General features: G+C 35.3%; 3 protein-coding genes, 1 non-coding gene and 1 pseudogene across 7 annotated transcripts; 2 read left to right on the top strand and 3 right to left on the bottom strand.

Moving 5' to 3' along the window:
- The first annotated feature begins 21,203 nt into the window (after nt 1-21,203).
- On the top strand, nt 21,204-27,034 carry LOC141683873 (uncharacterized). Of its 4 annotated transcripts, none has more exons than XM_074488663.1 (3): nt 21,208-21,349; nt 22,545-22,614; nt 25,651-27,034. In XM_074488663.1, exon 3 carries the CDS (start codon nt 25,665-25,667, stop codon nt 26,700-26,702), a length of 1,038 nt encoding a protein of 345 aa, XP_074344764.1. In that variant the 5' UTR covers nt 21,208-21,349; nt 22,545-22,614; nt 25,651-25,664; the 3' UTR covers nt 26,703-27,034. The 4 variants fall into 4 exon arrangements, with proteins under 4 accessions (XP_074344765.1, XP_074344764.1, XP_074344766.1 ...); XM_074488665.1 differs by having other exon boundaries at nt 25,632-27,034; XM_074488664.1 differs by lacking the exon at nt 22,545-22,614 and having other exon boundaries at nt 21,204-21,349.
- Nucleotides 27,035-27,257: 223 nt separating this feature from the next.
- On the bottom strand, nt 27,258-35,867 carry LOC141683872 (calcium-dependent protein kinase 18-like; annotated as a pseudogene).
- An 817-nt stretch (nt 35,868-36,684) lies between these two features.
- Nucleotides 36,685-37,499, top strand: LOC141685215 (uncharacterized). The gene is made up of 2 exons (XM_074490330.1): nt 36,685-36,998; nt 37,157-37,499. Exons 1-2 carry the CDS (start codon nt 36,685-36,687, stop codon nt 37,497-37,499), a joined length of 657 nt encoding a protein of 218 aa, XP_074346431.1.
- A 9,610-nt stretch (nt 37,500-47,109) lies between these two features.
- LOC141683791 (RNA demethylase ALKBH9B-like) lies at nt 47,110-51,468 on the bottom strand. The gene is made up of 6 exons (XM_074488558.1): nt 51,109-51,468; nt 50,369-50,887; nt 48,466-48,551; nt 48,024-48,334; nt 47,807-47,878; nt 47,110-47,688 (listed from the first exon to the last, which is right to left on the bottom strand). The coding sequence occupies exons 1-6, from the start codon at nt 51,275-51,277 to the stop codon at nt 47,436-47,438; spliced, it is 1,410 nt and encodes a 469-aa protein (XP_074344659.1). The 5' UTR covers nt 51,278-51,468; the 3' UTR covers nt 47,110-47,435.
- A 4,630-nt stretch (nt 51,469-56,098) lies between these two features.
- Nucleotides 56,099-56,205, bottom strand: LOC141688519 (small nucleolar RNA R71). Its single transcript, XR_012561957.1, has one exon. It is a non-coding gene; the product is annotated as a small nucleolar RNA R71 (small nucleolar RNA).
- Nucleotides 56,206-72,089: the final 15,884 nt, after the last annotated feature.

Genomic DNA, 72,089 nt, shown 5'->3' with positions numbered 1-72,089 from the left:
AAGTATCTAAATTTTCAAAATCAAATTTTAAAACAATTTTCAGAAGTTAAAACGGTCAAAGCAAATATTAACGGAATGAACAGAAAGTAGAACGGAATGAATCAAATAAATATAATGGACAAGAGGAGTAGCGCTGAATAAAAAGGGGACAGAATCCGTACCTCGAAACTCACAAATTCTAATACTAACGAATCCGAAAATGATCCTCTAAAATCCCGGCTCCCAACCTAATTATAAAATATTATTTAGTGTTTGTTTTATTACAATTATAATTATCACTAAATTAAATTTATAACTCGTTACTAATATTATAAGACATTTGTTATTGTCTAACAAGCCGCAACAAAATATAGTGACGTTGACTATTATAATCTTCCCTGCAATATCAATGCATGCTCTATATTTAGAACCACGACCCGACATATAAACTTAAATAGGTCAATTGTTATTATACATGCAAAAGCTTCCTGGCAATGCCAACCTAATATAATATTAACATAAATACTTTTACCAGAGGATAGCTTTAATAAATCAAACATTAATAAATTAAATAAACTCAAATCGAATTCTATAACCCGATGCTAGTCAAGTTTCTAAGTTGCCACTTTAACATTAAATAGCAATATATGGCAAGAAAAAGTGAAAATCAAAATAATATATTAAATTAATTCACATGAGTTCATGCACACAGAAAGGTAGTAAAATTAATATAATAGTAAATAATTTGAACTTATTTGAACCAATATGTAATACAAAGACTCTCAGATGCACACTTTCATGTTGAAACAAAATATTGAAAAAAATAGTACATATATTAATTTATGATCAAATTCAAAATTATAATACAAAAGTACAATAAAAGAATTTAAAATTATTTATTATATTATCAATTGTTCATCGACTTAAAGAATCATATAATTAGTTTGGTAATCTCTGACCGAAATTGAAACTAGCATGTGCTCTGTCCTTACAAATTAGTTTTTTTTATCACTAATGCAACCCATGAACAACAGACAAAGCATGTACTTGCAAGAAGCATGGACTTGTAACAATAATTATTAATTAAAAAAATAGTTACTTACTCTTCTATTGAAAACCAAAACAGAGCACTGGCCGCCGCACTCAAACTTTTCTTTTGCTCACCTTGATTCCGCCTTCCTAGGTTGCTGCTATGCGTATCGACTAACACTTATAATTTTAGGGTTTTTTTTATAACATACAAGAGACAAGGAAGTATATATAGGTTTTATAATAACTTCCTTTTCCTAATATAATTACTAATTCTTTTCCTAATCAAATTATTATTATTATTATTATTATTATTATGTAAAATTCACGTATACTACATATTCCTTATTATTGGTGTTATGACCAGCGGGTCGTCATGAGGAAATTTCACACCCTCCAAGTCAGAATCATCAAATGTCATTGTTACTCCTGTCCTAGCCCTCTTCGGGGCTTCCCCAATAATATGCATAACCTCTCTAGTATACGCTTTCCTGGAGTTCCTGGATAATCCAACATCAGTTGGTCCTCCAAAAATTGTATTTATCGCAGGCCCTCGGCGTCGCGGCCTCCCAAAAATTGCATTTATCACGGGTCCCCTTGGCGGGGGATTCCGCCCCCGATCGTCTTGGTCCCTCCAACGATCTTCAAAGTTCTTTCTCCCATTGTTGTTCCTATCTCCTCCGTCTCCAGTGTACTTGCTCAATCTTCCTTTTCGAATGAGGAACTCTATTTCATCTTTCAATTATCTACACTCATCGGTGTCATGACCAGCATCCTTGTGAAATCTGCAATATTTGCTCTTATCTAGCTTGGTAGGATCAGCCTTTAAGGGTTTAGGCCAACGAATATCTCTATATATCTCGATTTCTATCAAGATCTGGCTTCTAGGAGCATTCAACTTAGCATATTCAGTTAACTTTTGCCCAGGTCTTCCCTTCTTGGGGATTGAATCAGGGTTTTGCTCAGTTCTAGGATACTTGTCCTTAGCGATATACTCCAGATAAGTCTTTCGCTTCTTGCCTCCAGCTGGCTCGTTATTTACTATTGTCTTCCTCATACTCTCCTCCGCTTTGATGTACTTCCTGACCCTATCTTGGAGCTGTAACATACTCTCAGGGGGCGCTTGGCTAAGGACATCTTGAAGAACTCGTCCCTAGTTCCTTGTTGCAGTGTTATCATAGCTACCTTGTCATCAAGGTCTGGGACTTTTAAAGCTTCCTTTGTGAAACGATTCAGATAGTCTCTCAAGGATTCTTTTGCTCCCTGTACAATACTCATGAGGGATGCTGAGCTTTTCACATGCACTCTCCCGCTGATGAATTACTTAATAAAAGCCTGACATAGTTCTCTGAAGGACCCAATAGAGTTTGGGGGCAAACGGCTATACCATCTTTGAGCCATTCCCGACAGGGTTTGAGGAAAGGCCCAACACTTAATAGCATCATTCACGGGCTATAACAACAGTGCATTATTGAATGTCCTGACATGATTAGCGGGATCTCCAGTGCCATCATAAGCTTTGATGGTGGGCATCTTGAACTTCCTTGAGATATGGGCACTCATTATCTCTTTAGTGAATGGTGGAGTAGGATCATCAAGATCTCCTAGGGGAAGAAGATTACTTGGATCAGCCCTCGGGATAACAGCCCTTCTCTGTAATGGACCATCCAGGTCTATGATTGGAGGAGGATTGCTCCCCCTTGGAGGTAGTGGGGGTCTGGAGGTCTGGTGCGCCTCCAAGTCGTGCTTCAGCCTTTGAATCTCAGCCTCATGAGCCCTGATCCTCTCCTGCACTTCTTGGGGATTCGTCCCTTGGGTGCTCCTAGGATGCTGGTTACCATCAGGCATCGGCTCTTTACCAGCACGCCTCCTTCTTGGGGCCACATCATCATCCGAAGATTCAAAGTCTCTCTTAGTATAAGGACCAAAAAATTCTTGATCCTCAGGGATAGGAGCCAAACCACGTATATATTGGGGAGTCTGTCCTTATGCTTCACTCCTATTAGCATGTCTATTTCCTCGAACCTCCGGGTAAAGGGGCATCCCATAAGGGGGTTAGTGGTCACAATAGTTGAATACTCATACCAACGGGTCGAGAATTCACAGGTGTATGTGGCTGTTGAAGTTGGAAATTCGTCCCTTGAGGAGCTTGGGGAATCGTCCCTTGAAGCTGAGGTTCAATTGCCCCTACATGGGCTCCTCCTTGGGTGGCGATATAGGTTGAATGCGGAGGTATCTCCGCCGTTGAAGAAATTGTTTGGGTCATCCCCGCTGGTGTTCCTCCTTCAGGGGCGCTGTTTCCTCTCCGTGTTCTCGCCATGGTTGTTGTTGTGCTTCCCACAGACGGTGCCAAATGTTATGGATCAAAAACTAAGGTATAATAATTATTGTACTTACTGCTAGGGTTCGTGAGCTTCGAGACTCGATTTGACTGCTCTTGTGTCTCGTGACTCGATCTGCCTTAACAAGGTGCGTAGCCTACGCACCTTGCTAATTGCCAAGGATCAAGTCAAAAAACGTAGTTCTGATTGGTGGGGGTGAGACCCCTTATATAGGTATTGAAAGTTCTTGAATTGGACTAGAGTTAGGAGACTTGGTGGACAAGTCTCTGAATTAGAATGGACTTTGAAGTCCTAACAGGTAGGAAATTGATTCCTTATCCCATGAGGTTCCTTGGAGGCCAATCTACACGGATTTATTTTCCCACTAAGACTTATCTTATCAGCAGACTTATCCCTTATTAATTAATTAAGAAATTAATTAATATTCAAGATTTTGGGCCCTTCCAAATGGGCCTAACTGTCAGCCCAATTCTAATATAATTATTGCGATATTAATTACGCAATCAGAGTTTATTTTATTGCTTATCAATTACAATTTAGGATTTATAATTAATTGAAACTTCTCAAAATTTCCAATAACTTTTAACTCATTAATAGAATAATATTAACTTTTAAGTTCAAGAGACAAATTATTAGGTTTGATAAGTATTTTTTCTTTTGCGAAACAAATCTCCAAACCGTCAATATTGTATTGTAAAATAAATATTTTTAATTTAATGCATTTATAATGTTAGATATATTTGATAATGTCATGACTAATATGATTTTTGTTTAGTTTTCAGATCTTACTTAAACAGGACAAATCAGTACTTAACTAAAATCAGCACTTATACTGAAGTCAGAACTTAAGTTATCAGTACTTAAGGTTCAGGAGATATTTATCAGAAAATAATATCAGGACTTAAAGGAAATGTTCAGATAAGGAAGGCGGCTGATTGAAAGGAAAAGAAGATCAAGACAAATGCAAGAAGAGATATGCATGAAGAAGGAATTCTATGAAGAATAGAATACTTGGAAGAAAAGATATCTGATTGATATATTTTAGGAAGCAAAATTATATTTCATATCAATTAGTGATTATCTTGTAACTGTGTAGTATATACACACAGACATAGGGTTTATACTATAAGTGTTATCGTTTTCGAGAATATTATTAATTATAACCCTAGCAGCTCTCGTGATATTTGTTCATCACTGAGAGAGGACAGTTCTATACTGTAACAGAGTTTATTGCTTTGAATAAAGTCTATTTTCTGTTACTTGTGTTATTAGAATTCGATTTGATTGTGCTATACACTGTATTCACCCCCCTTTACAGTGTGTGTGACCTAACAAGTGGTATCAGAGCCTATCTAATAACACACAAACAGTTTAAGATCCAAAAACAATCATGTTTGAAGCAGAAACTCCAACCAAGCCCACCAAAACTGAAGAACCACCAAAGACACAAATCCATAGTCGATATGAGACTATTAGAGTTCCCATATTGAAACCGTCTGAATATCCCATATGGAAGGTGAGGATGACTATGTTTCTGGAAGCTACAGATCCAAAATATTTTGACAGAATCAAGGAAGGACCTCACAATCCAACAAAGCTCGTTGTTGCAGTTGCAGGTGAAGCAGCAAAGTCTGTACCAAAGGAGAAGAGTGATTACACTGTTGAAGATATCGCTTCAATTGCTAAGGATGCGAAGGTATGACACTTACTGCATAGTGCCATTGATAATGTAATGTCAAACAGGGTAATTAACTGTAAGACTGCAAAGGAGATATGGGATGCCTTGGAAATAAGATGTCAGGGAACTGATTCGATCAAGAAGAACAGGAAGACAATACTCACTCAAGAGTATGAACACTTTGACTCAAAGCTAAATGAGTCATTGACTGATTTATATGACAGATTTGTCAAGCTCTTGAATGATTTGTCACTGGTTGATAAGGAGTATGATCTTGAAGATTCAAACCTTAAATTCCTGTTAGCTCTTCCTGAAAGCTGGGATTTGAAGGCAACAACTATAAGAGACAACTATAATCTTGATGAAATGACTCTTGATGAAATTTATGGGATGCTCAAGACTCATGAACTTGAGATGGAACAAAGAAGCAAGAGGAAAGGAGGAAAGTCAAGGATAGTTGCTCTTAAGGCTGAAGAAGAATCTCCCAAGGCAGCTACCTCAAGGAAAGGCAAGGGTAAAGCTCTATTCACAAATTCTGATACTGAGTCATCAAGTTCTGATAGTGATGATGACTCAGAAACTGAAAGCCTGCCTGAGACGGATGCTGATGAAGAGATGATGAAGCTGTGTGCTCTTATGGTGAAAGGAATCACGAAGATTGCATATAGGAAGTTCAGGAAGGGAAAGAAGTTTTCCAGGAGAGGTGCAAGTTCTGATAAGAAGAATTTCAGAAAAACTGAAGGCAGAGGAGGAAAGTCTGACAGAGGAGATTATACAAATGCCAAATGTTACAATTGTGGTGAGAAAGGCCACATATCTCCTGATTGCAAGAAAGTGAAGAGTGACAAAGGCAAGGCTCTTGTCACAAAGAAGAAAAGCTGGACAGACACCTCAGATTCTGAAAGTGAGGAGAATTATGCCTTGATGGCAAATTCTAATATGGCAAGTGCTGAAAGCAGTTCTGAAGCTGCTGAGTTAAAGGTACCTCAAACTACTTATGCCTTTCATTCTGATGATATTAATGAGTTGAGAAGATATCTTAAAATCATGTTCATTAGCTATAGAGACCAAACTTTAACATATGAAAGATTAACTTCTAAAAATCTTGCTTGTAAAAAGAGGAATGATTATTTAGAAAAAGAGTTAATCATGTTCCATCAAACTCAGAAAGATAGAGATGATGCTTTCTATGTTAGGGATGAAGTACTTAAAATGAATGAATCTCTAAAAGCTGAGTTAGAAAAGGAAAGAGAGATTATCAGGACTTGGACTAACTCTGGCAGAACAACTCAGAATTTGTTAAGTAGTGAAAACTGGAAAGAGGGCTTAGGTTATGGAGATGATAAGAATGATAAAGGAACTATAGATATTAAGCCTATAGTTGTTAAACAAAAGCCAAAGTTAAAACCTGTTAAGTTTGTAGCTGTAAAGTCTGATATTGAGAAATCAGAAGTTAAAAAGGAATTAACTTCTGACAAACTAAAACAGAAAAAGATAACTGAAGTAAACGTAGGCTTAATGACAAAGAAGCAGCTTAAACATAAGCTGAAAGATGTTAAGAATGCAAACAAGATAAAATCACCTAGGAAAAATAGGAATGGAAAGGAAGGTGTGAATAAAAGCAATGATTATAAGCCTGTTCCTGATGTTCCTAGAAAAACGTGACATAACTGTGGAAGTTCTAACCATCTGGCTTCTTTTTGCAGGAAGAATAAGAACATAAACTCCTTACCTTCAAAGTCAGGAGTTAAGAGTCAGTCTGTTAGATATAAGCCACAAAATCCTTGTTTTCATAGTGGTAGTTTATGGCATTCCATTTATACTTGTAAGGAATATCATAGACTGTACTATGATTATTATCAAATAAAACCTTCTTTAAAGAAAGTTAGCATTGTTCCTTCTAGTGTAAGTTCTGATTCAAAGTCTGATAGTGTAAATTCTGATAAGAAAAATGTTAACATAAACTCTGATGCTAAATCTGCTGCAAATGTTAACAAACTTAATAAGGCCAAAGGATTCAAGCAAGTCTGTGTCCTTAAAACTAATCATTAGTGGTCTTTGTGATTGCAGGGCAACAGGAAAAATATCCTAATTCTGGACAGTGGATGTTCAGGACATATGACTGGAAATAAAGCCCTGCTATCAGACTTTGTGGAGAAGGCTGGCCCAAGTGTTTCTTATGGAGATGGCAACATTGGAAAAATGTTGGGATATAGTAATATCAATCTAGGGAATTTCATCATTAAAGAAGTAGCTCTAGTCTCAGGACTTAAACACAATCTGCTGAGTGTTAGTCAAATCTGTGACAGAGGTTATCATGTGGATTTCTTTGAAGAACACTGTGAAGTTGTAAGTAAATCTACAGGCAAAGTTGTTCTGAAAGGATACAGGTGTGGTAACATTTATGAAGCCAAGCTTTCAACAAGTACAGATGGTTCCGCAGTCTGTCTGATTAGTAGAGCATCAATTGAAGAAAGCTGGAACTGGCACAAGGAACTCTCTCATTTAAATTTCAACAATATAAATGAATTAGTCAAGAAAGATCTTGTGAGAGGACTGCCAAAGTCAGTATTTGCTCCTGATGGCCTTTGTGATTCTTGTCAGAAGCTAAACAAAGGAAATCTTCATTCAAGAGCAAGACTGAATCATCAATTCTTGAGCCTTATCACCTACTACATATTGATCTATTTGGTCCTGTAAATGTCATGTCTATTGCAAAGAATAAATATGATATGGTCATAGTGGATGAGTTCACCAGATACACATGGGTGTATTTCTTGCACACAAAAAGTGAAACTGCATCTATCTTGATTGATCATGTCAGGCAACTGGATTACCATCGCCATGTTGAGCGATTGGAAGAAGCACGGCTGGAAGCTCTTCGACAGCAGGAGCGAATCATTCGTCTCGCTGTTCTGTTTGTAGAGAGTAGGAAGAAGAAATAGGCCTTGTAGCTTAGGACACTCTTGTAATATTGTGCTGTAATTTCAATTTCATGAATGTATTTTCTTAATATATTAATGGAATTCTTATATTTTTGCAAGATGTTGTCTCTGAGTTGTTTGAAATTCTAATGCATTTTTAAATCCTGATTTATCCATATTCTGATGACCATTTTATTACTGATACAAATCAAGTTCTGATTCTGACGTGGCAGTACCTGATTCCTTGATTTATTTTTTTGTCATTCTCTCACCTGATGTATTTTTACAGAATATTGGTACTACTTAGTAAAAATGATTTAATAAGTGGGAACAGTTTAAATTTTAAATTAAAACCGAATTACCTTGATTAATGGGATTACTTGGTAAGTGGAACGATTTTTCCTTGAAAAACTGCATGTGATAAGTAATGATTACTGTTTTCCCGTGCCCATTAATTATTCTTTACTGCTACATGTCTGACAAGTGTCCAACGGTTACTTTTTCTACCGTGTATAAGTAAACGAGAGAGAAGATTGTAAAGTCTTTTATTTACTTTCACACTTTATCTTTCTTTACTTCTATTCTCTCTCATCTCCTGACGTTGTTTTTCATACAGACATTTTATCAAACACCTTACAGGCAACCTTAATTCTCAATTTTTCTCATGGCACCTAAGGATTTGATCATAGATGGAGCCAAGTTCGTTCCCAACAACTATGCTGCAATCTTAAATCATGATGAAGCTCCATCTGAGTTGCACTTTGTGCAAGATCTTCTAGCACACAGTGAAATTGGGTATGCATTGACCCAGCCTCAAGTCATTTCCAGCCAACAAGTTCTGATGTAAGTCACATGTCATAGCCTATTTGTATATTCGAGGATTCAACTCAACTCAAATAAGAATGTAATAAGTAAATAGTGGAACTACCGTCAGAGAGATCTCGCAAAGTAATATCTGTCAAAGGATTCAGAGACAATGTTCATCTACAGACTTGAGGAGTTAATTCACTGGAAGAAGTTCAAGAAGTTGATCATGCCTCAGTGATATAAATCAAGATCGTGGATTTAATCAAGTGACAAAGATCTCGTCAGGGTATCAATAAATTACAAGGATTTAATCTGAAGAAAATCAAAGTGTCAAAGTCAAGACATGAAGAAACGTCACGGAAGTTAGTCACTTATGAACCAGACAGTACATCGAGTGTCAATGTTGAAGTGGTGGAATTGATTCATAATTTTCAGTGATTTTCAGAAGATTTGCAGAAGAATGGTTGCTGCTCAAGACTAGAATTAATTCTCTATTAATTAATTAAGTCATCTAATTTAATTAAGAAAATAAATTATATCTGCGAAGAATAATTTATTTATTAATTGAATTAATTGATTAATTAATTCTGAATTAATTCTAGGAATTTTTAGAAGTTTAATTGGATTAAATTCAAGCATTAAATCAGCAAGACAATTGAAAATGAACTAGCATGACAATCAGGATTGTCATACCGATTGTCATGCTAGGCCATATTCAATTGTCACACCGAAAGTTACTCTAGGAGGATGATTGTCTTGCTAGTTCATTCTGATTGTCATGCTAGTTCATTCAGATTGTCTTGCTAGTTCATTCAATTGTCCTACCGAAAGTCTTGCCAGCTATAGGATTGTCATGCCAATTCAATTCTATTGGTTTTGTTGATTAAAAAGAAGCAGAAGACCTTCTTTCAATAATCATCATTAAAACAGAAGAACAAAGAACAAGAAAAGCAGCCGCCTTGAAATATTACATTTTTTTCATCTGTTTAATCCAAGATTAAATTTCTAGATTGTAAAGTTAAATCCAATCAACTAGAAATCTTTATCTTGTTCTTGTGTAACAATCTAGCGGATCAAAATCCCTAGAACTTAATCTCAAATCGCGTTTAGCATTTGATTCTAATTATTGCAAAAATAGAAAAAGTTCATGTCGAATTTATTCTAGATTTGTGATAATTGATTTGAGATTAATACCTTGTAATCGATACAGTTGTTGTAACACATTTCAAGTTTAATAATATTTTTATTTAACTTGAATTTTGTTTCACATTTTTTATTCCGCATTTTATTCGATTATTTGGTAACGTTTGTATTCAACCCCCCTTCTACAAACACATTGGGACCTAACAATTGGTATCAGAGCCTTCTGATTAACGAACAAATCAAGATCCTAGACTTGTGTGATTTTTCAACTCCTTGAATTTTTATTTATTCAAAAATTCATAATGACTTCACATAAAGTTGGAACCGTTAAAATTCCACAATTTGATAAAGAGAATTATATCATGTGGAAGAAGAAGATGCTATTATTCTTACAAGTTGCAAATCCCAAATATTCAAACTTGTTAAAGAAGGGTATAAAAACTCCGATGGTTATTGAACCGGAGGTAATAATAGATGGTGTGGTGACTACTGAAGCTAGAACCTATCCAAAAGAGCCTGAAGATTTTACTCCTGCTGAGAAGGAAGAAGCCTCCTTGGATGCCAGCCTTCAATTAATATTAATTGATTCCCTTGATCCCTTGATGAACAGACATGTGATGAACTGTAAAAATTCCAAACACATGTGGGAAACTATTGAGGTGATTAATGAAGGCACAGAGGAAGTTAGGGAGAACAAGTTGGAAATCCTAACCTCTGAATATGAACATTTCAAATCAAATCCAGGAGAAGGAATTACTGAAGTGTTTGAGAGGTACAATGCGTTGATCAACAACCTGAACATCAATGGAAAGTATTATTCAATCAGGGAGGTCAACAAAAAGTTCCTTTTAACACTGCCAGCTCATCTTGAACATAGAATCACTGCCATTAGAGAAGCTAGAGATCTGAGTGAGATTTCTTTGGACAGGCTCTATGGAGTGTTAAAAACCTATGAGTTGGAGCAGATTCAACAGAAGGAAGTCTACGGGAAGGATAGAATGGTCAGCACATCTACTGCACTTGTAGCTGAAGGTCAACAACAACAACAATCTCAACAGTTAGAAAGAATGGTACAGTTTTCCAAGGGTGAGGAAAATGAGTTAGTAGCAGAATATGATCCTCCTACTACAAATCAATCAAGTGATGATTTTTATTCCTTGGAAGAGCTGGAGCAATTGGAAGATGAGTCAATGGCCCAAATTGTCAAGAGATTCTCCCATATCAGATTCAAGAGGAATCCCAAGCTTAAGTACAAGTCCAACTACAACAAATTCCAGAAAGGTGGATCTTCATCCTCTAACACCAGCAGTGGTGGATACAAAACAGGGACGGTTGATCGGAGCACCATTAGATGCTATAACTGCAATGAGTTGGGACACTTTGCCACAGAATGCAGGAAGCCAAAGCAAGTAAGAAAGAACTCTGAAAGGGCTTATCTGGCAAAGGGAAGAAGCTGGGATGATACTGACAGTGAAGATGAAGATGAAGGAAATCTTGCTCTTATGGCTATTGATGGAAAAGCTTCATCGTCAAGAATAGAGGTAAAACTTTCTGATGCTGAAATGGTTTATCATCTAAGAGGTAACTTAGATTGTGCACGTCGTGATAATGAACTGTTAAGTTTAAAGATCACAGACCTTGAGAAAGAGGTCAATGAATTAAGACTTGTGCACATTAATCAAGACAAATTAAAAGAACAGGTATCTTTTCTAGAGAATAGAGTTGACTGTTATAGAAAACTCGAAACTATTCTCAAAGACAAGATCACCGGTCTTGAGACTAAGGTTAGAGCCTACTTCAATTCTTGTTCGAAGGCTAAAGAGTTCTACAGTAAGCAAGCTGTTAATCAAACATCTGGAATAGGTTATGATTACAATGCTGCTATTGGAGAATTAGGCATAAACTCCCCTCCTCATGTATGTGCTAAAGGGAGGGAAGTACCACATGTGCTTAAGGGTGTTGATGAACCCCTCTATAAAGCATCAATTGCTGAACCATTTGATGCGACCTCTTCTGTTATTCAAGAAGAAATACGTGCTGAAGATCATGCTTATGAGAAGATTGTTTCCAAGTCAAGTGAGTCGAAAGTTCCAGTCAAAGTTGTGAAAGCAACTGAGACTAACTCAGACACACATGAGTTGGATAACAATAATGCCATGTCTACCATGCATAAATTGCCTGCTGTTAATCACTCTCATAAAGCATGTGGTGTTGCTAATTGTATGTCTTGTGCTTTTAATATGATGTATGCTTATTTTAATGGTAAGCATGTGTCTAATGATAAGACTACTCCTCGTCAGCATGTGAATAACAAGAAGCATGATAGGTCTAAGACTGCTAGTCCTTCTAAGGATAGAAAGGAGACATTTGTGCCTAAGCTTAAACAGAAATTTGTTAAGGCTGTTAACAAGGTCAAATGTTCAGTCATTGAGAATGGTGAGACCATTAAAATTAAAAATGTTGTTTTGTCTGACAAAGGACAGTTCTACAAGTATGCCGGGCCCAACCAAGTTTGGGTTCCGAAGAAGGTCTAATCCATTTGAAGTGCAGGGCAGTATACAGGTGTAACCGGTAGTGTGGATTCTTGACAAGTGGATCATCAAGACATATGACCGGAGATAGAGCCCTGCTATCAAATGTGGTTGAGAAAGCTGGCCCCCTGGTTACCTTTGGAGATAACAGCAAAGGTTTATCTGAGGGATATGGCTGTTTGCAAGCTGGGAATGTTATCATTGTAATCTTGTATATTGTGCTAGGTTATTATCAGGAAGCAGTATCTAACATATAGCACCAGTGACGAGACTTGAGAATATTACGACATATCAGGCACCTGCTGCACATTACACTTGGAATTGTACTCTAGTAAGATGTGTACAAGTGTACTCTTGATTGGTGAGTTAAAAGAGGAAGTCAGTGCACCACAGTTCATGGACTTTGCAGCTGCAGATCTATTGGACTATGCAATCTCTTCTTCACAATCTCACTTCAGGTTGGTATGAACTAGTGTACTGATCAAGCAATCGTCAAGGACATGGTATGGCACTCTAACAGAAGTTATAATTTTATATGAATAAGTAGAGTCGTCATATTTATAACTATCTTATCACTAAGCACAATCATATTGTTTTATATGTGCAGTGGTATATTGATTATGCAACATAACAATTAGTATCTAAAGTACTTGACAAGTATCGGTCAATGATATATTGTTAACATTATGTTGCATATATTTGTAAGCTTTTGACATGAATGAGAATTACTTAGACTTTACCCTAAGTGATCAATGTTTTATCAAAAACTCATTCATTTTGAAAAACAAAAATTAAACTTCTTTCTACATTAGTGATTTCTTATTTCATGTAAAATCTTTTGAAATCACTATTGTAAATCATTTTCTCTCTATTACCATATGTTCTATGATACAGGTTCAGTCTCCAATGACTTTCTTTCATTGACAGTCATGAGGTTGAAAACCCACAACGTCTATCCCAGACTGTAAAGACAAACACAAAAACAGAACCAACCAACACTCTTTTACCACTAAAAGTAGTATGAATGAGCGTGAGGGAGATAGTGCCTAGTGCACCACATAAGGAAGGTTCTGTAGTCAACCCAGTAGCTCTGTCTCCTACATAGATGAGTAGTATTTAAACCGAGACAACTGCTAGCCCCCATACATCTTCTCAAGAAGATGTAATGGCTGAAAAGGCACAAAAACAGTTACTAGATTCATTCTCTCAATAGGGTGAGTCTATTGAATTTTGCCTGTTGGCCAAGGTATCTGATGTAGTGTCACCACTTCAAACATAATCAATTCTTGATGCACAAGGAGAGGTTACACACACAAAGGATGAGTTGACGGAAACAAGAGTTTCGACCATTTTAAGGTCAGATTCGATTGTTCAAGGTTCGTTAGTGGACCAATTGCCTTTATAGGTGTTAGGAGAGGATACTGATCCAAAAGCCATATGTCAGTGGTCAGTGTCTACCTCCCCAGGCTTAAATCCCCTGGATGCATCTGCGGATAGTGGATCTGACATAGGTGCAGATCGGCAACTTGTTGACAATGATTCAGATATTACCTGATGAGTCACAAGGAAATGTCTTCACAGACATTAGAAGGGAACTTTGATCTTTATGCTAAATTCGTTGGATCATTGTTTACCTTCCCAGAATTCAAATCTGGAACCCTAAAAGGGAAACTAGCAACTTGTAGATTATGACTCAGATTCATCTGACGAGTTTAACAAGGATGGGGATTTGTGAACTCCCATTGCACCACCTGTGACCTCCTTTAAGGATGGCTAAGGTGATTTTCCTTGCAGGTACAGCTGGATTATGGAGCTATGAGAGAAGAGTGATACACTTGTGAGAATGAGTGTAAACACGAGTGGAGAGAAGAGTGAAACACATGTGAGGTACACTAAACAGAATCACACACTCACAGTGAGGTAGAAAGAGAAACTACTTGTTATTTCTTTTCCAACCAAGTGAAATATGAGAACTCCTTCAGACGACGGCATACATTCCTTCTTTAAGGGGGAGATAAAAGCTTAAGAAATAGTTTGGAGGATTCCTCAACTAAGGGGGAGAAATAGCAGGGAGGAAGAAAAAGATCCTAAAAATGTACAATACACCACACCATTGTTGTTTCTAACTACGGATCCTATTGTACGGGAGAGGTGGTAAACACAAGGTGATTTCCTAGTAAGGGAAGAAGCAGTTAGGGGAGTACCATTGGTTTTTATCTGCGGATCCTATTGTACGGGAGAGGTGGTAAAACGAAGGTGATCTTCTTTAATCAGTTGATTCTCATAGGGGGAGAAGCAAGAGATATGGGCTTCTCAACAGGAAATGTGGTTGTACAAATGAAGATGGAACTACTTGAAGATATGTTCAGTCTAGAGGAACATCTACTTGGAATCTGGAAAATGTTAAATCTCATCCAGAACTTTTCTACTATTTACTTTGCATGTATGTTTATATCTTTTTCTTATTTGTTAGTTGAGTTATCCTCTAGGTATTTGTGTGTTATTGTCTAACAAACAAATAGGGGGAGATTGTAAGTCACATGTCATAGCCTATTTGTATATTCGAGGATTCAACTCAACTCAAATAAGAATGTAATAAGTAAATAGTGGAACTACCGTCAGAGAGATCTCGCAAAGTAATATCTGTCAAAGGATTCAGAGACAATGTTCATCTACAGACTTGAGGAGTTAATTCACTGGAAGAAGTTCAAGAAGTTGATCATGCCTCAGTGATATAAATCAAGATCGTGGATTTAATCAAGTGACAAAGATCTCGTCAGGGTATCAATAAATTACAAGGATTTAATCTGAAGAAAATCAAAGTGTCAAAGTCAAGACATGAAGAAACGTCACGGAAGTTAGTCACTTATGAACCAGACAGTACATCGAGTGTCAATGTTGAAGTGGTGGAATTGATTCATAATTTTCAGTGATTTTCAGAAGATTTGCAGAAGAATGGTTGCTGCTCAAGACTAGAATTAATTCTCTATTAATTAATTAAGTCATCTAATTTAATTAAGAAAATAAATTATATCTGCGAAGAATAATTTATTTATTAATTGAATTAATTGATTAATTAATTCTGAATTAATTCTAGGAATTTTTAGAAGTTTAATTGGATTAAATTCAAGCATTAAATCAGCAAGACAATTGAAAATGAACTAGCATGACAATCAGGATTGTCATACCGATTGTCATGCTAGGCCATATTCAATTGTCACACCGAAAGTTACTCTAGGAGGATGATTGTCTTGCTAGTTCATTCTGATTGTCATGCTAGTTCATTCAGATTGTCTTGCTAGTTCATTCAATTGTCCTACCGAAAGTCTTGCCAGCTATAGGATTGTCATGCCAATTCAATTCTATTGGTTTTGTTGATTAAAAAGAAGCAGAAGACCTTCTTTCAATAATCATCATTAAAACAGAAGAACAAAGAACAAGAAAAGCAGCCGCCTTGAAATATTACATTTTTTTTCATCTGTTTAATCCAAGATTAAATTTCTAGATTGTAAAGTTAAATCCAATCAACTAGAAATCTTTATCTTGTTCTTGTGTAACAATCTAGCGGATCAAAATCCCTAGAACTTAATCTCAAATCGCGTTTAGCATTTGATTCTAATTATTGCAAAAATAGAAAAAGTTCATGTCGAATTTATTCTAGATTTGTGATAATTGATTTGAGATTAATACCTTGTAATCGATACAGTTGTTGTAACACATTTCAAGTTTAATAATATTTTTATTTAACTTGAATTTTGTTTCACATTTTTTATTCCGTATTTTATTCGATTATTTGGTAACGTTTGTATTCAACCCCCCTTCTACAAACACATTGGGACCTAACATCTGACATTTTGGCGGACTGGGCATTTTGACAATGGTGGTGCTACTGGTACTCCAAGTATTATTTTCGAAGTAAATGAGGTTGAACATGTGGTAACTCCTGGAGCAGTTCGCAAAGCTCTACATTTACCAGAAGGTTGCATTTTCTCAATAGCGGAGGAACCAGTGTTATAGCAGCTCATGGCAAATTTGGGGTATGAGAAGAGTTTGGCCAAGCTTGGACAGTTGAAACGAGCACATATCAGAAAGGAATGGAGCTTTTTCTTCGACTGCATCACTAAAGCATTTGGAAATAAGTGTTCCAACTTTGATGCCATTCCAATCATGAGTCAACACATCGGGTATGCTATTATTCACCAAACTCATTTTGATTTTGCAAGTGTTGTGCTAGGTTTTATTGGGGATAGGATGACAAAGGATAGAAAAATAGTTTACTTTGCTAGATTCTGTCAGCTTATATATACCTTTTGCTGTGCTAATGAACCCCAACCAGCCAGTTCTTTATTTCCACCTTTTAAACTTGCAAAACGTGCTTTTAATGACTTGGTAAATGCTGACCTTAAGAAAACGGTGGTTAGACCCTTACAGATACCTCAGTCTGTAAAACAGATCTTGGTAAATGTTGATCCTCTAACCTACAGATATGTTTACCCTGATGTACAACCCACCATCACCACCCAGACAACTCAACAACCATCAGAACATACCACACATACACCTCAATCTACTCAACCTTATGTCAGAACATATCTCAAAACTTCACAGCTACCTCAACCTTCATCATCAGCACATACTGTGAAGCCTTCATCTTCCAAGCCCAAGAGGACAAAGACTGTACCTCAGACAACACAGAAGAGAAGGAAGTTTATTCTGAGAGATGAGTCAGATAGTGAGGAACAGGTTCCTGTATCAGAACCTGTTATAGAAGAAGCTGAGAAGGTCTCTTCTCAGAAGGATACTGGAATTGGGGGATCTAAGCTTCTCAAAAGGCTTAGAAGAATGTCTTATGCTGAAACTCCCCAGGAATCTACACCTTCAAAGAAAAGAAAGAAACAGAGAGCTCACAGGCCAGCTTCAGATGATGAGGAAGCAGCAGCTAAGAAAGGAGATCAGGAATTTCTGATCTCAAAAGAGCCAGAATTTACTGAAGTTACTGCATCTTCATCTTCATTGTCACCAACTCATGAAGCTAATGCTACAGATAAAGCATCTACACCACCTGTGTCTCCTGTACATGAACCAGTATCTACTGAAGACCCAGACACAAGTGCTGAAATTGATATTCACAATCTAGTTGTGCCTGAGGTTCTCTATTTAGAAGCTCCAACAGCAATAAATCCATCAACAACACCACTTCCTGATGCTAATGAAACTCTAGAATTGTCTGCAACACCTTCTCTGCATCTAGATATTGATGATCAGAATATAGGTGAGCATCAGACTATGGATGTTGATCAGAACTTGGAAGCAGATCAGCATTTAGAGGAGAATGATGAAGTCTCAATTGCTTCTCATACTGTTCTTTTAACAGAAGATGCTGATTCTGTCAGTTCTGATGCTGCAAATGCTGATGATACTGGTGATGCTGCTATAAATGCAGATGCTGATGAAGCTGGTCCTTCAGGACATGCACCTCAACAGACTATTTCTAAATCTGAACTAGTCAAGAAGTTTGTTCGAGGAGAAGCACCAGTACCTTGGAGTGAAACTCCTAGAGGACAGGAGTGGACTAAGGAATGGAACACAATTACCTTTGTTCCATCTGAAAAGATTCTTGCTGAGCACTTTGCAAAAGCTGATGAGATGTTAATTAATGATGATTTCAAGACACAGCTTCGAGTCACTGCATTGGGTACTAGACATCTGCAAGGTCTACATTCAACAACTCATGGAGAGTTACATAAAATTCAGGAAGAATTGCTTAAGCAAGAAACGATTAAGAAAATTGACAAGAAAACTTGCTTCCGGCTTACCTTTGACAGAGTTGCTTACATTGAGAAGACCCAAGAGAAGCAACAGTCTCAGATTGATGATATTTTGAAAAATCAAGCTTCTCAGCAATCTCAACTCGATGAAATCCAATCCTCAGTGGAATTGCTTGTCTCTCTTCTCTTACCTGCTGATGCCAAAAGGGGGAGAAGGTAATTAAGTCCAAATGTAAAACTGTTAAGACACTGAAGGGGAAGGATAATGAAAAAGATGACCAGGCAAACTCTGGAATGGGTGGAGGTCATGGTTAAGGTAGTGGTTTCTCATCAAGAAGAGCTGAAGCTACAGGTCATAGAGCAAGTTCTAATACTGGAAAAAGAATTACTTCTGATACTAGTAAAAGGATAAGTTCTGATGAACTTTTGGATCTTGATGAAGAATTATCAAGACAGTTATTTTTTAAGAAAAATCCAGGAATGGACCTTGAGAGTCTGATGGAAGAAGAAGCTAGACTTAAGTCGGAAAAAGTCAATTCTAAATCTGAAGCTTCTGTTGGTAAAAAGAAACTTCCTAAGGCCAAAGGCATTGTGATAAAAGAAAGGACAAATCCTGAAGCAACCAAGGTCAAATAACAATTGCAGATAGATCCAAGGTCCAAGGGCAAAGAAAAAGTTGGTGAACCTATAAAGGTTTATGTGCACCCTGTGGATGAAGAAATTACTGTTGAAGATGTTGATCTTACTCTGACTTCAAGGAAGATTTCTAAGAAAACCTCTAACATGGCTCAAGTTGTTCAGAGTCAAGATATAGTTAGTTCTGATATTACAAAGAAGCAAGTAACCTCTGACATAGCTCAAGTTGACTTGATATCAGAAGATAAGGAAAAGGAAACCTCTGACATTGCTCATGTTAAACCCTCAAAGTTACTCCTACCAGGATTCACCAAAGTCAAACAGACTCAACCTTTGAAGATTGCTTCAAGTGGTTTTGAAGCAAGATTGGTTACTGGAAAGGAAGCAAGAGATAAATCTGGATTGGGTAGTGCTGATGAAAGAAGAGTACATAACACAACCAATTATCCAACTTCCTTAAGTGAACCAGGTATTGGAGCAACTCCTGAAAGATTGAATCAATTAGAATCTGTACAGATGGTTTACCATACCTACTTGAAAGAACACATCTTGTTATATTTCATGACAGATGGTAGGGTTTATCATATAAGGAAAAATTCTATTCCACTGAAGTATTTTAAAAAATTGGAACATGTATTATTCTTACTTCAAGTGAATGACAGAATAACAGAAAGTGCTGCAAACTATTTGAAGAATCAAATTCAGAGACAGAAAAGGTTTTATTCTGTAAAGTCTGACAACACATATCTTCCAAGGTATAGAGATCACAAGGGTGATATTGTTGAGATGAAGCCTAACTCTGCTAAGATTATAACTACCTTTCTGGGTTATAAGGCTGTAGAATTCAATCTTGAGTCTGACAAGGCGTATTTGATCAGACTGGATCAGTACATAAGGAAAGCTAGAATTAATGATCTTGGGGCTGCTGTCTTTCAAACTGGTGAAGATTCTGCAGAACTTAAAGATGCTAAAAGGAGGATGATTGATGAACTCAGATATGTTGAGAGATGTTTGTTAAAGAACTATCTCAGAACAACTCCTAACATCAGAGAGATCAGAAAGTGAAGCCAAGTCAAGATCTACAACTGCTCAAATTCTGATATGAATACAGATTGAAGTTGTTATCGGTAGTTAAAGTTGGTAAAGCTTTAAGGACTGTAAGTTGTAGTTATCTAGTCAAATTCTCATGCATTTGTACTTAATATTTTTGACATCATCAAATATCTGTTAAACTTGTATATTATGCTAATTTACAAGTTGGGGGAGATTGTTAGATATATTTGATAATGTCATGACTAATATGATTTATGTTTAGTTTTCAGATCTTACTTAAACAGGACAAATCAGTACTTAACTGAAATTAGCACTTATACTGAAGTCAGAACTTAAGTTATCAGTACTTAAGGTTCAGGAGATATTTATCAGAAGATAATATCAGGACTTAAAGGAAACGTTCAGATAAGGAAGGCGGCTGATTGAAAGGAAAAGAAGATCAAGACAAACGTAAGAAGAGATATGCATGAAGAAGGAATTCTATGAAGAATAGAATACTTGGAAGAAAAGATATATGATTGATATATTTTAGGAAGCAGAATTATATTTCATATCAATTAGTGATTATCATGTAACTGTGTAGTATATAAACACAGACATAGGGTTTACATTATAAGTTTAATCGTTATCGAGAATATTATTAATTGTAACCCTAGCAGCTCTCGTGATATTTGTTCATCACTGAGAGAGGACAGTTATATACTGTAACAGAGTTTATTGCTTTGAATAAAGTCTGTTTTCTGTTACTTGTGTTATTAGAATTCGATTTGATTGTGCTATATACTGTATTCACCCCCTCTACAGTGTGTGTGACCTAACATATTAAATTAGCGATTTAAGAACATAGCGAAGAAATATTCAGAATTTAGATGAGATCTGTATCTGTTCATTTTTTTTATAATCTATACTATACTATTATAAGCAAAACACCCTCTATTTTGTAGTCGGTTGTTCAGTATAGTTGTTTGGTACGACAAATAACAACCGTCAGATCTAAAATCAGATAGATGAGAACCGTTGGATGCAATAATAAAATATTATTATATTAATATTTAAACTGCTCTCATATATTTAGGGTTCGAACCCCGTCAACAGCTTATTATATTTAAACTTTTATATTTTTTATTTTAACAATTTCTACAGGTTCAGGGCTCGAGTCCCGTGAACAACATATTATATTATATTATTTATTTTAAGATATATCAAAATATAATAATTTTAAAATATAGTTATATTATTAAAAATCATTTAAGTGTTAAAAGTAATTCGTGTAATAAGCTAGTAATTAATTAAAGTCAAAGTATTTGTTTAGAAAACAAATTGTAATTGTCATTCTAAACTAAACAAAGTAAAGGTGAGGAACGAGGGATCCGAATCACGGGTGAATCGATACTTTTATCTATCTAATTCATTTTAGTCGATCTCTCGCTCGTCGTACCGAACCCTAATTTCAACACCGGTAAGCTTTTCACCTTTTTTGTTAATTTTCAATCTATTTTCAATCTTTGTTAGATCTCTATTTAATTTCTTTATTCTATTTAACTGCACAATTTTCCATTTTGTTTTGTATTAATCAACCTTAATTGAAGCTCCTATGCATCATTTCGTATTGAGTAGTACTAGTTTGTTTCGAAATTAGGTTTGTTTAATATGTAGTTTGTATGTATACCTAGTGAATCTAACGCTGTCTGCTGTGCATCCGATGAAACAGTGTCAGTATCACTCTTTGCTATGTTCCGTTGTGAAAAATCAATCAAAGTTTCGAGATTACGGTGATCGAGATTATTAACGTGATGTGTAAAACAATTGGTAATTCTTTTCCAAAACTAAAACTGGAATAAAATATTTAGATCAATAGCGCGTAAAAGAACAATGGTTACTTTAAAACAATTTGGCGCTACTTTTAATAATAATAGTACAAATATCGTAATGAATTAACAAATATGCTTGAGTGAGAAGCAATTCAAATTTCAAGCAGAGGGACTGAAGAGACGGAAGAAATAAAAAAAATTGGTACACAAATCTTGAAAATTGTAATGGTTCAAGGTGTAAGAATTATTATATTGTAATGTAGAGGAGACAGACGGAGAGTGATTAGAGTATGATGTTAAAAGGAGATCAACTGGCTTAGTTTAGATATAAAAGAGTTTATTGTAACACTTTTTGTAGTGTTACTAAAGGTTTACGTATGTTGTAGTAGATCTGTGGTTACACCTTTATTTTGTAACCATAGATACTGAAAGTGTAACCATAGGGGTTCTGTTGTTACATTTACAGCTATGTTAACAAAGGGTCAAAAAATGTTACCATAGACCCCTATTGTAGCACGAGCAAATCCAACACCACATATTTTCATGGGTTTGAATTTCTAAATTTTTACGGGATATATTTAAAAAATTGAATCCATTACAGAGATGTATAATAGTCTTATAATCTTTTTTATTAACAGTTCTATCGACTGTAGGTCAGAAAACCCCTCTGATAGGGGAAGACACGTAGTGTCTGGATAGGAGAGTACCTCATATACGATAGTTAAATGGATAAATTACAAATACCTAAATAAGTTGGGACCATGTATTTAATAATTTCCATATTTTCAATGTAATTTGAAGAAAATTTCACTGTAGGCTTCTGACACCATTGTTATTCTACAGGCCTTTCTCTGTTTGTTGACGATTTCTTAAAATTTATAAAGAAGAAAAAGGGAGAGGAGAGAAAAGTATAGTAAGTGTTTTTGTGATTAAACTTTAAACCTTTATCCTTCTCTCTATGATTGTTTAATTAGTATCGACGATTCATATTTTTAAAACAGAAGGGGGCAGGGTACTTGGCAATTTGGTTGAAACACAAGTGTAAGAACTATTGAAAATATTACAGTTGTTCAGCATACTTAGATGAACGAGAAGGGAATGCCTAGTGTCAAGTAGACTGTAGAAGCTTCAGCTTTATTTCTATGGACCTTGTTCCAGTGATTGTCATATGCTTTCTATGCTCTTTATATTATTATAGAGTGTAAGACTCCTCCTTATACACATATGAGTTACTTAAAAACCAAATACATGTATACTATGCACAACTAATCCAAAATAAATAAGATAACCAATACTCAAGTAGTGTTAGTTTTCCACAATTCATATTGATACTGAAGATTAAAACCGTTTTAGATCTCCAAAATAGATAACCAAAACAAAATTAAGTGATAAAAATGTCTTGTTCGTGGACATGTAACGATCCAGAACAATACCTAATTTCTTTGTGAATGCCTCCCACAAAAAGGGCACAGACAAATGCCCCTATACCAATAGTGAGTAATGACTAGAACAGAAAATGTTATATCAACAGAAAAGAAAAAAAACTATGGAGAAAATATCAGTGTTTTATCACCCTCTTCTGGTTTTCACTTGCATAACTTCCGATGGAATAGCAAAGAAAGTAATCCATTTGTACCATAAAATGTATTTCCATTTTATCTCTCATCACTGGATTTTTGATACTCCAATTATATCTCCCAATCTCTCAGCTTTCTGCTCCTATGGTGAAACCTAATTTTAATACTAGCATTTTCCGCAGTAAGCTTCTTGTGTTTACATTTTTTCTTTTAACATTTTGTTTGTGTTTTGGCCAAAGGTGTACCGATGATAAATATATTTCTGCCTGATGTTTTGATCTGATATCAACTTCTTGTCTTTCTAATTATCTTAAACTAAACTGCATAATTATCCTATACCTGCAATTATTACAAATGGTTGAATTTGAGTCAAGAATCTGGCTGCTATTATATTTATCTAGAGTACTTTTAATAATTTGAGTTGTTCCACTAATTTAGGAGTACTTGAAGTCTTGACTGTTGAAAAAACAGAACCTCTGCATTTATATATACATATAGTAGTGAACACTCTATGTCTTAGTAAAACTCTGTATATATTGAAACTGAAAGAAAAATAACGTTCAGAGTGTTGGTCTAAAACGTCTTACAGATATCATTTATATACTACTAAAACAAAGAAGGTGGCAGCTATAAAATAGGATCTAAAACCTACATTATCTCCACTACTCTGACGTACTTCAACTAAACCCACATCTCCTAAAACTTCTCTACTGCTAATAGACCCGTTCTTATTGCTACTTACACGCACTTAACAACTACAAATAATTTAACAAATAAATAACATAAGTTTAGATTAAATAAAAACCCAACAATCTCCCCCTTAATCTAAACTTATCTTCTATGCCCATTTGACAAGAACATTTGCCCATCTGGAAATCAGCCCATATGGCTTTTAACTGAACCTGTATGACTCCCAACTTGTTTGGTTTTTTCATCATCTTGTAAGGCTTTAACTTTAGCCCGTCTGGCCTTTTGTTTGCCCGTTTGGCATGTTGTTTCGTTACCCGTATGGCACCTCTTATTTGCCCATCTGGCATAACTTATGTTACTTCGTTGCCCGTATGGCACCTCTTACCCTTCTGCTGCTGCAATTCCATGAAAATCTAACACATCTCCATAATTTTTTCTGCTATCCAGTCAATACCCATCAGCTAAACAAAGTCCATCAACCTAAACAAAGCCCATTAGATTAGATTAAAATCTGCATCATTTTCTCTTCCCAAGATTTCTTCTTTCTCACTGATTGCACATAGACGTACATCATCATTATATGCACAACAGCTCCTGAACACCAACAGTATATTGCTTTCCTACTACCAATACTCTCTCAGCAGATACCACCACCCCTTTGTTAATAACAAAATCATTGTTCTTGTTTGCTCCTGTTTCTAAGGCTTCTCTCCGGACTTCTTCCCGTCCTTGGGCCTTCTCAGCTAAAGCTTCTTCTCGAAACATAAATTGTTATGCCACAAAGATCGGTAGCTCTGATACCATGTTGAAAAAACAGAACCTCTGCATTTATATATACATATAGCAGTGACCACTCTATGTCTTAGTAAAACTCTGTACATATTGAAACTGAAAGAAAAATAACGTTCAGAGTGTTGGTCTAAAACGTCTTACAAATATCATTTATATACTACTAAAACAAAGAAGGTGGCAGCTATAAAATAGGATCTAAAACCTACATTATCTCCACTACTCTGACGTACTTCAACTAAACCCACATCTCCTAAAACTTCTCTACTGCCAATAGACCCATTCTTATTGCTACTTACACGCACTTAACAACTACAAATAATTTAACAAATAAATAACATAAGTTTAGATTAAATAAAAACCCAACATTGACCACGTTTCTAATCAAACATGTTAGACTCAAATTCGTTAGTTATCTTATGTACAGAATAATGAAAATCATATTTTCGAACAAAACACTTTAAACTTAATACACACTGTAGAACCATGGCGCGTGCCCCTAATCAACGTTGTCGCGCCGTAAAAACAATGAGTGTAATATCTTCTTGGAATTGTATATTCTGTTGTATGTTGTTAATATGACTTTTTGTGCAGGTGATCTTTCCTATTTTTTTAAGAGCTCTGTTAGCTATACCTAATGCTTAGTTGCTTCATTGTTTCGTAAATCTTTTATGCACACATCTTCTTTATTTCTGGTTGATTAATGCAAATATTATCCCTCTACCTGATTGAGTGCACATTGATTCGTGTGGTTGAGGGGTAATATGAACAGCATATTATTTCAAAGTCTGTGCTAGTATAATCCTCTTGTATGCACTATTTTTTCTTGCTGCTTTTGTCATGCATATATGCATGCTAATATTATGTGATGAAGTTTGCGTGTATTATATCAGCTTCAGTTTCAGACATGGCTAAAGGTATTAGAGGAAGACGCAGAATTGCTCTAAGACAGTTCAGGGCGACTCCGTACCCAATATCGTCTTGTAAGAGGGATGTGTCAAATTGCTCGAGTGAGAAAAAATGCACCAATGGGACTGATCAGATGAAAAATTGGGAAGACGTAACATGTTCTGTGTGCATGGAGTATCCACATAATGCCGTTCTTCTGCTGTGTTCGTCTTATGACAAGGGCTGTCGGGCCTACATGTGTGGGACCAGCTGTCGTTATTCCAACTGTCTTGACCAGTACAAGAAAGCCTACATGAAAGTAACCTCACATAATCAGAACCAATCTCTGCATGGTGCAACTGATAGTAATTCTTTTCTCAGCCCTCCAGTTCATAGTGGTCCTGTTGTGAACCATGGAGAAGTTGCTGAGCTCGTGTGTCCTCTTTGCAGAGGCCAAGTCAAAGGTTGGACTATTGTGGAGGTTGCACGCGAATATCTTAATGGTAAGAAGAGAACTTGCATGGAAGATATGTGCTCATATATTGGAACTTACAAGGAATTGAGGAAACACGTGAAATCTGAGCACCCTTCTGCTAGGCCACGTGAAGTAGACCCTGTTCACGAAAAGAAGTGGAGGCGGCTTGAGCGGGAGAGAGAAAGGGAAGATGTGATCAGTACAGTTACTTCATTAGTGCCGGGATCAGTGGTTTTTGGTGATTATGTTATTGAAAGGACTCCTGATGGACTTGATACAAGTGATGATGATGAAGAGGGTTTGACAGGACTCAGCAGGAATATGGAAGATTTTGATGTCAATTTGGTTAATGTTTTTCTCCTATTTCAAGCACTTGGTCGCACAGAAGGAAATGTGGCATCCTTCGAGGGGTTGAGGAGGCAGGGTGAAGAGGTCCAAGAAGCTGGTGATGGTGATAGTGATGACGATAACAATATCCATGGTACATCATTGATGAATCGTTTACGTAGACAGGGAAGAGCTATATTGAATAGGTCAGGTAGGAGGCGGCGGCGTAGAGGAGCAAGTGGGGGGAATACATAAATTATTGAAGGTAGAAATTGCTATCAATAAGGGGATGAAGAATGTTGGTGACTGGTTTCACTTGTCTTTAGTTTTAAGGCATGTACTCTCTCCTGATTACCACTCCCTACACTCAGCACTTGTATTTCTTGAGATTATGCATCTTTGAAATGCTTTCAGTTTGAACCCCTCCAGTGTAAAGATGTACTAATATGGATATCAGCCATTTAGTATTTGTATTCCCAGCGAGTTACTGTGCCATGAAAAATAAAAATATATTAAAGCTAAAAGGAATTGTTTCCAGAGTCGTTGATAGACAATTGGTTGAGTAAATAGCAGATTTATTATAGATAGTCATGTTTTTTTCTCATGAGCTTTTATGATTTTTCTTATTAAAACTACAGCATTGTCACGAACTTTCATGATGTTCATGACAATTGGTCTTTTATGGTTTGCGGTTTTATATTTCACAAGGTCGCACAGATGGGAGTTGCAGTGACCAATCTATGTGAAAGTGTCGGAAAAGATGATCGAAAGAATAACGTATCACGTGTTTTTTTTGGGGGGTGGATGAAATACAAACTTCATATTCGGAGAAGTAGACAATTGCTGTTACTGTTTTATTTATAATCACACATTGTATCTTTTTTTTCACAAAAATGTACACTGCATTTTGGCAGCCAAAATGACCAACTTGCTGTATGTACACTGCATTTTGGATGCCAAAATGGCCAACATTCAGGTACACAACCAATATCACTGCAATAGCTGGAGCAACTATACAACAAATGTACTTACGGCCTAGATGGATCATTTGTTACCAAATTAAAATGCATGGAAAACCTTGAATTTTTCGCTTCTTGAGTAAATAGTTTCTTGAAAAAGAACACCATTGTTGCAATCATTTTTTGCTGGAAATTTTCAAGCACCTCAATCTGATCTAATGGCTACGAGATCCTCGTGGGGCAGGACTATTCACATTTATCTTACCCATGCTTGCAGTTCTTAGAAGCCTCCGAAACTCTGACAAGCTTATTTTCCCATCTTTGTCAATATCAGCTTCCTCTAAAAGTGGATCTATGGATCCTCTTAATCCTGTATGCTGCAGTCGAAGACCAAAATTTGTAAATTTTAGTGAATTTTGATGCAGGCAATCACAGATATATAGAGTTTTTCACAATGAACTAAAGATATCTAAAGCTGGTGATTTTTTTTTTTTGGGGGGGGGGGAATAAATAAATAAATAAATATACATACAAACATATATTTGATATAAATATTAATATTTAAATATAATTATATTTATTTCGTGTATCCAAATGGTAAACACAAAACCAACACTAAATGTCGGTCATGTACTTTCATGCTCTCAAAATGCAAACACAAACACTAAATTTTTGTGTCCAGTGAATTGCAGGGTCTACCCATAAATATGAGCGCAGGAAAAACTGCCCAAGGCATGTAACATCAAAGACTCGGAATTCGATTGAGATTTTAACTAAGAGGCACAATCAAGATTGGAATTCTACAAGGGTTCAACTTAGGATAAAACCTATCCAGACGAGGGTAAAAATTACGGCAATCAGGTGATGAAGGAGAGGCTCTTGGAATCCATTTAGGACTTCAAGAAGAGGGGAATTAAAGCCTACTAAAGGAGTCCTTGGGGAGCAAAAGGGAGGGAGGGAGAGAATGAGAGAGCCTATTAAAGGAGTTTGAGGGTAGCAGAAATATTTATTCTATCAATCAAGTTTGAGAGTGAAAATAATCATTCAGCTCAACATTGTGAGCAAAGCTAAAGCTACAGTTGGGCAACAACGATAGACTAGTATATAAAAGGGAAAATAGTGGGCGGAAATTTTATACTGTAAAATCCGTCGGCGGAATTTGCAAGGAGTCCCTTGCGCTTGTGTGTGTTAGCTTCCTCTAATTCTGTAATAGGTACAAGTGTGGGATGGGCTGTTGCTGACTAGTTCCAGAAGAACATTAGGTGAGATCATCACAAGGTGCAAAAATTGTAGGCGAGGTTGATCCTACGAGACCTAGCAATCATGACAGAAGATTATTCATAAAAAACGACAGATTATATGGCCAAATTTTGGGGCGATTTAGTTCTTCAGTTTACTGAGTGTGGCTGGAACGTTTAGACAGTTACTCAGATATTTACAGCGCTTTCAGAGTTTTATTTTAGAGGAGAGAAGAGAAGAGATATAACTTTTTTCTGGTAATGGATGATTGCAGAGTTTAGATACTCACAAAATGCCTCCAGTGAGACTGGAATCCTCGATCAGTCAATTTTTAGTAAATTAGTACTTGGATACCAATGAAAAGGAGATGAAAAAACATTCTCTGATGTCTCATCCCAAACCCAGCTAATAATTCTTTTGGAGAATTTGGAAAGAGATGAAATGATCCGGAGCAGGAAACAACTAATTCAAGTTATTAACTATTAAACTTCATAATTTTATCATTGCAAGTCAAATGGAAAACTGAACGTACTCTTAGTACAGTAAGAAATAATCTTCGGTCTTCGATGCAACAAATAAGAAGTCATGTGCAAGAACGGAAGAAAAGAAACTCACCATCTTAAGCTCTTCCCCAGTTATATACCCGTCTTTATCATCGTCAAACTTTTCGAAAGCAGCATGTGACATTTGTTGCCATTTTACTGAATTATGTTTCTCCAATTGATGAACATTCAGAGTGGCTGCAACGAACTCATGAAAATCAACTAGGCCATCGGTGTTGCTGTCCATCTGCCTCAAGAAGATATTCATACAAATTAGCTATATCGGAGAAAATAAACCACCAGCAGTGAAGTTCAATAGAAATTCTAACCAGAAAAATATTATAGATACTAAATAGACAAGTGATGTTTAAAGAAAAAAATAGATTGGGATGTTTCTCTGAAAGTCATGCTATGGCACAATTTTCTTTGGTCAGAGAAACTGCAAAGTAAGAAAAGCAAAGTGTATAATAATAATGAACAGCACATGCAGGGAATATAATGAAACATTAACCGGTTCTACTAAAAGTATATAGATAAAATATCTTTATTGATAGATCCCTCCCAGCTATCCTTTCTATAGCTTTTGAGAACATAGATAATTAAGTAACTGAACCATCCATTTGGAAAACATGATGGACATTATGGTTCAACTAATCACTTCTTTTTCTGAGGGAAAAACATACCGCGTGCAAAATTTCCTGGACACGTGATTCTTTCACTTCCCAAGGAATATCTTTAGCAAGTGCCTAAAAATGAAATAACACATCCCATGGCACATTAGAATATAGTAGTGCATCTTCTGACAATAGCAAGCAGTAAAACGAAATTTAGGCATGTAGAATAATCAGACATTGGACACAAATTAAAAAGTTGCTGCAAATGAAACAAGACACACCTGTCTCATTTCTTGAAGACTAATTGCCCCGTTCTTATCCGCGTCAATGGCATGGAATTGATATCTAAGATCAGCCAGCTCCTCTTCATCAAGCGTACTAGCCAACGCCTGTGACAAATTAAAGTCCTCTTTTAGTAACATCATAGATAAGTAATCAGAACCGGAAAGATGAAGTTACTACAACAATAGTGCAAAGGAAAAAATACAGACCCGGAGAGCAAACTGCTTCAAGCGGCTGTATTTAACAAATTGCCGCATATTGTACAAAACAGATATGTCCAGAGGAATCTCCAAGGCATTACCCCCTTCTCGGACCCATGGGTGTGCTGGCAAAGTTGAATATTTCAAGATGCTGTAACAGATGTTGAAACAAAAAAAATAGAACTTCACTAGAGCGCACAGATACTCGTAGTGAATGAATTTGTTTAACGGAAACTGGATTAAAAGCACATGCATATAAATTAGCGGAATTATTTAAATTCAATAGCTAACTATCTTAACCAGAAACATTGATTGTTCGACAAATTTGTCGCACCAAGGTGAGGGGAGCTTATGACCACAGAACTGCAAAACTAATGCGTAGGCTTTCCTCGCAAAAGAAGTCCTGAAGTACAAATGGTCTTCTTGCGCAACCAATCAACAGAACTTGTTATTGAAAGGTTGATTTCAGATTGAAGCTGAAGAGAACCATAATATTTTTTATCATAATTATTAATATCATATGTTCCATAAGCGAGGTAACATTGGTATGATGGCCAACTATCATCACTTTCTAATTTCTACCAGAGTCAGAGTGCAGAAGAAAGACTAGTGAAATCTTACATAGAGCCTGAGCGGCTGTATATCGTGCAAGAGGTTCTTTAACTAGCAATTTATTTACAAAATCTTTTGCGTCATCGCTTATGTTTGGCCATGGTTTTCGGCGAAAATCAGGCTTGTTTCTTAAAACCTGCAAAGTATAAAATCAATAATGCGACTGAGATGATAGAATACAGAATAGCTTTTTTTTATAAGAGAAGCCAGAAATTAGTATAAATTTTATTATTTGTAGAATCAGGCCTGTATTTCAAAACCTGTTAAGTTGAATGGTGAATTATAGAACTATACAAAATACCCACATTTGCAGAAGTCCAGAACTACCTGAAGGATGCTCCAAGATCAAGAATATAATTCGATCTTAAGATTATTTAGACAATACCACTGATGTGGCAAGACATGCACTAAGCTAATTAAACAGTCCAAGTTAAACATAATCTAATACAAAAAACAAAGTAAAACATTTCAACTTCATGAGGAAATCAATTCCAAGAAATAGGATTGAGATAATTACTTGAGAAGTGAATTAAACAAGACTTAGGAAAAAAGTGAATTAAACACAATTATTATCTAATAGAAATAACATATAGAATACAAATATAGCGGAGACCACTCAGGTGAACAAAATGAGAAGGTTTTACATGTTCTCAATTTTTTTCAGCTGACTTGTTTTCGCTACTTTGGTATTTTATTTGTTATTCCTTTTAAATCACTCTTCTAGTTAATTTTCTTCTTAAATGATTCAAAAGATATTTTTTGCAAAAGAATCAAATGTTTCTCAAAGATCAAGAACAAATGTTGGGCAGCAAGTTTATAGTAAAGCTACCACCTCGGTCAAAACATAACATCAGAAACCGAAGTTGATGAAAACCCGCAATAAGTAGAATTCTATTATCAATTAAATTAGACTTAGTCCAGATTCTTTGGACACAACACAATAACAAAGCAATAATTAACCCTTCATATTTACTTAATTAGCTTGCCCCGTGATTCAATTGCTACTAGTATTTAAGGAATTTCTCTCTTTGGTTACTTTCACAATCTGCTGGTCAAATAAAATTGCCGTAATACTACATGTAACATGTAGAGCCAAACAAGCTACAGCTAATAATGTCTACATATGTCAACCACAAAATCTACTAAAATGTGATAGCTAGAATGCTGGTAATCACAAAAGAACCTATAATCTAGCTGCAGAACCAGCTTAGCTCACAATTGTGTCAAGATTTATTTCTACAATTTGGCAATGAAGGTGGTCTAAACACAGTTTAGACAAACAAAATTATATGGTACTACTCGTTCACTTCAAATTATTATAATAATAAGGCTAAAACTGAGGGAGATTAGGCCATTCATATTATTATCTAAACTGCGGCATAATTAGTACACCTCATACCACCAACCAAAAAACAATATAATGCAAAACATCCTACTAAATTCGAGGCAACAGTTATTATATGGTAAAGAAAGAAGTTCCTCACCTCTCTGAATATACCATCCTCAGTTTTATCCCAGAAAGGACGTCGCCCACAAAGTAAAATGTATGTAATTACACCAATACTCCAGACATCTGACTCGGGGCCTGATCTCCGTTTCAAAACTTCAGGAGCTACATAATATGCACTACCAACAATATCTCGAAACTTTTTCCCTGTATTAGTTATCAGAGTTGAAATCTATAAGATGGACGAATACTTAAATTTATAATTATAAGTCGGTTATAATTTAGTGATGACAATGAGCTATTTAACGAGGCAAGGAAATATAATAACGCGGTTGTAGTTACAGAGAGAATATTGGGAATTTAAGGGCTTCAGTTAAGTTGGGGCTTGACAAATGCTTAGGAGTATAAGATTAGCGACATAAAAGGCAACAATTTAGATCTTGTGTCTTGTTTTTACCTTTCCGCTGCTTAGTCTCAAATGTCATTATGTACCCCAAGCTAAGCATGCACCACCCCAAAGAAATATAAAACCTATACTTTAAGCTGTCATAAGCAAATGACTATCTTTGCCATACCCGTAAGAAAAATGTACCAACGATTATGCTTACAATATGGTCTTGATTGCACTTATATTTACATAAAAATTTATAAATCTATCTTAGCATAGGTAATTTTGAATTAACTGTTTAATTTATTATGCTATAGTTTTATCTTCACTTCATAATTGTACGTACTAACTAAGAAAATAACCAGTGTTCTGAAAAGAGCCATAACTCACTTGAATTTTGCAAGCACACACAAGATTTGCAAGTCAAAAAGTAGCGATATTACGAGTTTCAGCTTGGCAATAAAGTGTAATTTGAAACAAAGACTCGCAAGAGAACTCGCCAGTTTATGCATGAAGCTGAGCTGATATTCAATAACATAATTAAGAAAAAATAGAACCCTGATCTCTTCCACCTTAAATGTAACCTATGGGGCTTCTAATTTTAACTCTTGTAAACAAAGCTGATGAAGACAAAGAGATGATTTGACGAACCTGAGATCAAGCTAAACAATTTTGAAGCATACTTGTGAGTACTTCAGTTGACTGATGCTGTGACCTATTTGTATAACCTTTGATACTATGGCACATATTTATACATTGTTTAACTTGTTGAACATCAACAGATTTGTTACATTGAAAGTATAATACATATTCACTTGTACTACTTTCGGCAAAAATATGTGAATATACTTAATTGTACAACGAAGAACGTATATTTTTAACTCCATTTCGTCTCAAAGATATTGTCCTATTATAAATAGAAAACAAACCGTCCACCACGTTGATTCTATGAAATCAGAAGAAGTGCATAAAGAACATAATAGGTAGCAATGTAGGATGCTTCAGGAATGTACCATCTCTTACTACCAAATATAATTCATTATTAGGTCAGTCATTTCTAATATGAGGACCTCTAATAAAACATAACTTTCTGTAAAATAAATCACATAAGTTACTATTAGGAAACAACAAATCTAAAACAAAAAATTCCAAACCTGGTTTTATAAAATCTGAGAGACCGAAATCGGTAGCCTTCAATGCTGAGTCCTCTTCCGGTGACTTGAAAAGAAAATTCTACAAAAGAATTAATTTTCTGACAAATTAGGGGAAAGCATCATTGGGAAAATGTAGTAGTAGATATTAGAAACCTTTCTATGAAAATCATTATTCATTTAGTTGGGGCATACTTCTGGTTTCATGTCACGGTGCACAAAACCATGCAAGTGACACTCAGCGGCAACTTTTAGCATCTGTCTTACAACTCTTGCGGCATCTTTCTCAGTATAACGGCTGGATTTTCTGATTAAGGAAATTAATGATGAGTCCTGTATTCCTGTTATCATGCTTACATTAGCTTTTTCAAAAGTACTTACTTGGCCAAAATTCTATCAAGCAATTCACCACCCTCGCATAACCTAATAACGTAACACGAAGGATTATAACATCAAATAACCAATACAAATGAATAACTTCTATTAACATAAGTTGAGAAACAAAGGGTTGTTTAGGAAACAAATTAAGACTCCTTTGAGTAAACACTAGGAAAACATAATGACATAGAAAAGACATACTAATTTGTAGATTTCTAGGAAGTTTACAGCACTACTTACTCCATAGCTATATAAACATATGAATCATCTTCAAAAGATTTATAAAACTGAACCACATTCTCATGACCACTTAAGGCCTTCAAAATCTTGACTTCCCGTTTAACATCCTCAACAGCGACAGGAAGGATCATCTGCCAAAAAACAAAAATTAGAAAAATATTTCCAACCCCATTAGAATAACTTAACGAGAAAAGGCATCTCCACGAACTTAACTTGCACCAACTACCTGAGTTAGAGTTGAATCTATGTTCCAGACATATCATTAATCTAGTACCCGTATTGATTTCGCTACAATCCAAACTTTGGCTGGACGGAGAAAATAAATCCTCTGGATAAAATATAACAGGGAGTGTACAACCCTTCAATCCTATGAAAGTCAATCATTCTCCTCAAAGACCACGTGAGTGATACTTAGCCAGGAATCAACATAATGACAAAGATTGACTAGAACATGAGTGATCGTGACGAGCAAAAGATTTGATCATAATTATAGATTTTTCAATATATTCCATATGCACTGAAATCTAACAAAATGTGTTGTGTGGTTAATGAAGTAGGCTGCACCACTTCCCTACAGCATAAACTCCAGGCTAAAGTTCCAATAGCTTAACCTAAACACTAGTATGCAAAATGCATAGCCTTCATCTTAAAGTCAGCAAACAACTTAAGCGCAGTTGATTATTACCATATATTCCGCCATATCAAACATTATTTTCAAAAAGCTCAAATTTCCCAAAAAGCTCAAGGGAGCCGAATATAATGCAATTAACATAAAAACAGTATTTGTTAAAACCAAACTAAACGAGAAAAAATACAATATATCTCACTCTACTAGTACATTTGTTTATCATCTAGCACATATTTTTCTTGCTATATAAAAACATCTAAATACAATCAAGCTCATTAATTTACCTACTAATCATACAACACATTGTTAGACAAATATAACAACAATACATACAAATCAAGAAATTTCGAGTAGAAAACGAAATCAAGATTACCTTGTTCTTGTCAATTTTCTTGACAGCAACACGATCACCATTAATTTTATCAATAGCAACATATGTATATCCAAATTGACCATGACCCAACAATTTGCCAATTGTCTCTTTTCGAAATCTTTATCATACCCAAAATCTGTTCTTTTTCCCCAAGGAATAACCCCACCTTTTTCCTTGATTAAAGGTCGATTAATGTTGTTTTTCTGTGTTTTTTGTTGTTTATGTTGGTGATGATGATTAAATTTATTAGTCAACTCAGTTAGCTTTTTCGTAGAAAACCAACAGCCCATTTCTTTAAATGTGATATGGGGATTACCCTTTTGGTATTTTTACAGGATCATCAAAAATGGTTGTATGTATAGTTGTAAGTATATATAGAGATGAAGCATTTACAGGAAATGAAGGAGATTGGTGAAGGTGAAAAAAATATTTAAAACTTTGTTAAAACTTAATGGAAGTATAGATTATAATTACTATAACAAAAAAACACTATACTAAAAAAAATTAACAAAAAAACACTATACTAAAAAAAAATTAAGACATGTTAAAATATTTGAATAAAAATAAAGTGATTGTCAAAGCGTATCGAGTAAGTCTCTCAAATCTTACCAAGGAAGACTTGTAAAGCTTATTGAGGAAGACTTGTAAAACTTATCGAGGAAGTTTTGTAATACTTAACGAAGAAGATTTGAATAGCTTACTTAGTAAGTCTTGTAAACCAACTACTATAAATAGCTCATTTAGCTAATGAAATACAACACAACTTTCTCTCCATCTTCTATTCTCCTATACTTCCTCTACATTAAACATAACTAATATTTTCAGTCAAGGTTAATAACACGTTATCAGCACGAGTCTCGGCCAACTAAAGCTTTATTCTCGAAAGAGCTACGACTTATTTTGACCCACGAGTCCCTATCAACTAAAACTATTTCATAAAAGAGGTATGTTTTCTTTTCCTCATTTTCTTCTAAATATTATTACATATTTATGATACTGATTGAAATCTATAAAGATGGCTATGCCATCAAGTAATACTACTATAAAGATGGCGCTGCCGTCAAGTAATAATCAAAAGTTTTCTGGCCGGCTATGCCGTCGTAACTTTTGTATAAAGTTATTATTTCAACTTGCATGTTTAAATATTATGTGACATATTATATCTTATTTAAAATCTATTCAGAATGGCGAATCTTGCAAAATCAGAGTTTGTTGCCTTGGATGTTTCCGGAAATAATTATTTGTCATGGGTCCTTGATGCGGAATTACACCTTAGTGCTAATGGCCTAAAAGATACTACTAACCCGGAAAAGATCCCAACTGTTGAACAAAATGCAAAAGCGATTATCTTTCTTAGGCATCACATTCACGAAGATCTAAAATCTGAATACCTCACTATCAAAAATCCACTCACCCTTTGGAATAATCTCAAGGATAGATTTGATCACCAAAAACTTGTTCACTTGCCATCTGCCCGATATGACTGGATTAATTTGAGGTTACAAGATTTCAAATCTGTAGCTGAATATAATTCTACTCTTTTCAAGATAAGCTCAAAATTAATTTTATGTGGTGAAAATATTACTGATACTGAAATGATTGAAAAGACCCTCTCAACCTTTCACCCAACACTATGATCCTGACTCAACAATATAGGGAGCGTAATTTTCAGAAATATGGCGAGCTGATATCTCTCCTTCTTGTGGCTGAAAAGAATAATGAGTTGCTACTGAAAAATCATCAGATACGTCCCACAGGCTCTGCCCAGTTACCTGAAGTACATAACACGTCATTCCTGAAGAATGAACGTGGGAAAGGGCATAGAGGAGGACGGGATTATGGACGAAACCGTGGACGTGGAAATTTTCGTGGTCGGTTTCACAATCAATATCATTTTGGCCACCTGAAGTGGCAACGTGATGGTTACAACTCTGGCCACCAGAAATGGCAACGTGAAGTGCCAAATAAAAGAAAGACGCCCCAAGAAGGAGAGAACTGAGGCATCTGTCATAGGTGCGGATCTGAGGGGCACTGGCAACGTACTTGTCGCACACCCAAACATCTTGTTGATCTCTACGAGTCATCCAAAAGGAATAATGGAAAGAGAGTAGAAACCAACTTCGCTAATTATAATCTAGTTAATGAACCAGTCAATAAGGCCTCAAATGAAATAGACACTGGTGCTAATCTTTATTATGGTTTAGACGACTAGACTTCATATGTATTGTCATACTTTGCTTATTTTCTTTGTGTTTTACTTATGTACTCATTTTATGTACTTGTTTCATGTTGTTGTTCTATGTACTCGGTTTGTTTTTAATAAAGATGTTTTTCGTTTATATATGTATAGAGATGGAAGATATATGCATTGTTGACTGCGCAACCACACACACTATATTATAGAGTCAGAAATACTTCTCACAGTTGACTAAAACCAACTCACATGTCTAGACGGTATCGGGTACATCAAATATAATAGAAGGTTTTGGGAAAACTAGTTTTCTTCTACTAAATAAGACACACATACACATACAAGAGGCTCTATACTCTAGCAAGTCAACTAGAAACCTACTGAGTTTTAAAGATATCCGTCTTAACGGGTTTCACGTTGAAACTATTAATGAGAATGAAAAAGAATACCTTCTCATCACCTCAAACACCGTTGACAATAAAAGGGTCCTAGAAAAATTCCACTCAGTTTCTTCATGATTATATGTTACAAGTATACGAGTTCTTGAATCTCATAGTGTCAACATCCCCAAAGTCATAGACCCAAAACTATTTTCCCTTTGGCACGAAAGACTCGGTCATCCAGGAGTATCTATGATGCGTCGTATCATTGAAAATTCTGTGGGACATCCTCTTAAAACTCAAAAGATAATATCCCAAGATGAACTTCATTGTTCAGCATGTTCCTTAGGAAAACTTATTGTCCGACCATCCCCAGTTAAGCTTCAAACCGAGTCCCCGAAATTTTTAGAAAGAATTCAAGGTGACATTTGTGGTCCTATACATCCATCTTCTGGCCCATTTAGGTACTTTATGGTTTTAATTGATGCGTCAACTCGATGGTCTCATGTATGTCTACTTACAACCCGAAATACAGCCTTTGGCAAATTACTTGCCCAAATAATTAAACTCCGAGCTCAATTTCCTGACCATCTCATTAAATCAATCCGACTAGATAATGCTGTTGAATTTACATCTGCAACTTTTAATGAATATTGTATGTCAGTAGGAATCTCAGTCGAACACCCGGTGGCTCACGTACATACACAAAATGGTTTAGCAGAATCATTAATTAAAAGACTTCAACTTATTGCCCGTCCCTTACTCCTAAGGGCAAAGTTACCTATATCTGTTTGGGGTCATGCAATACTTCATGCTGCAAATATAATTAGAATAAGGCCTTCTGCTTACCACAAACAATCCCCTCAAGAATTAGTTCTTGGTCAAGTACCTCATTTAAAAGTATTTGGTTGTGTTGTGTATGTTCCTATATCACCACCACAAAGAAATAAAATGGGACCTCAAAGAAGAATTGGTATATATGTTGGTTTTGATTCTCCATCTATTATAAGATATCTGGAACCATTAACTGGTGATGTTTTTACTGCTCGCTATGCTGATTGTCATTTTGATGAATCCATGTTCCCTAAATTAGGGGGAGATAATGATTTGCATAAATTAAATTCTGAAATATCATGGAATACATCAGGATTAAATTCTATTGATTCACGTACTAATCAATGTGAATCTGAAGTTCAAAGAATTATTCATATGCAAAATATTGCTAATCAAATGCCGGATGCCTTTAGTGACTCTAGACATATTATAAGGTCACATATACCTGCTGTTAATGCTTCGGCACGAGTTGAAATCCCTACTAAGAAATCAATTCCTGGAGAATTGATTAGTGATTCAAAGCCACGCCAGAAGCGTGGTAGACCTATTGGTGCAAAAGATATTGTACCACGAAAACAGAAATTGATTGGAATTGCCCCAGAAGTGGCAAAAGTTTCAGAAAATACCCCGGAAGTGGTATTTCCTCCTGAAGAGGTTCAAGCCCCTGAAGTGGCTGTAACAAAACTCCCAGACGTGGGATTGCCTCCACAAGAGAATGTTTCCCCCAGAAGTGGCACATGCCCCAGAAGTGGCAAATGCTTCCACGGAAGCAAAGGTACCTGAAAATTATGAGATCTCAATGAATTATGTCCATAACGTGAAATTACTGGATCGTGGGAGTATTGAGGTTGATGATGTATATGCTTTTTCCGTGACATCTGATATTATTATGAACTCCGATCCTGAACCACAAAGTGTGGAAGAGTGTCGACACCGAGATGATTGGCCAAAATGGAAAATTGCGATTCAAGAAGAATTGCAATCATTACGCAAGAGAAATATATTTGGACCTGCAGTCCAAACACCAGCTGGTGTAGTCCCTGTCGGGAATAGATGGGTGTTTATATGAAAATGAAATGAAAGGAATGAAATTGTGAGATATAAGGCCCGACTAGTAGCCCAGGGATTCTCTCAAAGACCTGGTTTTGATTACCAGAAAACATACTCTCCTGTGATGGATGGAGTTACTTTTCGTTTTCTAATGGGTATGGCTTGTATGGAAAAACTAGAAACACGTTTGATGGACGTTGTGACAGCATACCTATATGGATCACTTGATAGTGATATTTATATGAAAATTCCTGAAGGGTTAAATATTGAGGACACTAAGCCTCGACATTTATATTCTGTTAAATTACAACGATCATCATATGGTTTGAAACAATCCGGTCGTATGTGGTACAACAGGCTTAGTGAGTACTTATTGAATGATGGATATGTTAATAATCAAGTGTGTCCTTGCATTTTTATTAAACGATCATCAACTGGTTTTGTTATTATTGCTGTATATGTGGATAATTTGAATATTATCGGTACTACTGAAGATATTACTAATGCTGCTAACTATTTAAAAAATGAGTTTGAAATGAAAGATCTTGGAAGAACAAGATTTTGTTTAGGTATATAGGTGGAGCACTTATCTTCAGGAATATTTGTTCATCAATCAAACTACACTGAAAAGATTCTTGATCGGTTCTACATGGACAAAGCTCATCCACTAACCACACCAATGGTTGTTCGATCACTCGAGGTTGAAAAAGATCCTTTCCGTCCTAGAAAACAAGATGAAGAGACTCTTGGACCTGATGATGTGGATCTCTCCACAAAGAAAGAAAAGAAGAAGAAGAAAAGGGATAAAAGAAGAAGAGGATATTTCAAAAGAACACGATCAATCCAGAAACGTGAATTTTGAATCTCAAATTGCTTAGATCAATCCAGAAACTAAGTAATTCGAATCTAATCTTCAAAATAATCCAGTAATTGAAGTTTAGAGAAAAGAAAAACTACTCATAGTTTATCTCAAAACATAAGTTTTATATCATCCATTGTCTCCCTTAAAAGATTACATTAGAAGGGTATTTATAGGCTTAGACAATAACCCAAACTCAATAGGATTCCGAGAGAAATTCAATATCAGCTTGAATTAGCCAATATCTGAATCCTTCCAGGAAACAAATTTAAAAATCAAATCCGAATAGAAAAAAGACAAAAACCAAATCCAAATAGGAAAATAAAATCCTAAGTGCTTAAAACAAGAAAATCCCTTTCAAGTGAAAGGTAAAAACTTGCAAGCAAAATTCGAATTAATAATTATATAATAATCAGCTACTTGTCCAACTTCATGCATCGCTCCTTTATTCCTTGTTGTCCAAGTAAGCTGCATAACTCATGTTTGCATCCTCTCCAATTGAACATCACCACGAGCACACATAACCAAATCCAAATTAACATATTCATTACTTGATCATCATCATTCTCCTCTCCTTTGAAGAAAACTCGCCCTCGAGTTCTAAAGTATTTAAGAATAAGCACACAACGAGGTGATTTCTCGTAGAACTTGAAAGCTTTGAATTGCAATTCCATGACCAGTATCTTAGAAGTAAACTAGAAAGAATAAGATAGTTTGTTGAGATAGGTGCATTCAACAAGTTCTCTACCCCTAGAAAATCAATGTGTTCCACGATGATGATGTTGTTTTCCTTGTACACAACCTCTTTAGTTTGGAACATATCCTTGAGTACCTTTTTCTCTTCAACCATGTCACGACACACAAGTTTAAGAGATGTATCTATTTGATTTTCTTCAACAACCAAGAATTTATCATCAAGTGACTGTCTTTCTTCATACTTCCCTATCATAGCTTCTTTTGTAACTGGTTCATCCTTTTCATCCAAACTTGATGTAGTCGCCACATGTAACACATGGTAATCAACAACAAGATCCGCGACATTCTCCACACTGACAAAGTCTTCTTCTTTAGTTTCTTCTGAAAGAGTAAACTCGTGAAGGGAAGACTTCAATTTCTCGTCTTGTTGAAAAGATTCAAATTCCAAATCAAGATTGCATACATCATTAAACGAGATATTTGGACTTGATTTAACCTTTCGATAAATTGACAAATTCAATCCACGAATAAATCTTCCAATTTTAATTGTTTCCGTCTCCTTCAAGTCACAAATAAGGCGCAATCTATAAAATTCAGAAGTATACTCAGAAACACTCATAGTAACTTGAGAGAGGGATGTCATCTTCATTATACATTCGAATTTATAATGCAAAGGAATATATTTTGCATGGAGTTTCTTCTTCAGAGATGTCCAAGTCATAATCTTTTCTTTTCCAGATCTAACTCTTTTTGTGTTTAGATTATCAAACCACAAGCCTGCTTTCTTTGTAAGTTTAAGCGCTGCAATCTTGAATATTCTCATCTCAGTCCAACCTGTATAAGCAGAAATTTTGTCGACTTGTGTAACCCATTCAACAAAATCATCTATGCTACCCAAACCTGTAAAGTAACCAAGCTCTATACCAGGATCATAGACTTCATCACTATCTTTCACCTTAACTAAAATTTTATCCAATTCATCAAACCTCGATTCCGTTGAATTAACAAGCTTTTGAGTACGTTTATCAATCTCATCCAATTTTCCAAGTAATTTTCTAAGCAATTCATCCGTAGCCATAAGAAAAATCTTAATTTTTTTTGATGAATAGTACCCGGGAACAGTGCCGATGAACAGTGCCTATGAACAGTACTGGGAACAGTACCCGTGAACAGTAACTCGTGAATAGTATATTTTTTTTTGAAACCTAGATCTCCCAACAATTACGAAATTGGAGAAAAAACCTTGGCTCTTGATACCAAATTGATGTGGATCTCTCCACAAAGAAAGAAAAGAAGAAGAAGAAAAGGGGAGAAGAAGAGGATATTTCAAAAGAACACGATCAATCCAGAAACGTGAACTTTGAATCTCAAATTGCTTAGATCAATCCAGAAACTAAGTAATTCGAATCTAATCTTCAAAACAATCCAGTAATTGAAGTTTAGAGAAAAGAAAAACTACTCATAGTTTATCTCAAAACATAAGTTTTATATCATCCATTGTCTCCCTTAAAAGATTACATTAGAAGGGTATTTATAGGCTTAGACAATAACCCAAACCCAATAGGATTCCGAGAGAAATTCAATATCAGCTTGAATTAGCCAATATCTGAATCCTTCCAGGAAACAAATTTAAAAACCAAATCCGAATAGAAAAAAGACAAAAACCAAATCCAAATAGGAAAATAAAATCCTAAGTGCTTAAAACAAGAAAATTCCTTTCAAGTGAAAGGTAAAAACTTGCAAGCAAAATTCGAATTAATAATTATATAATAATCAGCTACTTGTCCAACTTCATGCATCGCCCCTTTATTCCTTGTTGTTCAAGTAAGCTGCATAACCCATGTTTGCATCCTCTCCAATTGAACATCACCACGAGCACACATAACCAAATCCAAATTAACATATTCATTCCTTGATATTTCAAATTAACATACCAAATTGATGTGGATCTCTCCACAAAGAAAGAAAAGAAGAAGAAGAAAATGGGTAAGAGAAGAAAATGATATTTCAAAAGAACATGATCAATCCAGAAACGTGAACTTTGAATCTCAAATTGCTTAGATCAATCCAGAAACTAAGTAATTCGAATCTAATCTTCAAAATAATCCAATAATTGAAGTTTAGAGAAAAGAAAAACTACTCATAGTTTATCTCAAAACATAAGCTTTATATCATCCTTGGTCTCCCTTAAAAGATTATATTAGAAGGGTATTTATAGGCTTAGACAATAACCCAAACTCAATAGGATTCCGAGAGAAATTCAATATCAGCTTGAATTAGCCAATATCTGAATTTTTCCAGGAAACAAATTTAAAAACCAAATCCGAATAGAAAAAAGACAAAAACCAAATCCAAATAGGAAAATAAAATCCTAAGTGCTTAAAACAAGAAAATCCCTTTTAAGTGAAAGGTAAAAACTTGCAAACAAAATTCGAATTAATAATTATATAATAATCAGCTACTTGTCGAACTTCATGCATCACTCCTTTATTCCTTGTTGTTCAATTAAGCTGCATAACCCATGTTTGCATCCTCTCCAATTGAACATCACCACGAGCACACATAACCAAATCCAAATTAACATATTCATTCCTTGATCCTCATCACCTGAAGTTCCATATCTCAGTGTAATTGGCGCTCTCATGTATCTTGCAAACAACACACGACCTGATATTGCATTTACAGTGAACTTGTTGGCAAGATTTAGTTCTGACCCTACTAAAAGGCATTGGGATGGAATAAAACATATATTCAGATATCTTCGAGGGACAATCGATCTTGGACTATTCTTCCCAAACAATTCAAGATCACGGCTAGTTGGATATGCAGATGCTGGATACATGTCAGATCCTCATTTTGGGCGATCACAAACAGGTTACCTATTTATATATTGTGATACTGCTATCTCTTGGAAGTCTACAAAACAGACTATGGCCGCAACTTCATCAAACCACGCAGAGTTACTAGCAATTCATGAAGCAAGCAGAGAATGTATTTGGCTAAGGTCGGTCATTCAACATATTCGAGAATTATGTGGATTATCAAGTATTTCAGACAGTCCTACAGTTTTATTCGAGGATAACTCGGCCTGCATTAAACAACTTAAGGAAGGATATATTAAAGGGGATCGAACAAAACACATATTGCCAAAATTCTTCTACACTCATGAACTTCAAGAAAATGGTGATATTGATATTCAACAAGTTCGCTCATGCGATAATCTGGCGGATATACTTACAAAGTCAATACCTACATCAACATCATTTGAGAAGCTAAGAAATAATACGGGTATGCGGAGGTTAAAAAGTTTGTTACATCAAAATGTCAAAATGTGAGACATTTTATTCAGGGGGAGGCTGTACTCTTTTTCCTTCGTCAAGGTTTTTATCCCACTGGGTTTTTCCTTGCAAGGTTTTAACGAGGCAGTCAATCTTTGCAATAACTCGCATTTGACAATCAAGGGGGAGTGTTAAAATATTTGAATAAAAATAAAGTGATTGTCAAAGCGTATCGAGGAAGTCTCTCAAATCTTACCAAGAAACACTTGTAAAACTTATCGAGGAAGACTTGTAAAACTTATCGAGGAAGTTTTGTAATACTTAATGAAGAAGATTTGAATAGGTTACTTAGTAAGCCTTGTAAACCAACTACTATAAATAGGGGTTAAATATCAAATTGGTCACTGAAGTGAAAGTGATATATCAATTCCTTCACTAATCTTAACGGGGTATCATTTTGATCACTAAAGTCGTATAATTATCAAATAGATAACTCCAAAAATGTGACGAAAAAGTAAATATTATCTTTTGTTAAGTTCTACACATTTTTCTTCAACGCTACTATAATCAAATGAAAAGTTATGAACTCTAGTATTTTAGATAATATATCTAGATTTTAAAACTTTTATTTACTATTTATTTTTAATTAAGTAAGATAAAATAACTATAAAATTTAAAATAAATAGTAAATAATTTTTTTTTAAATCTAGATATATTATCTAAAATACTAGAGTTCACAACTTTTCATTTGGTTATACTAGTGTTAAAGAAAAATGTGTAGAACATAACAGATGATAATATTTACTTTATAATCGCATTTTTAGAGTTATCTATTTGATATTTATATGACTTTAGTGATCAAAATGATACCCCGTTAAAATCAGTGAAGGAAGTGATATATGGCCTTCACTTCAGTGACTAATTTGATATTTAACCCCTATAAATACTCATTTAGCTAATGAAATACAACACAACTTTCTCTCCATCTTTTATTCTCCTATACTTCCTTTAAATTAAACATAATTAATATTTTCAGTCAAGGTTCATAACAAGACAGGTAAAAGAAAGCTCAAAGAAAAGTTTTGAGAATATAATAACACCCTACGTTTTTTATACATAATCTAGATGTAATAAAGAGGGTATGTAGTTTCTCGGTACATATTTCACATTTTACACAACTATGAAAAGATCTCCATATTTAGTATTTAAATGTACAAGAAACTCAATATGAAAATATACAAGAGTAATTAATCTGTAATTCATAGAGCCAAACAAGATTGAAGACACCCAAGTGAGGATGCAACACAACTGAAGGCATTCAAGTGACGTTACAATACAACTTTGCTTCCTTCAAGTCTGCATAACATTGAGCAATTTTCCGTCTTTTTGCCCTTAAAGCTTATACATGTTGTTGCAAGTGCATATTTCTGTCTTTTTGCCCTTGAAGAAGCTTATACATGTTGTTGCAAGTGCATAATTTTCATTGTTATGCTCTGGATACAAAAGTGTGAAACTCAATATCACCCATTGCGATTTGACTCTATAATAATAGCATCAAGCGTTTTGCTCTTAGATTTTAAATATTTATGGCCATCACAATTCCCAAAGAACATAAAACAATCTCAAATCTTACGTAAATTTATATCCACACAATAGCAGATTTAAGAGCTACTTGTCGAAATCTAGTAAAGGATGATTTATATGACTGGACTTCATTTCTTACTGTATTGGGAAATTCTAAAAAAAAATTATTCAACTTGAAATTTGTAAATTACCATTCATAACATCATATTCTAGTATCCTACAAGAAACATTAATCCAATGCCTCCAAAACTATAACCATAGTATTATGCCAAAAATCAATAGTTACATCTCCTTTGGATGCTTGAGCTGACATGAACTCTAATGGAAGTTCTTTCTTTATAGCATATACAAAACTAGTTTACATGATAAAGGATCCAAAAAGTCTATATCTAGGAGGGACTTCTTTTTTCGGTCAAGTAATAATTATAATAACCCAACAAGATTTATACAAAAAAAACTAGGATATACCCTAGCCTCGCCCAAGAAGTGGAACCTACTCCAAATCAACTAGCACAAAAAATCGAAAATATTTCTTGACAAAAGGAGTTTACCTGGAACGCTGGAACACTTATATTGTTAATACTGCCAAATAGAGAGCTAGCCAATATGGCCTATTGCTATACAATCTTAAAGAAACTAGAATACTTGAAAGGGAAGTTAGCGAAAGAAGTCAACAAATGTAATTATCTATAAAAAAATTAAAATTACAAAGGAACTGTGAACTCACTTTTCCAAGATGAATATGAAGGCCATCTTCCAATATCACACAAAAGTTTACAACTTTAATATTTCTACAATTTCTTTTGCATCACCTATACACTCACAATAAAACATATTTTGCGATAATCTGGGTGGTGTGAGAAAACTAACAAATTTAATCATGAAAGAAGTTTCTGGTGAATATGAACCTAAAATCACGACAAAACTTCTAGTAGTTGAATGTAACATCATACTGACGAACGGCCCCCCAGTCTTCAGCTTGCTGATGGGAATTTTGTTTCTATCAATTGACACACATCTGAAGTAAAGAATATGAAACCCCAATCAATCATCCAGATCCAGTCTAAGTCAGTCGCCTATTCAAAGGACCTTCTCGCCGAGGTCCTCGACCAAACAAACCTCTTTCCTTCAATCTGTCCCTGTTATTCTCGCTTCTTGCAGCCTGCACAATTGCAGGACGTTTTATTTTTGAGATATTTGAATGTTTTGATCTGTCAACTTCATATGACAGTGGTTGGAGTCCTTGCAAATCACGTTCAGGGGTATATCCGACAGGCCATTTGGACTCATCCATCTTTCTGAATGTTATTGATATCCTGCAGAAGTATACAAAACACAGCCAGGAGTTCAAACAAACATTTAACAGTTAATAATCATATATTGAAACGATGTAAAGTAGACAGTCCTTAACAATGTACTGAGTTTCATATATACCTCTTGGTAGGAACAGCTGGAACACAGTGTTTTGCCACATCAGCCCCGTTCCCATTCAATACAAGAACAGATCTGGATGAAAACTATGCAATCAGAAACAGTTTGGAATATTTAATTTTCCAGACTTAATAATACAAGAAACATAATCATGCATAGAAAAACTATATCCATATTCCAGCACTAAGAAATAATAATTTAACTTATAAATTATACATACCCCACTGGCAAGGGAATTGCAAAGGACCCAGAAAATTCACCAGGACCCAAAATTTTCAAATTTGATCCAAAAACTATATTGCATTCGCTAAGAAATGACACGGTACAGAAGGGCCTAAGAAAATCATGATTGTCTATATGAGGAGGTATGCAGTCCTCTTTATCATATATATTGACAATACAGCTATCAGGTACACATGTTGTAGGAAGAACATGCCATTTGACCAACCGTCGGATGATAACTTTAAAAAGATGAGGAATTGGGTCTACAAGTTCATCCTGAAGAATTCCTGGGGGGTTACCCTTCTTATCCTGCAATCGGTCACAATTTGTAAGGTATCCTTTGAAGCAATAATAACATGTTTCATAACCGGGTTATATTCCATAAACATAGATGTATGGATTATCCAGACACTAGAAGAAAGACGGTGGGACAAACTTACAGGAGCATAATTATAACAACAACCAAATTGGATTGTCACCCGTCCCTTACCCCTCATCCACTTCTGTGGTGCAGTATAAGTGCGTGCTGCAAAAAAAGGTATACCATATACAATATGATCTCAGAATCTAAAATTTAATTGTGCCTGACAAAAAGTATAAAGGCGAAATGATTATGCAAATGAGCCACCGTTTTAAGATTTTATAGGACTAGCAACGTTTCTTATTATTTAGCTAAAGATAGCAGTTGCGCACAAACTTACCTATTTATTACTATTATTTTGAATGTGGTCAATACAGTAAATTTAGAAGTACATAGTAATTCTTGTTCTATTACAATGTTAAGTTTACTGCCAAAGCTTTTGTGTTCCATTAAAATATTCTTTAACAATAAATATTCATCAACACACATGTTACGTATCCTATGCAAACAAGTCTTAGCATGTATGATACAGTATTACAGATTACTACATCCCGGTCACCTATTCCTTCATTGTCTTCAACTCTTCTTTTTTCCTTCTCCCCCTTTGTCTTTGAAAATTCTCGATGCATAATGATAATGCTATTTGTCACTTTATTGAAATATAATATTTCCTTAAAGTTCCACTATACTAGCTGTAAAGCCGTTGAATTTTGAACTCTTAAACCCTCCGAATAGCAACATGCAAAATTCTGTAGTTTCTCAGAAATATAGAGCTTAAACATGTAGGACATCAGCTAATGGTGAACACCCCCCCCCAGCCATCCACAAATCAATATACACATACACACATACATACATACATAAGAACATGAAAATTGAAATCATGGGAAAAACTAACCACTGCTGGAGCCATCATTACAATAACAATAATTCAATTCACTAAACAATATATGGAGTTATTAGTACTCCCAACTCTAAAGGAGCACAAATAATGTGATTTCAACAAAAAAAAGTGAGCTGTATTCTATTCTTAATCGAGACTGCCAACTTGGCATAGTCTTACTATAGAGTATAGAGTACAAATTTTACCCTGTGATAGCTCCTACCCTAGCCACCTCTCCTATATCAACGCATTACACCTTATGCGCAGCCATGACCTCTTTATACTTCTTGAACAAGTTAACTTGTCCAATTTTCGCTATTTCTCTTGGTCCCTAGTGTAAAAATTGCATCATTCTCATAGAAAAGATATGTATGTAAACATCTCATTACTTATATAACAAATAATAGCACAATTTTTAATATTTCTCAAATATCCTACACAAAACCTCAGATTTTGGGATTAAAACTATTAAGCCACTCACTTGCCCATGAAAAATTGATGAATTAGCTTTACTATGGGGTGAGAGGCTCGGAGTGCAAGACAAAAAAGGGCACTAAAAAAACCTTAAGTTGGACATTCCTAATTTTACAATGGAGCTTAAGCTGACACATTTTAGAGACAAGTATGTAAAAGCAAAATTAAGATCAAAACACCGAAAATGCACATTGTTTTTTAAAAGCTAGTAAACACAAAACACATATCCAAGCATATCCAAGCATAAACGTCACATATGTTTTTTAATAGTAATCTTACCTAAAATGATATACTACTACGGTGCTACCACATAACCAAACATATGTTTTGTAATTAGTGACGATGGAACATTGCAACTTAATTGACCTAGATACCACCTATAAGGGAACCACAACCAGCGTGGAGAAAATGACAAGAATTTATGACCTGTCATGTCACGTATTTTTGGGATATCCATTACTGATGCCATATAAGTAAAATATATGAAATTTTATATATGAAAACACTGATGTGGGAACAAAAACCCTTAACAATATCTAAAAATGCATAGTCAAGTACATAAAGTAAGAGTACGTGATGATATAGCAAATATTTTCTAGAATAATGATTAGCTAAATTGGCTGACCTTTCAGTTTTCCATTTTTCCCCATCTCCTCATGCTCATAAACAAAATCGACAATTCTCTTTTGTTCTGCTGCACTGAATACACCAGTGTGCAACTCCAGCCCATCAACAATATTAACAAGCTTCATGTTAATTCTCTCAAAGCAAGCAAAATCCTTTTTCCTTTGAACATTGCTAAACCGAAGATACTCCCTTTGATCCCTCGACAAAACCGGTGTTGAAGCAACCTTTACCGATGAAGAATTAACAGTTGACAACCTGGACGTCACCTCGCTCTCGTCATCTCCCCCAAGCTCGTCTTCCTGTGCCATATCGGCCCACGACAAACGGCCTCCTCCACTCGCAGCAGGAGCAGACACGCCAATACTGTCACTAACTGAACACCCATTTGCACCCGAGTCCACAGCAGGCTCGACACACCCATTCTCACCGTCCTTCCAACTCCCTAACGAATTCGTATCAGTAGCATCATTAACACCATCCTTCCAACTCCCAACAGAATTCTTGTCATTCTCATCAGCTATCAAATCACCCAACCACAACAAACAACAAATCAACCAACACGAAACATAAACAATCCAAACAACAAAATTCACCACCGATACTAGTCATCACTACAAAAACCCTAGACAATTCAGTATATAATCGCAACCTAAACAATTTATTTACTTTATAAAAATAAAAGATCATTTAAAAAAAAAAGAGAGTGTGAATATATAAAAAAGAATAAAATGAAATTACCAGGGCGGAGAGATCGAACTCGCTGAGTTAAATTGACATTACACGAGTCGCAAAGACCGCTAGTTAGAAAAGGCAACCAATCCGACAAAAACTCCGATGCGATCCGGCGATCGTTGGCGTTGTACTTACGCAAGAACAACTCGTCCCGCTCCGACTCACTACTAGTCATGGGGTTGGTTGCTGAGTCAACTCAGCTACCTCACCGGATTTTAAAAATGAATTGGGGTGGGGTGGGGTGGGGTGGGGTGGGGTGTAGAGAGGAGAGAAACAGTGCCAAAACTGGAGAGAGAGATGTGTGTGTTTGTTGTGTGTGCGAAAGTGTGTGTGAATTTAATAAGGAATTTAATTTGAGTATTTTCCGTGATGGGGAAGGGAGTACATAACAAAACTAGAATTGCGTGTGTAAAATTAGTTTAGTACGTATTTAAATGGGTAAAACTGGGAAATTAGGATAAAGTTAAGGGGTTGTTGATTAGATTCACCAATCAATCCTCCGTTTATAAAATTTTAAAATAAATAAGTTATAATTTAAAATAAATAAGTGATTTATAAGTGAAAAGTGGATAAATACTTATAAATTATATAAGTGTTTGGATAATTTTATTTATAAATAAAAAAAACCTTAAATGAACTAAAATAAACAAATTTTAAATAAATTTATCTTAATTCCTCAATTTTAAATTAGCAAAATATTTAAAAATATATATTTTAAAATTATACATAATAAAAAAGTAAAAAATCAAAGTAAGTTAAAAAAAAGTGCGTCGTTACTGACATTTAACTTATCAGCTTATAAGTTGTAAATTCAACTTATAAGTTGGGTTGACAAACAGTCACGATAAGTTGTTTCGGATTTATAAGTCAATATGATATACTTACTAGTCTCCTTAGAGAACTCCAACAATCACCTAAAATTCTCTCTATAAATAATATAAATTATTGAATCCCATCTATTTAGGATATAATAATTTATTCTCTTCAACAATCTCCTTATTCAGGCCTCTTAAATTATTATTTTTTAATAAATGTACTTGCAAGGTTTGAACAAAGAAATGTCACATTTAAACAAATTTTTTTGATAAAGTGTGATATATATAAATAAAGAATGAAGTGAGAAGAGGAGATAGTCTTATTTATGAGGAGGATTCTAAGACTCCTACAAATTTTTAGGGAAGATTTAGGAGATCATTGGAGTGAAATTTTAACACATACTCCTTAATATATGACTTAAGAGTGTATCTAGGAATTTGTTGGTAATGTTATTACTAATCAGCAAGGATGCTTCCTAAATATTGTAACAAGTTGTTATTGGGCTAGAACAATTTGGGCCAATTAATTAGCCTAGTTACACAAGCCCAACTGAACCCCATTACTATGGATTCATTTACAGTGCGCTGAATAGATGGAAGTGATATCGAAGAATCAATTGTCTTTTACAGTTCGTTTCAATTCCTGTAATTTCAATTCAGTACTTCTTTATCTTATTTGTATTTTCAATTACGTCAATTCCATTTTCATGTTCAATCTAATTTGAATACTTTGTCCTTATTTAACCAATAATTAAACATTTATACAAGCACGAGTTTCTATGATTTTTCCTAGTTAGTTGATAATTCTTATGGTTCAATTCCTTTTATTGGTGTCACAGAGTTTAGCAGCCCTCCGGTTGGTTACCAATGTTATCAGAGCAATCGCTCTTCGAACATGACAAAGATGAATTTGGTGGATATTTCATCATTATATTCAACTGCACAATGTTCTTTTTTCCAAAATCAGGTCAGTAACCCTCCATTGTACTATTCACACGAGTATGAACCACCTCCTACGGATATTGAAAAATCTTACACTTCTGAATTTTGTGGATATAAGATATTTAATACAAGTTCTGAAAGAAAATGTGTTTTTTATAATGAAAAATTTGACACCACTCATACTGTTGCTTCACCATATACTTTGACATGTCATACTACTCTTTATACTGGCCAACTTTATTACGATATTGAATCAGTAAGCCAGTTGACACCTCCTTGTCCTACTGTTGCACCTGACATTGCATTGATTTCAGTTCTCAGTAATTAGGGTGAAGAATTTACGAATATAAATGAAGTGGTGAATAGTGCTTTTGTACTTGTCGTAACTGATGGTTATAAGGAAGATGGAGATGGAAGTTGCAAATGCATGGGTGGAAAAGATGAATGTGAGGGATTAGAGAGGAAATATTTGATAAACTAATATCAATTTATGAGAGGTGGTTAAAGATGTCAATATAAAAAATAAAGTGTTAGGTATTGAATTACACACAAGGGGGGTGAATGTGTTTCTATATTTTTCTGCTTTTCTTGAAGTGTTTATGGTTGTGAACAAAGTAAATCAAATCTTTTAGAGAAATATGTTAATGCTGAAATTAAACATGCAACAATGAAGAACACAGATCTTTCAAAAATCACTTAATTTTATATTAAAATTAAGAATATTTTATTACAAAATTTCTAGGCTCTTTGTTGATAAAGAGCTTAGTTTCTTCCTTAAGAGTATATAAGATTTTCCTTATCTAAATTGTTACATCTAACAAAGGACCAGTATTAACTTTATATGATAGTTAACGACTGGTTTACACAGTGTATAATAAGAAATGCTATTCATTTTAGTAAACTGTCACTAATCATTCCATTTTAGGAAAAGTATATCTTTCATTTATGGCTTAGCATATCTTTGCATACTGTGTTAACTTTGATCTTCCTTTGTCAGTTAATCTCACCCTTGATCTTGCACACTCTTCAAACTGCTTTTTGTAGACTTGTCAATCCAACTAGTTGGATTGTTTGTTGATTGTTAATCTTGGATATTGAACTGTTCTGCAATTTGTACTTTGAGATTTTACCTCGAGATTATTGAGTGGCATTTATGACACTTTATAACGCTCCGTTAAAGCTTTGAATTGAAGTTTTGTACTCAAGTTGTTAGTGTTTTTAACGTGTTTTTGTAGTGTTTTTGCATTTCAGGCATTTATCAGGAATACAGGTGAATTAACATTGTTGGGATGCTAATTTGGTGCTAGGATGATGTCCTGAATAAAAGCTCGTGAAAAGATCAGCTCAAATCAGCAAGAAAGAAAGAAGTCAGAATTTTCTCCAGAGAGACGGCGCGCCCGCGATGAAGTAGCGCGCGGCCGCGCCCAAAGAGCAGAATGTCAGCGCGCTCGCGCTGGTGAAGCGAGCGGTCGCGCCAGGTCGGGAAAATAAAATCCTATTTCTTCTGGAATTTTGATCTGTTAGACTACTACTCTGCATGAGCTGCTATATATACAGACTTATGTTCGTTTTTCACAACAAGACATACCAGAGCTTAAGGAGAAGGCGTAAGAAGACCGTAGAGCACAATTCAACCAAGGCGAAGAAGATCTAGTTCATACTTGTGATTCTTTATTTTAAGTTGTAACTTGGATGCTAGTTTTCTTATTCGTGAACATATACTCTTGTTTCGTACTTGGTTTTATTATTTATTCAGTATAAAAACTACGTTTATTATACCATGCTTTCATCAAAATCCACGTTGATGATGAGTCCGATTATGGGCTAATCGTTATCGTGGGGTTCTAACAGATTTATTTATGGATTTCTTTAGTTAATTCGTTTCGATGCCTTAGTGTGTGGTGATTGTATGATAACCTAGTATTGATTGTGCTTATTCGTCTTATGAGCGTCACGAACTTATAAGATAGTGTGTTAATCTTTAATGAAGCGAAAATGAATTTTAGGGTTTTGGAACTTGTCATGATAGCATAGGTTCATGTATGTGATAATCATGATTCGTAGGTAATTTTAACCATCTTACTTGCCTTATGTAGTCACGATAGATAACTTGTGCATAAAACCGTTATGTTTTCAAATTCTAGGGTGTCAATATAATTGATGTATATTCAGCTTCTATCTCCTTTTTGGATGTCTGGTAGTATGGTATTCGTACAACGAAAGTTGGCGTTTATCAGTTTCGTGTTATCTGATTAGTGTCATCACCATTACATGCTAAGGTTAAGAACGAAAAGGCTATTGAATGAAGTATTTAATGAATTTAGAATCCCATGTTTGTGTCATATATTATTCAACTCTCTTTAATCTCCTAGTTTGTGATCTTAGTATAATTCTTAGTTAATCTTAGTTATAAACAACCTCAATTTGTTATTTGTCTTAGCATTGGATAATAACCATACTAGTGTTGCATAGATAATTGATTGAAATTAACCTAAACCAGTCCATGTGGGAACGAACTAGAATTTATTCTATATTACTTGCGATCGCGTATACTTGCGTGAATATTAGCGCGTGTTCTAGCCCGAACAAGTTTTTGGCGCTGCTGCCGGGGACTTCAGTGTTAATTTTTAGTTTATGTGTTTTTCATCATTGGTCGTTAGAGTTCAGTGACTCGGATATTGTTACTTACTTATTTCCTTGACGTGTTTTAGGTAATCTAGCGAGCGTGTATGCATACGCGTTCTCGGTCTCGTAAGAGAACACTGGATCAAGCTGAGGAAGAAGTTGTAGTAGAGGAGAAAGTTGAAGAAGAGATCTTAGTTGAGAAATAAGAAGAGGTTCTTATTACAATGGGAGAACCAGAAGCAAATCCAAAGGCTTTGATGGACTACTCTCGACCGAAGATCAATGATATTCAGTCTAGCAATGTTCGACCAGCCATCTTGGCTAATACCTTTGAGATCAAGTCGAGCACGATTCAGATAATACATAACTCAGTTCAGTTTGGGGGTTCTCTGACAGAAGACCCCAACATGCACATCAGAGATTTCATCGAGATCTGCGACACTTTCAAGTTAAATGGAGTTTCTGAAGATGCTATTAAGTTGAGACTTTTCCCATTCTCTCTGCGGGATAAGGCAAAGTGCTGGTTACATTCTCTACCACAAGGGTCTATCACCAAATAGGAGGATCTTGCTCAAAAGTTCTTAACTAAATTCTTTCCTATGGCAAAGATTGCTGCAATCAGAAACGCACTTACTCAATTTGCTCAGCAATCTGGGGAATCTTTATATGAGGCTTGGGATCGTTATAAGGAGATGCTTATGAAGTGCCCTCATTATGGGATGCCTGACTGGATGATCATTAACTGTTTCTATAATGGTTTGGGTGCTACTTCTAGACTCATGCTCGATGCAGCATCAAGAGGAGCCTTGTGGGCTAAAAGCTACGATGAAGCTTATGAATTGATTGAATTGATGGCTGCTAATGAATACTAGAATCCTACTCAGAGACTATCTCAGGGCAAGTTAGCAGGAATTCTGGAGTTGGATGCAACTACTCCTATAGCTGCTCAACTTAAGACTTTAACGATGAAGGTGGATTTTCTGTCTAATTATGGAGTTAATCAGATCACTAGTGTCTGTGAGTGTGTGCTGGTGCCAATGAGACTGATCAGTGTGCCATTTCTAGTGAATCAGCTCAGTTCGTGAGCAACTTTCAGAGGTCACAGCTGAAGGGTTTTTAGCACATAAACGCAGCGAAAACGTAAATTTAAATCTTAAAAAAAACAGAAACCCTCTGCAGGATCCATGCGAAAAATAATATTTAATTCGTAGTTCAGTATGTTTACCTTAAGAAGCTTTACGTTAATGGAAAGATGGAGGTCTTTAATGGCGATCCAAAAATGATGAACGGAGATCCTTAGCAGCTGCTCCTCAAGTGTGAAGCACTCCACCGGTATCCACCAAGAAAACGATGTAATGAAGGAGGAGGAGATGGAGAGAATTAGGGTTTTGTAAATCTTTTTGGTTGAGGCAAAAATAGGGTCTATAATAGTATATTTATAGGCAAAATTTTCAGCTTAAAATTTTCCCATAAAATATTATTATTATTAACCCTTTATTATTCTCACTAATAATTAAAATACCTTTTAATTATTAATCATTTTTCTAAACTCTTTAGAAATAATTCTCTCACTTGATTTAATTTCCAAAAATTAAATTCTTAATTAATAATATTAAGAACCTTTTCTTAATTAATTTATAATCAATTAAATCTCATTTAATCAATTATTAAATTTTCCAATTAATTATTTATTTCCTAAATAAATAATTATCAGCCATTATAAATTAATTCCTCCACCATTAAATCATTCTCTTTTATGGTGTGATCCTGTAGGTTCAATATTAAGCCGGTAGTAGAAATAAATAATAATAAAACTATTTTATCATTATTTATATAAATTCTCTAATTCATTAAATATGATTAATTAATTAATCATATTTATTCTACATCGTGAGGGATACTTCTCAGCATATCGCGACTATCCGGATAATACGAATTCACTGCTTAGAATACCAAGAACCTATTCAGTGAGTAGTTACCGTACGATCAATTCCCTCTACCCTGCAATGTCACGATTAAATACAAGGCATGGAACTTGTGTCAAGCCTATCTTATTTAATCACTTGCTTTCCCATTCACTATGCTTAGTTCTATTTAATGTAAATTAGAAACTCCTTTCTAATTTCATTCACTCTGGCCAGAGATTCCTGAACTAGCATAAGTGGATCAGCATTGAACATTCTCTTCCTTCATTGGAAGGGGTAGATCCTTTATTGATCATACACTATCTTCGTGTACAAATTTCTATACCCAGTAGAGCCCTTATAATTGTCCCTTGAGACTAAGAACTAAACCAAAGCATAGTTCAGTGTACACAAGATGACTATGATGACCTCAAGTCTATGGATACTTGTACAACTATCACTATGTGAACAACTGCTGACACGTGAGTGAACTCCATCAGTTGTTCAGCTGTGTGAGTCATGTTCAGTGAACTTATTCTATAATAAGCACCTACATACTAGCTATAGTGTCACCATACAAATGTCTATGAGAACAGACATCCTTCATAATGAAGCAAGCATAGTATGTACCGATCTTTGCGGATTATTAATTACCAGTTAGTAATCCTACGACTAGGAACTATTTAAGTTTAGAGTTATCATCTTTTAGGTCTCATTATTATGATCTCATCACAATCCATAAAAAGCTTTACTCTAAACTGTGGTATATCTTATTTAAACATTTAAATAGATAGAGCCCGCAATAAAAACAAAACAAGTCTTTTATTAATATCAATGAAATCAAAACAGATTACATAAAAGTTATTCTTAAATCCTCATACATGATTGGACTTAGGACATATCTCTTTCAATCTCCCACTTGTACTAAAGCCAATCACTCTGGTATCTAATACCCATCTTGTCTTTATGAAGATCAAAGTGACTCTGAAAAAGTGGCTTTGTGAGTGGGTCTGCTACGTTGTTATGTGTGTCAACTCTCTCGACGTTGACATCTCCTCTTTTAACAATCTCCCTAATCAGATGAAAGCGCCGTGGGACATGTTTGGAATTTCTATGAGACCTAGGTTCCTTGACTTGTGCTATTGCTGCGTCACAATACAACACAATAGGCTCTTCAATGCTAGGAACAACTCCCAACTCAGAAAAAATTTCCTCATCCAAACGGCTTCTTTTGCAGCCTCACTTGCATCTATATATTCTGCTTCCGCTGTGGAGTCAGCCGTTGTAGATTGTTTGGAACTCTTCCAACTAATCGCACCACCATTCAGAGTAAACATGTACCCTGACATGGATTTTCTATCACTTTCTGACTGAAAACTAGAGTCAGTATAACCCTCTATTTTCAACTCAGATTCACCACCAAAAATAAGAAAAATGTCCTGAGTCCTTCGCAAGTACTTAAGGATGTTTTTCACTGCTTTCCAGTGGTCTTCACCTGGTTTGGACTGATATCTGCTCGTCACACTAATTGAATAAGCAACATCAGGCCTTGTACACAACATCACGTATATGATAGATCCTATTGCTGAAGCATAAGGAATCTTACTCATACGCTCTCTTTCCTCAGGTGTCTTAGGAGACATTTTTTCGGAAAGGGACACTCCATGGCTCATCGGTATGAGACCTCTTTTGGAGTTTTCCATGCTAAACCTTTTAAGCACTTTTTGGATGTATGTACCCTGGGTAAGACCTATCATTCTTCTAGAACTATCTCTATAGATCTTTATACCGAGAATGTAGGATGCTTCTCCCAAGTCCTTCATGGTGAAGTTCTTTGATAGCCATACTTTGACTGATTGTAGCATCGGTATATCATTTCCTATAAGAAGTATGTCATCCACATACAATACAAGAAATGTTACCGCGCTCCCACTAACCTTCTTGTAGACACATGGTTCATCTATGTTCTTGATAAAACCAAACTCTTTGATTGTCTCATCAAAACGGATGTTCCATCTACGAGAAGCTTGCCTTAAACCATATATGGTTCGCAGCAGCTTACACACTAGGTGTTCATTTCCTTTGGAAAGAAAACCCTCTGGCTGTGTCATATACACTTCCTCCTCAAGTTCCCCATTGAGGAAGGTCGTTTTCACGTCCATTTGCCAGATCTCATAGTCGTAGTAAGCAGCAATCGCAAACAAAATCCGAATTGATTTTAACAGGGCTACAGGCGAAAAAGTTTCATCAAAGTCAATCCCTTGCCTTTGTTTGAATCCTTTTTCCACGAGCCTGGTCTTATAGGTCTCCACCTGGTCATCTGCTCCAATATTTCTTTTGTATACCCACTTGCACCCAATAGGCTTAACACCTTCAGGCGCCTCAACCAGAGTCCATACTTGGTTGGTATACACAGATTCCTTTTTGGATTTCATGGCACTATGCCATTTCTCTGAGTCAACACTACTCATAGCCTCATTATAGGTCACAGGGTCGTCATCATCAATGATTGACAACTCATTGTCATTCTCAATGACAAGGCCATAATACCTCTCAGGTTGGCGAGACACTCTTCCTGTCCTACGAATGGGCTGTTCCACAGAAGGTTGTTCAGTCTGAACAGGTGTTTCCACTTGATCCGTAGTAGTTTGTGCTTCTTGAACTTCATCAAGTTCAATTTTGCCCCCACTGTTTCCTTCAAGGATAAACTCATTTTCCAAGAAGATAGCATGTCTGGAGACAAACACCCGATGATCGGTGTAAAAGTAATACCCCAAAGTCTCTTTAGGATATCCCACAAAATTACATTTTACGGATCGAGATTCCAGCTTATCTGGGTCAACTTTCTTGACATAAGCTGGACATCCCCAAATCTTAACGTGTTTAAGACTCGGTTTCCTTTCTTTCCATATCCATATGGTGTTTGAGGAATAGATTTGGAAGGCACCTTATTCAGTAAATATGCTGAGGTTTCCAATGCATAACCCCATAGGAATACTGGAAGATTCGCATAGCTCATCATGGACCGAACCATGTCTAACAAAGTTCGATTTCTTCTTTCAGATACCCCATTTAACTGTGGAGTATATGGAGGATTCCACTGGGAGACTATACCATTTTCTTTGAGATAATCTAGAAACTCTCCATTCAAGTATTCACCACCTCGATCTGATCGAAGAGTTATAATACTGTGTTTGGTTTGTTTCTCCTCTTCATGTTTATATTCTTTGAACTTTTCAAAGGCTTCAGACTTGTGTTTCATCAAATACACATATCCTAATCTAGATTTATCATCTATGAGAGTAATGAAGTACGAAAATCCACCCATGGCTTGCGTAGACATTAGTCCATATACATCTGTGTGTACCAATCCTAGCAAATCTGCAGCCCTCTCTCCATGTCCACTAAATGGAGATTTGGTCATTTTACCCAATAGACAAGACTCGCATGTAGGATATGATTCAAAATCAAAGGGGTCAAGTAACCCTTCCTTATGCAATGTCCGCAGTCTATTTTCACTAATATGACCTAGCCTACAGTGCCATAAATAGGTCAGATTTTCATCATCTCATTTTCTTTTATTAGTTTGTTCAATCTGAAGTAAATCATGTTCTACGTCACATACATACAAACCATTATTTAAAATGCCACGTCCAAAAAGAACATTATCTCTAAGGATAGAACATTCATTATTCTTAATAATAAATGAAAAACCATCCACATCCAACATAGGAATAGAAACAATATTCCTCACAATAGAGGGAACGTAATAACAATTATTCAAAATAATAGTCTTGCCCGTAGGCATATGTAAACTAAATGATCCTACATATATGGCCGCAACCCTTGCTCCATTGCCCATACGTAGAATCACCTCATCTTTTTCAAGAGTCCTACTTCCCTTTAGTCCTTGCAACGAATTGCAAATATGAGAACCACAGGCGGTATCTAATACCCAAGTAGAAATTTGACCTAGTGACATATTAACTTCAATCATGAACATGCCTGAATCAGAAGCGGTAGTCTCACTACCCTTCTTCTTCTATTCTGCAAGGTAAACCTTGCAGTTCCTCTTCCAGTGCCCCAACTTGTTACAGAGAAAACAAACAGCTAAATTAGGACCAGTCAACTTGTGAGCATCTAGTATGCTCCGGAGTGATAGTGCAGAAGACATGACGAATATAGTAAATCTGTAAATGATAAACACATAACAACACTTAGAAAATATTCAATTTCATTTCAAAACACTATATGAATCGGGTCTTTATTCATAAGTGTCTCCCACTAGTTTATCTAATTTTTTCAACCCCCTAAGTAAAAATTAAGCATTCATAATGCTAGTGGGAATAGGGATCCTACATTCCATCACACAACCTCGGTTGTGGCACGAAACGTCATATGATGTTCAATAGGCAGATAACTGTTGTCAATTACATCTTATGTTATTCCCTGATATAAGTTTAGCCTCTTGAATAATTGAGTCACGGATGTGACACGAAAAACTCAATATTCTAAGTCAAGTCTAACCCAACATTTCTTACAATTGAATCAGTCTCCAACGGCCCACGGCTGTAGCACGTACCGACCTTTAGATTCTAATTCAATGTACACATCTCTATGTAATAGACAAGTATTTCTTATTTCGAAATCAAAGCCCTCGGCTGTAGCACGAAACGACAATGATTTAAAAATAAGAACCACTTTCTACCATGTTGGAAGGCTATGACCGACACAAGCTCGTTGTGTCATTGACCAATTACTACTTGATATTATTTAATTTTAGAGGGATTATTTTACGTTACAATCATAATCATATTATAAAGAGATTCTTCCTTTTAAATTAAATATTTCAAAACAATAATCGATAATCAGATGATTCCCAGATCGAGTGGAGCATTGTCAAGAGCCGTCACTTAATAACTCTTTCTTATAGATAAAATTCTGTTGTTGACAGAATCATCCTTTCTCTCAATATTGAAAATTCATATTCAATTACGTGTTTCATAAACACAAGAATCTCATGATCGTATTCATAATATTTATTGTTAAGGCAAGAAACGATTCCTATTCTAGATTTTCTAGAGCACGCCTTATATTGATTTAAGTTCACCTAAATCTATCATCGCATGGTAAATATAGGCATATATCTCATATATAAAATTAAATAAACAAGTAAATGTAAAGTGCAATAAAGTAAATGTGTTTGGTTATGGCCCCATCCTATGTGATCTTTATCAAGCTCATGATAAATATCAAGGTCAATCTAATATGGTGATGGAAATAAATGCAACTACTTATTACATAAGTCTTCTTCTTTGTTTAGACTTCTTGTATGCCTCGTCTTCTTCTTTGTATCACCTCCATTGGATAGCTTTCTTGAGTCTTCAATTACATTATATGATTGAAAGTAAAATTAATCTAATGAACTTACAAGAATAACTCGAGTTACATTCGAGATTTATGATTACAAAGATTGACGACATGCAAGTCGTATTTAATACCAAAACCAAAACCATTACACTAAGGTCGAAAGGCCACAACCATTCACCATGCTCGTTAAAACACATAATCTGATCTTAACATATCATATTATCCATGATCTAATCATAAAAAGAAAATATGACAAAAATCAGAAAAATCAGAATCAAATCAGAAAAACAAGAATCACTGTTTACATGCAGTAAACGACATCAAACGCCTTACAGACGAGTCATTGATAGATTAATCTATCAGTTTTGTTCAGACGCTTGTTTACTTATGGAATAGGGTATTCGTTTGCGTAAATCGGACACCAGACCCAAATTTCAGCAAAACTGCAGCAGCCAATTCAGAATCCGTATCTAATATGATTCTCATTATTAGAACAAACATAAATCATGTATATATCAGTATATATACAGATTACATAATCATCTTATGATTATACAACTCACATGAATATCATATATTCAAAACCATACATATATAAGCATATTATATCAATATCAAATCATGGCGAATCACGTATATGCTCATATATCGAAAACATTTAAACACATAAACGAATTAAAAACTTTTTGCAAGTAGCTCTGATGTCATTGAAGGGTTTTTAGCACATAAATGCAACGAAAACGTAACTTTAAATCTTAAAAAAAACCGAAACCCTCCGCATGATCCATGCGAAAAATAATATTTAATTCGTAGTTCAGTATGTTTACCTTAAGAAGCTTTACGTTAATAAAAAGATAGAGGTCTTTAATGGCGATCCAAAAATGATGAACGAAGATCCTTAGTAGCTGCTCCTCAAGTATGAAGCACTCCACCGGTATCTACTAAGAAAACGATGTAATGAAGGAGGAGGAGATGGAGAGAATTAGGGTTTTGTAAATCTTTTTGGTTGAGGCAAAAATAGGGTCTATAATAGTATATTTATAGGCAAAATTTTCAGCTGGAAATTTTCCCATAAAATATTATTATTATTAACCCTTTATTATTCTCACTAATAATTAAAACACCTTTTAATTATTAATCCTTTTTCTAAACTCTTTAGAAATAATTCTCTCACTTGATTTAATTTTCAAAAAACAAATTCTTAATTAATAATATTATAAACCTTTTCTTAATTAATTTATAATCAATTAAATCTCATTTAATCAATTATTAAATTTGCCAATTAATTATTTATTTCATAAATAAATAATTATCAGCCATTATTAATTAATTCCTCCACCGTTAAATCATTCTCCTTTATAGTGTGACCCTGTAGGTTCAATATTAAGCCGATAGTAGAAATAAATAATAATAAAACTATTTTATCATTATTTATATAAATTCTCCAATTCATTAAATATGATTAATTAATTAATTACATTTATTCTACATCGTGAGGGATACTTCTCAGCATATCGCGACTATCCGGATAATACGAATTCACTGCTTAGAATACCAAGAACATATTCAGTGAGTAGTTACCGTACAACCAATTCCTTCTACCCTGCAATGTCACGATTAAATACAAGGTATGGAACTTGTGTCAAGCCTATCTTATTTAATCACTTGCTTCCCATTCACTATGCTTAGTTCTATTTAATGTAAATTAGAAATTCCTTTCTAATTTCATTCACTCTAGCCAGAGATTCCTGAACTAGCATAAGTGGATCAGCATTGAATATTCTCTTCCTTCACTGGAAGGGGTAGATCCTTTATTGATCATACACTATCATCGTGTACAAATTCCTATACCCAGTAGAGCCCTTATAATTGTCCCTTGAGACTAAGAACTAAACCAAAGTATAGTTCAGTGTACACAAGATGACTATGATGACCTCAAGTCTAAGGATACTTGTACAACTATCACTATGTGAACAACTGCTGATACGTGAGTGAACTCCATCAATTGTTCAGCTGTGTGAGTCATGTTCAGTGAACTTATTCTATAATAAGCACCTACATACTAGCTATAGTGTCACCACACAAATGTCTATGAGAACTGACATCCTTCATAATGAAGCAAGCATAGTATGTACCGATCTTTGCGGATTATTAATTATCAGTTAGTAATCCTACGACCTGGAACTATTTAAGTTTAGAGTTATCATCTTTTAGGTCTCATTATTATGATCTCATCACAATCTATAAATAGCTTTACTCTAAACTGTGGTATATCTTATTTAAACATTTAAATAGATAGAGCCCGCAATAAAAACAAAATAAGTCTTTTATTAATATCAATGAAATCAAAACAGATTACATAAAAGTTATTCCTAAATCCTCATACATGATTGGACTTAGGACATATCTCTTTCAACAGCAACCTGTACCAGCCACCTATCATCCCAACAACCGCAATCATCCTAACTTTAGTTGGAGCAACACTCAGAATGCGGTTCAGCAGCCTTATCAGCAGTATCCAGCAAAGCAGTACAACCCTCCTGGTTTTCATCAACTGTAATATGCACCAAGGCAACAACTCCAGCTGCAACAGTCGACTGAAAAATATGAACTGAAAGAGTTGAGGCTCATGTGCAAGAGCCAAGCGGTTTCTATCAAGCCCTTGGAAAATCAAATTGGACAAATTGCCAATACCTTGCTAAATCGTCAACCTGGTACACTTCCCAGTGACACTGAAGTACCAGGAAAGTGGGAAGCTAAGGAGCAGGTAAAGGGAATTATATTAAGATCTGGGAAAGTTGGAAATCCCGAACACTCTCAAGTTTCAGATGAGGAAGCTGTGGCTGAGGAAGAAGTGCTAAAGGAAGATAAAGTGGAACCAAGGAAGACTACTATTGAACACACTCCTCCTGAGGGTAATATAAGAGAGAAGCAGATCTATCTTCCATCTCCCTTTCCTAAGAGGCTGTAGAAGAAAAAGCTGGATAAGCAGTTTGAGAAGTTTCTGGAGGTGTTCAAGAAACTTCACATCAACATACCTTTCGCTGAAGCTCTTGAACAGATGCCTAGTTATGCGAAGTTTATGAAAGGTATACTTTTTCGGAAGGTGAAGCTTGATGACTTGAAGACCATTGCTCTCACGGAGGAATGCATTGTTGTGCTGCAACAGAAGTTACCTCTGAAGCTTAAAGATCCTGGAAGCTTCACTATTCCTTGCACCATTGGAAAAGTGTCATTTGACAAATGTTGTGACTTGGGAGCTAGCATCAATCTGATGCCTTTGTCAATCTTCAAGAAGTTGGAATTACCTAATCCAAAGCCTACTTATATGACCTTACAGTTGGCCAACCGTTCTATTACATATCCACGAGGCATTGTTGAGGATGTCTTGGTCAAGGTGGATAAACTCATCTTTCCTGCTGATTTTGTAATTCTTGATTTTGAGGAGGATAAGAAGATTCTCATAATCTTGTGAAGACCTTTCTTAGCTACTGGCCAAACCTTGATAGATGTGCAGAAGAGTGAGCTCACAATGCGAGTGCTGGATCATGATGTAACTTTTAATGTGTTCAATTCCATGAAATTCCCTACGGAAAATGAGGAGTGCTTAAAGGTTAAGTTGGTCGATTCTGTGGTTACTTCAGAATTTGATCAATTGCTAAGGTCTGATGCCTTAGAAAATGCCTGTTGGGGAATTCAGACAGTGTAAATGATGAAGGTAATGAGCAATCACAATATCTAAATGCTTCTCCCTAGAAGCGGAAGATGGATATGCCTTTTAAATCTCTTGGAATGGAGGAGTTGAACAAATCTCCAAAGCGCCTCAAGTCATCTATTGAGGAAGCTCCTACACTTGAGTTTAAACCATTACCTGAACACTTAAGGTATGCATATCTACTTGCCTGTTATTATTGCATCTGACCTTTCAGGTAGTGATGAGGAAAAACTCTTAAGAATTTTGAGAGAGTTCAAATCGACAATTTGATGGATGATAGCAGATATTAAGAGAATCATCCCTTCTTATTACATGCATAAAATTCTGCTAGAGAAAGGTAGCAAGCCTACTATTGAAAAACAAAGAAGGCTCAATCCGATCATGAAAGAAGTTATGAAGAAGGAAATTCTCAAATGGCTGGATGCAGGGATCATCTATCCCATTTCTGACAGTTCTTGGGTAAGTCCAATTTAGTGTGTACCAAAGAAAAGAGGTATCACCGTTGTTGCTAATGAGAAGAATGAGCTCATTCCTACTCGAATAGTCATGGGGTGGAGAGTTTGCCTGGATTACAGTAAGCTGAACAAGGCCTTGAGAAAAGATCACTTCCCTTTGCCTTTTATTGATCAGATACTCGACAGGTTTGATGGACATGAGTACTACTGTCTTATGGATGGCTATTCGGGGTATAATCAGATTTGTATTGCTCCAGAAGATCAGGAAAATACTACTTTCACTTGTCCATTTGGTACTTTTGCCTTCAGAAGAGTTTCTTTTGGTTTATGCGGAGCACCGACCATATTTCAGAGATGCATGATGGCTATCTTCTCTGACATGATTGGTCAGTCTATGGAGGTGTTTATGGATGACTTCTTTGTGTTTGGCGATTCGTTTGATGAGTGCTTGCAGAATCTTGGCGACATTCTTAAAGGTGTGTTGAGACCAATCTGGTTCTCAACTGGGAGAATTCTCACTTTATGGTGCGACAGGGCATTATTCTTGGTCACAAGGTCTCTAATAAGGGTCTTGAGGTGGACAAAGCCAAGGTGGGGGTCATTGAAAATCTTCCTCCACCAATTCCTGTTAAAGGAGTTCGCGACATTCTTGGTCATGCGGGTTTCTATAGGCGGTTCATCAAGGACTTCTCAAAAATTTCTAAACCTTTGTGCAATCTTCTGGAGAAGGATGTCCCGTTCAAGTTTGATGACGAGTGCCAAGCTGCTTTTGAGTTCTTGAAGAAGAGTTTGATCACAACACCTATCATAACGGTACCTGATTGGAATGAACCTTTTGAGATGATGTGCGATGCAAGTGACTATGCAGTTGGAGCAGTTCTTGGGCAGAGAAAGAACAACATATTTCATGTGGTCTACTATGCTAGTAAGACCCTCAATGGTGCTCAACTGAATTACACTACTACTGAGAAAGAACTTTTGGCCATTGTCTACGGTTTTGAGAAGTTTCGATCTTATTTGCTTGGGACGAAGGTGACAGTTTTCACTGATCACGCTGTAATTCGATATCTCGTCTCGAAAAAGGACTTGAAGCCTAGATTGATTAGATGAGTTCTTTTGCTTCAGGAGTTTGAATTGGAGATCAAGGATATAAAAGGTTCTAAGAATCAAGTCGCTGATCATCTCTCTCGTTTGGAAGATCCAAGTTCAATTTCACAAAATAAGACATTGATAAATGAGTCTTTTCCCCATGATCAGCTGTTTAGAGTGCAAGAGGAAGAATCGTAATTTGCAGATATTGTGAACTACCTTGTGAGTAATATCATATGTAACACCTGGGAAGTATTATGTAATTATTTTTATCAATAAATAATTATTATGTGATTTTATGTGAATTTCGGGGAATTATTTGATAATTGATATTAATATTTGGATGTTTATTTCTGATAAAAAATGTAGATATTTTAATTTTTAATTATACAGAATTAAATCTAGATAATTTTGGTATTTTTATGGTAATTTTTGGATAATCATATGATTTTATAAGGATTTATAGAATTAACAATGATTATTTTTACGTAATTATAAAATTACTTTTTAGGATCAGAAATTGTCCCCCTTCAATGGTTTTTGCGTTTTTACAACCCGAAACTCTTCCGAAAACTCCTTCCTAACCTAATCTGATAATTCTCACTTTCCGTGTTTTGACTTTTTCGATCCGGGGTACGGTTTGACCTGTACGAGTCCCGGTGTGAAATTTTCGATACGCAAATCATTTTATTTATCGATAAGAATCCATATTCTCGAAAGGCGAGACATTATCACCTTAATTTGGTATAAAGAATTTTATAGGAAGCTCTGTTTTGATAATTATCCAATTCTGGTATTTAAATGGTATCGCCTTATTAGTTACTTAGCGGTTAAGTAACCTATTTTCGGATCCAATATGTAAATGTAACTTTGAAAGTATTAAATCAATAAAATATGCGATGAATCTGTCAGCTGTGCTTTGATTTATTATTAATTGTGTGTGAATTGTTGGGTAAAAGGATTAATCTTATAATTAATAATTGAATTGTACGAATTGTTCTGCTTTTCAAATGATTTTTTTTATTTTATGGAATATTTATTCTCATAAATGTTAAGATTGTTTCTAAAATCATTTTTGTTGTTCTATAATTTTATTTATTATTTTTAGGGGTTTATAAAATTTAGAAATCAATATTTTATTAATTATTTAATTTTAAATAACTTTCTGACTTCATTAAATTGTAAAATCAGTATTTAATTCCAGAATGTTTCAAAAATCATGAAAGTTTTATTTTATTAACTTTTAAATATTTCGAGAATTTTAAAATTGCTTTGGAAATTTTCTGGCTTTTATTTACCTGCACCTTTGTTCGTTAAATTGTTAAATACGGATATAAATTGTATTTCAAAAATGTTTTAAAAAAAATTATTAATTAAAAATTATGAGAATTCTAATTTATCAAATTCTGATTATTTTCGAAATTTAAAGAGTATTTTGGAATTATTCTGATATGTTTCGATTCGCAACTATATCGTTAAATCAAGTGCGGGCCGTATAATATTTCGATGCGGGATTATACAGTCTAATACTAATAGAATTAAAAGGGGGCAGGGCTGTTGAATTGGGTTTAACCCGTTCCTCCATTTCAACATATGTCTCTCTCTAATTCTCTCTCTCTATCGTCTCTTCTCTCCCTCTCAATTCAATCACTCTATATATTTATTTTCTTTTTATTCACCTTCTTTTTCCCTGTTCTTTCCCCCGGCTGCCCCTGTTTTCCGGCTGCTATCGCCGTTTATCCGGCTTCCCGTCGTTCCTGTTGGTCGTATATATATACATGTATATATATGTTGTGTTATGTAGGTGTGGTCACTGTGCGTGTGTTGTGTGCCTGTTATTGCCGTTGGTCCTGGTATCGCCGTCGCCGCCCTTCCCCTAACTTCCGGTGAGGAAGTACAGTGGCGCGGTGCATGCCTGCCGTGGGATTACAGTACTGTGTTGCCTGTGTGCGTTATTTTCCGGTTCGAACTTTACTTTTCTCGATTGTATTGTTCTACTTTTCGGTTAGGGATTTATTTTAATTTTAACTGATTTTTGTGAAAAAAATAAAAATAAATAAATAATAAATAAATATGGTGCAGAAAATATTAAAGATAATCGATGGAATTCGTGTCGGACATCCGCAATAAACGGAAACCCGCGAATTTTATCGCCGTCGGCGATGAGCTTCGGCGAGCCGACGGTGGACCGTGATGATTTTAATCTGAGTCCTACGTTATTAATTAAATAAAAATAGTTGGTAAATCGATTGCGAAACGAAAATGTGAATAAAATAAAAATACGAATAAAAATGTAAAATACAAGTAATGACAATAATTAACCAAATCGGAGTTTGAGATTTGTGGAATTGGTTGTGATTGGATTGTTGTTGTGAATTTGACGTCGAAATGTTCGACGGGTAGGCCGATAAACAAAGGAGACGCTGCCCGATTTTCTGGAAAATTAATTTCCGAAATTACGGAAACGTAACCTGTGATTATCGGAAACGTCGAACAAGGATATGATGGAATTTTATGAAACCTATTTACGTGACATGACAAAATAATTTATAAATAATATATTACCCTAATTTCAAGGAAACAAATATACGTATTTTTTTGAAAATAAATACCGAACCGAGTTTCGAAGATGTGAACCATAATTGCTATGTGTATTTCAATAATACATATAAATATGAATTTGGTTATGAAATCGTATGGGTAGAATAGGGTGACGATTTGATGTTAAGCTTAAGCGGTTATCTGAATTAGGGTATTTTAACCCTGTAGGTTTAGACGGAAGACCCGAGACGTGACATCGGACTAGGAACGATCTAGTGATTAGACGTTGAGATCAACGAAGTTCCAACCGAGGAACCTGAGTGTCGGGATCGAGTCCAGAATGGAATAGTAGTTTGACGATAAAGCCAAACGCTCAAGTCGAATCAAAGTCAACTAGTAATAGCGATTGAAGTTTATGGAGGCAAGTGAAAGGAATATGTCCTAAGTCCAATCATGTATTAGGATTTAGGAATAACTTCCTGTGTAATCTGTTTTGATTTCATTGATATTAATGAAAGACTTGTTTTGTTTTTATTACGGGCTCTATCTATTTAAGTGTTTAAATAAGATATACCATAGCTTAGAGTAAAGCTTTTTATGGATTATGATGAGATCATAATAGTGAGACCTAAAAGATGATAACTATAAACTTAAAAAGTTCCTGGTCGTTGGATTACTAACTAGTAATTAATAATCCACAGAGATCGGTACATACTATGCTTGCTTCATTATGCAGGATGTCTGTTCTCATAGACATTTGTATGGTGACACTATAGCTAGTATGTAGGTGCTTATTATAGAATAAGTTCACTGAACATGACTCGCACAGCTGAACAACTGATGGAGTTCACTCACGTGTCAGCAGTTGTTCACATAGTGATAGTTGTACAAGTATCCTTAGACTTGAGGTCATCATAGTCATCTTGTGTACACTGAACTATGCTTTGGTTTAGTTCTTAGTCTCCAGGGACAATTATTAGGGCTCTACTGGGTATAGGAATTTGTACACGAAGATAGTGTATGATCAATAAAGGATCTACCCCTTCCAGTGAAGGAAGCGAATGTTCAAGGCTGATCCACTTATGCTAGTTCAGGAATCTCTGGCCAGAGTGAATGAAATTAGAAAGGAGTTTCTGATTTGCATAGAACTAAGCATAGTAAATGGTAAGCACGTGATTAAATTAGATAGGCTTGACACGAGATCCATGCCTTGTATTTAATCGGGACATTGTAGGGTAGAAGGAGTTTATTGTACGGTAATTATTCACTGAATAGGTTCTTGGTATTCTAAGCAGTGAATTCATATTATCCGGATAGTCGCGATATGCTGAGAAGTATCCCTCACGATGTAGAATAAATATGATTAATTAATTAATCATATTTAATAAATTAGAGAATTTATATAAATAATGATAAAATAGTTTTATTATTATTTATTTCTACTACCGGCTTAATATTGAACCTACAGGGTCACACCATAAAAAGAGAATGATTTAATGGTGGAGGAATTAATTAATAATGGCTAATAATT

Source organism: Apium graveolens, chromosome 9, assembly GCF_009905375.1.
Source record: "Apium graveolens cultivar Ventura chromosome 9, ASM990537v1, whole genome shotgun sequence".
Lineage (NCBI taxonomy): Eukaryota > Viridiplantae > Streptophyta > Magnoliopsida > Apiales > Apiaceae > Apium > Apium graveolens.
This window is presented reverse-complemented; position numbering and strand designations above follow the sequence as displayed.

Coding starts and splice junctions, on each gene's coding strand:
- LOC141683791 (XM_074488558.1), bottom strand. CDS start 51,277: ATGACTAGTAGTGAGTCGGAGCGGGACGAGTTGTTCTTGCGTAAGTAC. Junction 50,888..51,108: donor AGTTCGATCTCTCCGCCCTG/GTAATTTCATTT, acceptor GTGATTTGATAG/CTGATGAGAATGACAAGAAT. Junction 47,879..48,023: donor GCAATTCCCTTGCCAGTGGG/GTATGTATAATT, acceptor GTTTTCATCCAG/ATCTGTTCTTGTATTGAATG.
- LOC141683873 (XM_074488664.1), top strand. CDS start 25,665: ATGGCTAAAGGTATTAGAGGAAGACGCAGAATTGCTCTAAGACAGTTC.
- LOC141685215 (XM_074490330.1), top strand. CDS start 36,685: ATGGCGAATCTTGCAAAATCAGAGTTTGTTGCCTTGGATGTTTCCGGA. Junction 36,999..37,156: donor TATGACTGGATTAATTTGAG/GTTACAAGATTT, acceptor TCAACAATATAG/GGAGCGTAATTTTCAGAAAT.